Source organism: Cyprinus carpio, chromosome A7, assembly GCF_018340385.1.
Source record: "Cyprinus carpio isolate SPL01 chromosome A7, ASM1834038v1, whole genome shotgun sequence".
NCBI lineage: Eukaryota > Metazoa > Chordata > Actinopteri > Cypriniformes > Cyprinidae > Cyprinus > Cyprinus carpio.
The window spans coordinates 25189312-25261400 of NC_056578.1; the positions used below are offsets into that span (position 1 = coordinate 25189312).

At 37.9% G+C, this 72089-nt stretch overlaps 1 protein-coding gene across 4 annotated transcripts; it reads left to right on the forward strand.

Moving 5' to 3' along the window:
• The first annotated feature begins 336 nt into the window (after window positions 1-336).
• LOC109093410 (A disintegrin and metalloproteinase with thrombospondin motifs 18-like) lies at window positions 337-51726 on the forward strand. Of its 4 annotated transcripts, none has more exons than XM_042760591.1 (23): window positions 337-602; window positions 757-829; window positions 2430-2749; window positions 17221-17501; window positions 17854-18053; window positions 18169-18252; window positions 18804-18963; window positions 19579-19684; window positions 20392-20529; window positions 20756-20909; window positions 21978-22073; window positions 22785-22933; window positions 28010-28182; window positions 30748-30878; window positions 31035-31158; window positions 31966-32213; window positions 36365-36485; window positions 38525-38651; window positions 44009-44213; window positions 45493-45687; window positions 46907-47155; window positions 47252-47429; window positions 49153-51726. In XM_042760591.1, exons 4-23 carry the CDS (start codon window positions 17324-17326, stop codon window positions 49269-49271), a joined length of 3135 nt encoding a protein of 1044 aa, XP_042616525.1. In that variant the 5' UTR covers window positions 337-602; window positions 757-829; window positions 2430-2749; window positions 17221-17323; the 3' UTR covers window positions 49272-51726. The 4 variants fall into 4 exon arrangements, with proteins under 4 accessions (XP_042616525.1, XP_042616524.1, XP_018962686.1 ...); XM_042760590.1 differs by having other exon boundaries at window positions 338-659; window positions 17221-17497; window positions 30751-30878; XM_019107141.2 differs by having other exon boundaries at window positions 339-659; window positions 17221-17497.
• Window positions 51727-72089: the final 20363 nt, after the last annotated feature.

A 72089-nucleotide genomic window follows, 5' to 3' on the forward strand; every position in this document is an offset into this window, starting at 1 on the left:
GTTCTAGGAACAAGACCTGACGTGAAAGCGCTTCATTATACATAGCGTACAGTATCATAAATCATCCGGTAGTCCATTCACAACTCTTCAGTTGTACACCGAACACAACAACTCTTTCGACAGCGTGTGTTTACTTGTTCATTTAGAAGGAGTGTTACGAACATGTATCCCATTTCAATGAACTCCGTGATCTGTGTATGGACTGTAGGACAGTGAGGAGCTCTAATACATTGAATCGACCGCAGATGGTCGCCGCTGATTGGTGGAGATTTTAAACCCCCACCTTTTGCCCATCAGCCGGTGCCACTATACGTGTTGCACTATCTCAGTATAGTTTACACTCACACATAACTGCTCAGCAGTTATCTGTGTACCTGCGCTTGCAAACAGAAGCAGTGCGCGTTACCCAAATGGACCCGGTGGATTTTACTTGAGGAACGACAGAAACAGGGCAGTTTAAACAATTAGCAATGTCTCTATATTGCATTGCATGGATTTGCGGATTGTTCCTTTCCCCGTTTTTGAAGAGGTAACAGTAAAGGTCCATGCATGACAACATGGATTGCCTTTTCCTTTTGCTCTGGAGTTTACAAGTCCCTCTGGTAAGCAGCACATCAGTGAGATTATTGGCGAGTGTGTCATTTGGGAACTTTATAAAGGCAGGTGACACGCGGAGAATTAATTATTTATTATATAATTTTTTTACTCATTGTCACTTATCAAGTTAATTGTGGGGAGTTGTTTGCGCTTTTACAGGCTCTGCAGTTCTGTTGCTTCCACTCTGTAACATCGGTCTCATTTACCGGCGACACCGGCGTCCTCTATCAAGGTTTGTGTCTTTACGCACTGAAACTGTAGCCATTTCTATTCTGAATGATGACAAGTCAGTGATTGATGCCGATACCTGCTCTCGCTCTAGTTAAACCAAAGATCCCTACCTGGACTTACCTGTACACATACAATATAAATACGCTGAAGCATGCCACACAGATTCGGTGAATTAAGAGGTTTACAACATACATATACTCCCAAATGTGAGTTTCCTGTACTGAAGATTTGGGCGCGTTAAAGGGATTCCCTCGTCTCTTATCTGCTGCGTGGGAGCTATTCACTGAGAGTTTATTGTCTTTTAAATTCAAATTTACATTACAGTCAAAAGTTCGGAAACGCTTAACTAAAAGCACGTTCCTCCTGAGCTTTTGGTTAAATGCTTTATGGTTTGTCTATAAATTGTGGCTACATGGAATATAAGTTAATTTATTTGTCTTTTCCACAGCTTGCACAGGCTACACTGAAATGTTTATAAAGCTCTTGCAGAAACATGAGACAGTATAGAAAGAGACACATGCGTTTATTGATATAGCAATATAAAATAAAGTGTAAACAAAAGATTTAATTTTTATTTTTAACTAGTTAATTTTATTTAATGGATGAGTAAGACAAGATCATAAATAAAAGCAGATAAAAGATTAAAAAAAAGATAAAAGCAACAAGTGTTGACAAATCCCCATGAAATGGTTTGACAGTGCAGTTTTCTCTCCTGTATTGGGAGTAACAGTTTCATTAGAGACTGTTTGATTGAAAAAAAAAAGAGAAAACCTTTGTAGTGCAGAGTGATTCATCAATATTTTTGGTCCAATTATCCTGGAAGAGAAATACCATAAAGTTTAAAAGAGGATATATGGTGAAATTGCCAGCTTTTATTCAGTGGAATAAAAGACACAAAACTCTTGCATTATTGACAATCTATTTGTGACCCTGGACCACAAAACCAGTCTTAGGTCGCTGGGGTATATTTGTAGCAATAGCCAAAAAAAATTGTATGGGTCAAAATTATTGATTTTTCTTTTATGCCATAAATCATTAGGATATTAAGTAAAGATCATGTTCCATTAAATATTTTGTAAATTTCCTACCGTAAATATATCAAAACCTAATTTTTGATTAGTAATATGCATTGCTAAGAATTCATTTGGACGACTTCAAAGGCGATTTTCTCAGTATTTAGATTTTTTTTTTTTGCACCCTCAGATTCCAGATTTTCAAATAGTTGTATCTCGGCTAAATATTGTCTGATCCTACTAAACCATACATCACTGGGAATCTTATTTATTCAGCTTTCAGATGATGTATAAATCTCAATTTCGAAAAATTGACACTTAAGACTGGTTTTGTGTTCCAGGGCCACATTTTCTTGTTTAACACTGTAAAGCTGCTTTGACACAACCAGTATTATATAAAGTGCTATACAAATAAAGGTGACTTGACTTGACTCTTGATTTACCTGCCAAATGTCTTAATTCCTGTTAGACAGAAAAGCATAGATGACATTACATTATTAAGTTATATTAGTAAGAATAAATCATTAATTAACTGGTGATGGATTGGTATTGAGATTGGTATTTATACTGTGTTGGTTCCTCTCACAGATTACGATTTTTCCATACCAGTGGAAGTGGACTCACTTGGAGGCTACATTTCCCACGATGTGTCAAGGCATGGAAGGAGCAGGAGATCCCTGTCAGAAGCTGGTGGTCCAGTGCACTATCATGTCTCTGCATTTGGCAAGGAATTGCACTTAGACCTGCAGCCATCCCATGTGCTGGCTAAGGGGTTTACTGTACAGACACTGGGTGCAGAGGGCATCAATACAGCCAAACTTGAGCCTTCTATTCATAACTGTCTCTATCAGGGTTCCATTCGAAACCACTCTGGATCCTCTGTGGCTATATCCACCTGCACAGGTCTGGTAAGTGGCTCCTTTTACACTCACTCAAAAAAGATTCACTGACTCAAAAACGAGCTGCATCATTGTCTACTACACATAGGCAATTGCTTTTTAAGGAGGCATCCTAACTGAAATGAAACCAGTGACTGATTTTAAATGCTCTACTAGACATCAACTTCTGTGTATCATATAAAAGCATTTCACTCAACAAATGTTATGAAGTTTGTAATTATTTAATTTTCTTTTTATTATACATATAGATATATATTTATATTTATATATCTTAAACTCTTCATTGTCTGCTACATCCTGCTACATTCTGGGATTGCCTTGTGATGTTGCCTTTGAATCTGACCAGAACATATCTTAAGGGGGAGCATAATTAAGTTGTTAACATTTTGGAACAGGCTTTGCATCTCTTGCACACTTAGACGCTGCACTGCCCTGTATTAGTGTGGATCAGCATGATCATCTGTGAGTTTTATGTAAATAACATGAATAATATTGCATTTTAGATAGCTGTTTAAACAATAATTCATGAAATCTTTCTAGCTCTTATATGCCCTGGCCTATAGAGTCAACTTATTAGATTTTAGAACAAAGGTCATATGTGCTGTCCATTGTTTATTTACTCATTAAATTCATGGATAATTTGAAGTAGCTGCCAATGTTGCTAGTATGCAAACATGTTCGAGTTATGGTTAGTAAAGTATACATTGTGCCTGTGGGAGCTTAAGCCTCAGGGCATATAGTATAGTACAGTATAGTATATAGATCACAAGAAGAGCTTAGTAAAACAGGTTAACAGGAGCACTCAAGTAAACCAAAGTGCAGACATAGTGGAGCACTGAGCTATGCTTGACATATCTTGGTCTATATGTTTTTCTTCAGAGAGGATCACGTCTCATCTTGGATGGTGGGCGACTGTAAAATCATACCCAGAGTTCTGCTGATGGTCTCTCACTCCCTGCTCTTTTGTTCAGTGTTTGCCCTGCTTTCCTGTCTCTCTTGTTCTCTACAATTAAAGACAGAGTGAGGTTTCAGGCACTTGGCTGGCAGCGCTAATCTTTGCATTGTCCTTTTTCATTAGTGGAAGCTTCTCCACAATAAAACAGCAGTGACCCATTCTTTTAAATCTGTGTGACAACACAATGTGATTTAGGAGCAATTGCATCTGAATAGACTGCAGGGACTCTTTGATCTACTCCCCTTCTTTTGATGCTCAAAGCTTTTTTTGAACGATGGGCCAAGCTCTAGGTGATTCTCTCTACGGTCTTAAAGGTGCCGCAATTTCAGATATACAGGATGCCAAACAAGACCTGTGTGTCCTTTAGATTTAGTGCTTAAACATACAAAAGCAAAAGGAAAATGTCCAAGAAAAAAGGGGTCTCTCACTCTGTCACTCTGCTTCTTTCACTCTCCCTTTCTTTGTTGGAGTGAAAAAGAATGCGTCACCAAGGACTTTAACCCTTCCATGTCATCTCCGCTTGATGAGGAGCTTTGGATTAAGTACAAATGAGAACCCATTCATCCCTCTGCTGATCCACAACAACCCCTTGTGCCGTGAAAGGCCGAGGAGGCAGTTGCTTAGAGAGAGAGAGTTTTTGTGCTGCGAGAATGCAAGTCCAAAAGTAAAATCAATGTGGATGAGAACCCCAACAGTCGGTACATTCAGATGTAATGGCATCCATTAGGTTACTGAGTTGATGAAAGTCTGATTTGCTTGTACCAGTTCTCTTGCTCTCTGTTAAACAGTGCATAACATAGCAGATGGACAGGGATTCAGTTGTTAAATGAAGAACAGGCGGTCCCGGACTTTAAATTGGAAACAGAGGGATTTACTTACTAAATCCTGCTTCATTTAAAGTTTTTAATTACTGAGCTCCTTTCAACTGCTGTTATCACTTGGCTCGAATGGACTGTCTGGCCCCAGATTTAGCAGCATGATTAAACGTCTTCCATCCAACCCTAAAACAAAACACATCATCATAGTAATTAAATGCTAGTTGATTTGTGGATTAGTTTCGTCATGTGTGCTGTTTCGAGGTTTGGTTCAAAATCTTCTAGATGGGCTGCATCCAGGATGGCATATGAATGCCAGTTTCAAAGCTGCTTCAGTTTGTAAAAGCAGATTAACAGGTGAAGATTCTTAAGCGGTGCTCTGCTATTTCTTGTTCAGTGGTCAAAACTTCCAGCGGCTCAAGTTGCAGGGTCGCATGGTTGTGCAAGTTCAGAGTTGCTTTTCCAGCCTAGGCATAGACAAATCCACATCCTCGGGCCTTCTCTGGGTCATGGTTCCATAAGGCTGGTGACAGGTTCAAGCCCATCCCCCTTGAAATGGCAGATCCTGCTTTCTAGACATGTTTTGACTGGCTGAGCCACCAGAATTGGCTTTAGCACTACAATGAAAGGCTTTATACTGTTCAACATGGATTATTGATGTATGATCTATTCTGGCAGTGTTGCTATATTTAGCTGTTTTGATTCGCTCGACACATGGGCACTCATTCAGTAACTTTAACACATTCTCTGCCCTGTCAGCTGACAGTAGACTTGACGTTCCTTATCAGTTTATGTTAACCGACGCCATTGTTTTCTAACAATTAGCATGTTAGCACACTCTGCTGGGTAGGATAACAATAGGTAGACTAAATAGCCTTACTTTGAAATGTTGACATTGTGAATTAATTAATTATCTTAGTCAACATACATGGCTGGAAAACTTCCCAATCCCTTTTTCATGATGTCTAACTTGATGCTTTTTGCTAATATTTTTCTGGCTGTTTGGTGTTCTAAATGAAGGAAATCCTCAGCTTTGTCGATTATTTGTCTTATGTGTTATTATTCTGTGTACACTACCAAAGCATTTGAATGCTGATATTTGGAACTTTCTATTCATCAAAAAATCCTGAAAAATGTGTCATGGCTTCCACAAAAATGTTAAGCAGCACAACTGTTTTCAACATTAATAATAATAAGAAATGCTTCATAATATTATTAACAAATAACAGCAAATCAGCATATTAGAATGATTTCTGAAGGATCATGTGACACTGAAGACTGGAGTAATGGTTGCTGAAAATTCAGCTTTGCCGACATTAAATTTTTCAGCTTTGCCAACAACACATAAATGACATGTTAAAATATGTAGAAAAAAGAAGATGTTTATTTTAAATTGGAATAAAATTTCAAAATATTATTATATTTTTGATCAAACAAATGCAGCCTTGGTGACTTCTTTAAAAAATCATACTGACCTCCAAATTTTGAATGGTAGTATATTTTCTGCTATGTGTTCTCTCTAGTTCTCATATACAGATAAACCCAGCATTTCATGATTAGGACAGAAATGTGAATGTAGGCAGAGTCCACCAGAGTTTTTTGTAGTCCACCAGCTAGACGACTGAGTATAGTTAATTATCCTCCTTGTCATTTGAATGGTTTGCAAGCAGGGCTTTGTAAGGCAGTGAAGAGCAAATCTAGCGAATAGATTTGCCCTTCACTGAATTTCAGTTCTTTCCAAACATGTCCAATCATGCTGAACTCAGACATAACCTTTCCCAAGCCCCCCATTGCCTCTTCTGTTCACAGTCAGACTATCATTTATTTTACCTTGTTACTGTTTACAAGACAGGACAAAGGAAATAAGTTATGTATATGTATGAGTATATATATGAGTTACTTATTCAAGACCACCTATTAAAAAGGAGCTGATGCTCATATTGAATGAATCAAATTAATGTTAAGCTTTCATAATTGTACTGATTGAGCATATGATGTGACATTCAATGCTTAAATCCATGTAAATCACATCTTTTGTGTAAACAGTGCTTACAAGTAAAAAACAAATAACTAAACAGATAATTTATCAATTATGTAGTATGCACAAATGTTACAAGGTGTTAGTCACTTTTGCTAAACAGGTTTCCCACAGACTCTGTCTCTTGTGTCTTTTTGGATGGCAAAGTGTTCTTTTATCTTTTATGGACAGCCCGGCCCATAGTCCAGCCTTGTGGGTGCTAGACTGTCTGTGAATGTGTGAGGTGTGTATGTGTGTGTATGTGTGTGTTCAGCTGTGTTTATTCAGTGCCAGACCTGCTGGTTCAAGCTGATGCGCTAACGTGTGGGATTGTATTTAGGGACAGTTGTGATGCTAATTCACTCTGACTGCAAAGGAGGAAAGCTGTCAGTGCGCTCAAAGCTTGTGTGGATACACTGCAGGGAGAGTAGAGCACCGGGCCATTCAAACATCAATGGAAGAGAGAGGCTGGGAATTACCATACAGACTCCGAGAGCACATCTGTAGTGCTCGTCTGACTCAGGAAATTGTGAGAAAATGCTTTGGGGTTTCCATCAGACATGTTTGTTGTCATACTTTGTACTTAGAGGTTCTATTGAAATGGTCACTGTTGGGGGCCTCCCAGTTTGAAACCACCTTCCTGGTATCATAAATTAAGTATAGATGCATGGGGGCGTTGGGTAGTACCATTATAATTATATATGACAACACTATAATCCCTTTGATCATGATTTTGCATAAATACTTAAGATTCTTGTCATTATATTCATATAATGTCATACTTTCTTGCAGTGTGTATAGTTTGTACATCCAACAGTACTGATAATGTTGGAATTTAATTTCTTATTGCTTTAAAACATTAATGGGAATAATTTCATATGTAAATATGTTGTTTTTATACGATTACATTTACTGTTTTTCTCACACTGTATAAAAGTGTGGTCATATTAGTGAAATTTTGTCCGCAAAAAAGGTACAATTTCTATTGTCAATACTAGTGTAGTAATGTACAAAGCACAGCTCACACAAAAGTCACCTTCAAACCAAGCAGCTTTCTGTTGATCCCAGCGTGACCAACTTGAAATCGCTGCAAAGTCTGCCCTCTTGTGAATTTCCTGATCACGTATTTATATTGAAATATATAAATACATTTGCTGAACAACGATTACTGTGACCACATCTTAACTTGGGCTTAAAATATGTGGCTTTCTATTAGAAATAAGGTCCTTCTCAAGAGGTATCATCATATTTTGGACTTCTTCACATTAACTATTTTGAAACTCTTGGACTGGTATTACACACGGCTTCAGTCACTCTTGTTTGTTCAGTTTAGAAAAATGTGTTTACCACAGCAATACAGTTATGATATTGTGATCTATTGAATCGCAAAATATTGTGTTGTGATGTATTACATCACACATTAGCGATACCCTCCAGCTACAGGGGCATGTTTTGGACAAGTCTGGGATTCTTCCTGCCACTATGTGACCCAGTCCCATATATTAACCACACCGAGTCTGCTAGCTGAGACTCAGAAGCCTTGCACCATGGGAGACAATGCTCAGGTGACGTGGTGGACATTCTTGTCTGAGTTTTGGGAGGGCGGACAGACAAATTGAAACCAGAGTGAATATATGCTGGGCTCCTTTGTAGTTACAAATGTTCCCCACTCCCCCTTTCATAATTCATGGGGTGTTATGCCATGTTAGCACTATAGGAGTTGCCAGGGGCTATTCCCTGGTGGTCTGTGTGGTGACAGTGATGTAGAGACTGCTTAGGGATGCCAGAAAGAGAGAGCCTGTGGGAGAGAGTGAAGAAGAGGAAAGGCATGCTGGTCCTGTAATAGCTCTTGTTCTCACTCACTTGAAGACCTAAAACTAATGGGCAGTGGTGAAGTGGCTGTCGCACCAGCTCTGAGAAGCCATAAATATTATAAGGAATATCTTGTGCCTTGGACCATTTGGGATGGGCTTTTTAAAATTCTCATTTCTCCACTGAACTTTAATTATGTTAGTCAAGTTCATGCATCTTTCTTAGAGTAATAGAGTTATTTGTCATTGACAACTTAGCTTTGTGATATCTGAGGCTTGGGCAGCAGCTTTATCTTTTTAGTTGTGTCTCTTGTTTATTTAAATTTACTGGCTTACCCACTGGACCAGCTTTCTTTGTGATCTTGCTGGTTTAATAGACTATAATCGGCGTAGTTCAATTTTTAATTTTTGACAGAAATGAAAATGAGGCAGTGAGAGGTAAAAGTACAGTGTGTTCAGTTGATTGCACTATAGTTTGCCACTGGCATTTGTTCACTGACAACATCTTAAAAAAAAAAAAAAAAGCAAAATACCATAAAACAATTTTGAAAGTCTTGAGTTTGAAAATGATGTGATCTACTATCTACTAGAGTCTTTCTCTTTCAACCTCATTTTCATTTGCATAAAATTCAATATGCAAAATTCTGTTTAATACCAAGTTGATTTTTTTCAATCAAAATCATTTTTACATACAGTATTTGTGTTAACTTTGCACCCTTTAAGTGCTTTTCAGAGTGTTGCATTACATTAGCTTAACAACATGTGCTAACACCACAGAGCATCCCAACTTTAGCAAAGTGTTGCAGTAAATTTAGGCAATCCCTTTTCCTCTCTTCCCCTTCCAATTTTACTCCCCTTTCCCATATGTTTTATATCTGGGTATAATGGTGTGACTGTGCTATAAATAGTGGATTTCCTGTTTTGAATTGAATTTACCAAAACATGCCCCCAGGATATGGACCTGAATTTCCTAATTTAATCATAGTGTATTCAGATTTTCATGTCATTGTATTCATGACATTGCTGACATGATATTGGACTTTAACTCACCGCATTAAATTGTCTTTGACTGCAAAAGAATATGTAATGAGGAAAGCACTGTTTAGTTTATGATTGGTTATCTGTTGCAAACATAACGTGTAACATTCTGACATGGTATCATTTCAGACCTAATATTTTTAGCAGTGCAAACACATGCTAGCCCAGTGTTTTATAACCTTGTGTTAAAAGTTTGTTAAGTACAGGTTCCGAGTTTGTGTAGATCTCAAACAATCAAATGCCCCTGAGCTGTCCATTATTTGTCTTTGCACACAAACACGCATTCTCTTCCCACTGAAGCCAGAAGAGTTGATGCTCTGGTCAGATGTAACCCAGCGGTGGAATGCAGATGTGTTTTAAAGCTGGGTAATAAGCAGCTTTGGGTTTCCCACTGCTCCCTTCCAGCCTTTAACAGCATGTAAGCACTTACTCATCTAGATTATAATACCACGGCTGGAAGCTTTAAAAACACTCACAGTTTACACAAAGAGATGCTAATTACGTTTCACAGAATCACTGAGACAGGCAATAAATAATTTCCCATACTTGCACTGAAGACTCACTAGTGATGTACTCAAAGACATATCTCATGAAACCACATAAAACAGACATTCCCTGCAGTTAAATCCTTCGTAGAGAAGCACTTTGAGGACCGTGCTTTAATAGTTAATTTCCATCATTCCCAAGACTCCGACTCAATGAGTGGAGACTCAAGAGCTCTCATGGTTTCTGTGTTCACTGTGAAAATGAAATGTGTTTATCTGGCAGCAGACTTTGGCCCTCTAATCTACATCTCTTGCAAGTGTTTCTTGAAGTAGATAACTAAAAGTCTGGCACATTAATGTGAAACCAGAGGAAGAGACTGTGGTTGAGTGCTTCCCTTCGTTCTCTCGAGTGTAATAGGCTTTAAGTAGTCAGGTGGTTTTTGTAGAAGGCTGTAGTTGGGCACGTGTGTAATTATGAGATCACCTGTCAGACATCATTACATTAAAAACATTCAAGTGCAGTAATATATTCTATAGAAAAGACTCCCAAAATGCTTGAATCTTAAAAAGAACCCAGAAAGTTTAAGCAAACAGTTTAAAAAAAAAAAATGTAAACATTAAAATTTTAAACAGTATTTAATTTTTAGGATTTTTAAAATTGTTTTTGCTTAAATCTCTCTCTCTCTCTCTCTCTCTCTCTCTCTCTCTCTCTCTTTCTCTCTAGTATTTTAATTTTTTTTTATGATTTAATTAATTATTAGCTTTTTAGCAACTCATGAATGCAGTTCCTGCATGAACTCATTTGAGAAACTAACACTGAATACCAATATTATTTTCCTTTTATATAATAAATTTAAGCCAGTCTTATTTTAAACCAACCATAATTGGGTGATCCTCACTGCCTGTAAAAAAAAAAAAAAAATTAAATAATATAAAATAAATGATGTTGTGATAATAGGATCCCTGCAGTTCTTCAGTTAGTTTTTTTGCTCATGTCTTCAGCCATCTAATTTCTTTCTGCACCCCATCAGACATAATGGCCAAAAAGCTTTAAAAATAAAATTAAATAAAAAAAAATGGCGCCAGATGGAATCCATTTTACCCCCATTATCGAAGCGAAGCACCTCCATCTACTAACTGCTGGACTAAGTTGTTAGATATTTGACAGTAAAGTTTGCTATGCAGAAGTTCTCCAGGATGTTGGTTAAACACATGCTTGCGGGGTGCCTTGTACAGGGAGGGCTTCACTGCAGGAAGCTCATCTCGAGTAATGTGCAAACATGGTTTATTCAGAAAATGGCAGCATTGAAATCTTGCGGCTTTCCTCATAATGCCAGCTTTTGGTATTTCCCAAAAGTCATATTCCATCATCTTCCATCGTGTGTGTGTATATATATATATATATATATATATATATATATATATATATATATATATATATATATATATATATATATATATATATATATATATATATACACACATATATTGCATTTTGAATGTTTAATTAATTAATTTTTTTTTTTTTTTTTTGGTTACCTGAAAGAGAGTGGAAATTAATTAATAAGAAGTGTTACTTTTTTCTGTCAGTGTGGTTTCAAATGTAAAGATGTATGCAAACCCACATCACAGCATCAGGAGTTGTCCAGTTATTTTTGAAAGTAGTGTTTCATCATTTGTGCGGAACATGGATCAATGGCATTGCTTTTCTGGTTGTGAGTAAAGTTTTAATGCAAAACTACACTGTAATTCCAGTACACTAATAATAGGGATTCGGCACTATTATCATCAAAAAAAAAAAAAAAAAAAAAAAAAAAAATTGTTAACCCTGTTATTTAAAGAAAGTCAATTAAATACTGGTCTTCTTTGGTTGAATGTGGCAGACCTTAACTTGCATCTTGTGTATCGTCTGTATGTGAATTTGATGTTCTCAATGCTTGAATGAGGATTTTAGTTTTACAGTGGTGCACATTATAACTTCTGCATGAATGAAATGAAACCCACAAACACAGGCAGTGTGAATAAGAAGAGATGTCCTGGCAGTGGAATGCATTTTTACATCCAGTATGGTTATTCTCCACAGTGTGCATCACATTTTTAGTAGTGGTGGTATTTGTATGATTGTGTGTATTTATAAATACGAATTTAGTTATCCATATTTTAATGATTGTTATAATAAGAGGGCTCAACAATTAGGATGTCCTGCTGGTCGAGGGCCAGTGTGAGAGAGTTTCAGTCCAGATGACAGAACTGTCAGTTGTCAAGTGCTGCATTGCTACTGAAAACTTTACATTTATTGATTTTGTACATCCATTTTTATGCCTTGTTAATGTTTGGATTTCTGTATTCCACATTGTTGTCTCAAATTCTGCTGAATTTCCACCAATAAAATATAGAGTAGTAAAAAAAAAAACCTTGTAAAAAACTTTTGCGGGCACCACCTCAGTCCTAGGAGTGCCCTGTGTTTACCTTGCCACCTGCGAGAAGGGAGGGGTCGGGGTACATGGATCAAACACACAGGGGCATAAAGAACAGAAGGGGGTTAAATCACTGACTGAATGCACAGCTATTCTGCAAGGATTTGCCTTTTCGTGGAGGGTGGGATTAGGTAGAATTCCAAAGCCAGACGGAATGTGAGAAGTTCAGCAGTCTGGGAGACAAAGGTTAAAATTCTAGCCTTAAAGAGGGAAGATGACCTCAGCTCATTGATGAGAGCAGCTCAAGTCATTCAGGAAGATGCACCATACCATTACCAATGGTTTCCTTATGGCACCACAGGTCTCTAAAATATTATGTTTGAATTTGTGTCTTGTAGCTAGTATTTAAGAAAATACTCAATATTTATTTTATCCCCAAGCCAAACTGACAGGACAGAGTGGCTCATCGTTAGCAGATGTTTATTATATCTTTGTGGTTTTGTAGGTAAAATATTCCCCTCATTTAGCTCACAATAACCTAAAAACCTAGAGAGAGAGTCGCTTGCCCTCTCAGAAGTTTGTCTCTTTGGCAATAATGACTCTGCCAGACTGAATATGGTCCAGGCACCGATGACTGGAGTAATAAACCTATTTTACAACTGCAACACTTCCCTCTTAGCAAAGCCAGGCCTGTCAGGAGTTTGCTGAGTATAGTCATTGTTGCTGAATTAATAAGTTAATGAGTATTTACATATACAGAGTATGTTTGCAAATATTGAACAGGAAAGGGACAAAAGTCAATAAAGCAGTAGAGATACACCTATTTTATCGTTTATTCCACTCTAGCCTGTCTGCTAGAGCAGTAAAGCAGTCATTGATTAAAAAAAATACATTTCACACATCAATAAACACATGTATTATATGATGTATTTACTGCGTAAACCTAAAGAACCCAACTTTATTCATAAAATCATCCTGTAGCCCAAAGAAACTAATGTAAATCCAATGCAATATATAATATCCAAGCATTATTTATTTCATATGAGCAAGAGTGATTGTTATGCTCAATACTGCAAGAGAGTGATGTTGTTTTTATACAACAACAACAACAACAGCAAAAACGTAAATATTGAGTAGCTTACATTTTACATCCTTACATCCACCAAAAGGGTGGCCACAGTTTGGTTTATATATCACATTTGACATTTTTTTGATTTCTGAATTCCATTGAATTCAATTACATTTTAATAATAAAAGCAATTTTAAACTTTAACAATTTAATAAATAATTAAAATGTTCACAAAAATATGCCCTATAAAATATATTTTTTTTAATTAAGAAATTCTGTATTGTCTGTTTAAATATTTCTGCATTCTGCATTTTATGATTTAATGCCCTTAAAAAAAATTAAAATCAGAAACAGAAACAGTGGCAATGAAATGAAATGAATGCACAATTTTTGACAATGTAATTAATCTTTTAAATCGTAATCAAATTAAATTTGAACGATTCCTTAAATTATTATTATTATAATTTTTTTTGGCAAACAAAGTGCCAAACACAAGTTGTAATATCTACTTTTAATATAGTCCTGTCATTTCTTCAACCAACCAACCTGAGACGGCAAACACTGAAAACACCACAAGCTTCACACATGCTTTAATGAAACTGTGCCACTCATTCACACACAGACATGCAGACTTCATATTTATATAGCAGTCTTTTGAGGCTTAATATTCTCAGACTCTAATTCAAATCACAAGTTAAGTGTATGGCTCTCCTTACAATTTATTCCTCAAAGTTTACCAAATTCCATGACATTCTGTGTTATTCCATCTTTATGACTAGATTCTGTGATTCCGTCCTACTAAATACAATGCAAAGATTAATGCAAACCTAAAGAAAGAAAGAAGTCTGAATGCTTAGTACATGTTTGCATATTGCGTTTCCCATCAGTAGTGCAGTAAAAATTGGTTCACACTGAAATATTGCCACATTTTGATGGGAAAAGTCATTGAAGAAACGCTGACCCAAACTAAATAATCTGGAGACACATGTATATGACTTATAATGAAGCAATTAAGCTCTGACATGTTTTATTAGCAATGGCTCCATGTGCACATTTGTTGGCTTGCTGTGGATGTGTCCCAGGGCACCAATGCGTGTCACTATCATAGCAGACGATAAGCTTTCGGCTCGCCTTTGACCCCACACCTCATTAATCAACTGCTCACGAATATCTGACCTCCTCCACCAACCTCTCAAGCATGCCTACTAATTCAGTGCTAAAAGATACATAAAACTCTCTCAAGAAACATACACATGCACAAATTGACGAGAAGAGACTGGATTGTGTGATTCTGATCATTCAGTCAAAATTTATATTTTTCTTATAATTTCTGATAATGGCCTACCAGCTTTGCAGAATTATTATTAATCACACTGCATGATATTATAATTTCTTGTTTCTTAATATGATAAGAAGTGTTTCTTGAGCACTAAACTAGCATATTAAAAATATTTTTCAAGGGTGATGTGATGCTAAAGACTGGAATAATGGCTGCTGAAAATTCAGCTTTGCCATCACAGGAATAAATTATATATATATAAAAAAATTGAAATAGAAAAGTTATTTTAATTTGCAATACTAGTTCATAATATTACTTTTTTTTTTTTTACTGTAGGTTTCTTTACTTTTACCTCTCAGGTTTCCTTTTCCTCTGAGAAAACAAGCCAATTATAGAGTTTCAAGGGCTGAGTGTTGTTAAGAGAGGATGTAGATATGATAGTCTATCATATCTATCATGCCTGGCTTTTGGCCATGCTAATCGTCACTGTAAAACAAGCTGCTGAAAGGTTATGCTGCATATGAATTTTCCTCTGCTCTCTGTACTGAAACATTTGATAAATGGGCAACTCCTTAAGATTCCTTCAGAAGCCGCAGGCTGCTCTACATCCCGCCATGTCATCATTTGTTTATTGTGTACTGACAGCTGTTACTATGGCGATGCCCATTTTTTGTGACTCTGCAACAGCTGTTTTTTTTAACCGCCGACGTTTCAGCTGGAGGGACCAAGAATCCCCCAACCAGGAATGTAAAAGGCGATGGTCTCCTGGAGGTTTTTTCTTCCATTACATCGAACTCACCCAAATACCTCCACGTCTTTGATTTGATATATTCTCAGTCCCACGTCTGTGCGTTCTGATTTTAACTTGGTCTGGAGGGTTATCTCAAGGCTAACGTGTCCCTTTAGGAGTACTCCTGGTTAACTAGAAGTTGACCTCTGTCGACAGCATCTGTCCAATGCTGTTTATTACCACTGAGAACAAGTTCAAATCAACCCCCTGTTTGTAAAAATAAAACAATAAACATGCTGACAGTTGTGTCAGCATGTGCTTACAATGGAAATCTTTTGGGCAATCATTGTATATTGTGCAACAGATGCTGTAGCCCCTGCACAATTAAACAGTCAATTACGGCTATCACGATTAAAATGAAATGTGAAAATGAGTGAAAAGTGTCTATTCGCAGTGTCTCTTAAATCACTCATACTGCATCAGATTGCTTTTTACACGTTTTTTTTGTTGTTGAGCCTTATAACCAATCACGCATGTTTCTGTTGAGTTTAGGAATGCAATGGCCAATCAGAGACGCTTAGATTAGTCTCAAACGGCACCAAACAGAGGCGTTCAGATTAATCAGCGCTGAAAACAACAGTTGTTGTTGAGTGTGCGCGCTTACTGATTGAATTCCTTGCGCTCATGAATTCAGTCATCAAACAACACAGTGCAGATACAATGTAAATAAAAGATTAATTTTGTAGCTTTTCAGTGATTTTTGCATAACTTGCACTAGACTAGACTAATGCAAAAAAAGTTTTTATATGTATTTTATTTATCAAAATTAATAATCATTATTATAATATAAAGAGCAATAATTGACAATAATGATTTTTGTCATAATATTGCAGCCCAATTAGCTCCTTTTTTAAACATATAATTTATATATTTATATAATTTATAAAATTTTTTTTTTTGAATTTTTAAAACAGTCAATTCTAATTGGCAACAGTTGAAAGTAATTTGATTGATTGAAGTACCTGGTTAAATTAAAGTATTTGACATTAAAGACAACACAGATACAATTATTAAGGTGGCGAAAAAAATTCCAGGGGGCAAGATTTGCCCCTTAATAGAAAATTGAAAATTACCCTGTTTTAAATACTAATATATATATCAAAACATTTGATTTCATTATATTATTAAAATATTATTGTTTCATGAAATCATATAGAATCATGCAGGATTTTAAATAGCCATTTAATAAGATTTATTTTTTAAATAAATTAATACTTTTATTTAGCAATAATGCATTAAATTGATCAAAAGTGATGTTGAAAAAAATATCATGGATTAAAAGCAATGTTTCTTAAGCATCTAAGTCACAATATTCAAATGATTTCTGAAGGATCGTATGATACTGAAAAATCAGCTTAGCCAACACAGAAATACATTACATTTTAAAATGTAATTTTAAAAAGTTATTTTAATTTGTAATAATATTCCACAATATTTATTTTTGCTGTATTTTTGATGCAAAAATGCAGCGATGGTGAACATAAGATCGGTCACACTTTATTTTAAGGTCCAGTTCTTGCTATTAAAAAAACACGACTTTTGGATTTATTTACTTTTAATTTGATGATTTTTTATTGTTATTTTGGTAGTTGTTAAGTTTAGGTATTGGGTAGAATTAGGGATGTAGAATATGGTCATGCAGAATATGTGCTTAATAAGTACTAATAAACTGCCAATATTGTACAAAATTGTACTCACCCCAAACTTTTAAACAATAGTGTGTCACATATCTGACATGCAATCCAACCTCATTGTTTGCTATTGCTTACCTATTTATAGTTTCCTCTTCCTCTGTCCTCTGCAGTCAGGTCTGATCCGGTTCTCCAGCGAAGAACTTCTCATCACTCCGCTCCCGCAGCATTTGGCTTTACAACACAACTACAGCGCCCCCTCTGGACATCACCCACATGTCATCTACAAGCGATCAGCTGAGCGCAGGGTATACTCTGATAAGACTGACTGGATCAGCAGCGTTAAATCAAGCAACCCCTACAAGAACCACCACCATCACCACCACCGTCACCATGACTACCAGCACGGAAAGCTCCAGAGACAACATTTCTGCGGACGCCGCAAGCAATGTATGTAAGGGAATTTCCTTTTAGCCATTTGTAGATGGAAAGTTATATACACGTTATATACTTGTAGAATTTGTCAGTATGTGTATATTAGTAAGGCACTCTGAGATATTTATACTGATTCCAAAAGCAAAACTACTGTGTCATTATTATCTGTTGTACTGAAAAAAGAAATTGAATGAAAGCTTGGAAACAGCATGTTAAGTTAATGACTGTGTATTTCCTGGTCTGTCATCATCTCTCTGGTGCTTTTATCAGGGAGCTAGTTTGGAAAAGGAAAAGCAGTTATTTGTGGCAACTTTCAGTTTCTTTTTCATGGGTTTCCGTACTTTCACCTCTCCACCTCATTCTAACTACAGATAGTCCCAAGCGTCCTACAGAGGATCATTTTGTCATGCCTGATGAGTTTGAGCAGCAAAGCCGGGTGAAGCGCTCAGAGATTACATCAAGCAAAGAGGGTGGCCTGAACGTGGAAACCCTGGTGGTGGCAGACAGGAAGATGCTGGAGAAACATGGCAGAGAGAACGTCACTACCTATGTCCTTACTGTCATGAACATGGTGAGCAGAGTTATCAACAGCATTGTTGTTCAAAAGACACTTTGTTTTAGCATGTAACTACTTCTACCTTTACTCTTACCTATAGTAATGTGCACAGTGTTGTTTTGCTAAACAGGTCTCCAGTCTGTTCAAAGATGGAACTATTGGAAATGATATCAACATTGTTGTGGTCAGCCTCCTCCTACTTGAAAAAGATCCGGTAAGATACATAAATACAAAAGTACACACTTTCTTTTATATCATTGATGTCATTTGTTTGTGAATAAATTGCTCATGCTGTATGTTTTTGATTCGCTGCAAAAAACAGTCACAAAAAATTAATTTGTTTGCGAATCAGAATACACAATCACTGCATGTTTTTATGATTTAGTGAAAAGAATTGACTCATAAGAGTCATTCATTCAGGAATCAGACATGTTGTACAGTATGCTCATATTTCCTGGCATTATTTTGCAGTACAGTCTTTTAATTGCTTCAGATTCAACAAAGACTACAAAATATGATTTAATTTACGTTGGCGCTAAACAGTGCTGGAGACACTGGTCACTATAGCTAGTTTATTCTCATTTAAGGTAAATGTAATATGTCGTATCTGATTTTCAGAAGAATCCCAGTCTTTTTTTTTTTTTTTTTTTTTTTTTTACATTTCTTTCATACTTGAAAGATGCCTGATCATTCACTACTCACTCTTCTCTCTCTCTCTCACCACCCCTCTGAACACTTCATCTCTCTCGGCTTCACTGCTGTCAGCTGGGTCTGTCTATCAACCACCACGCAGACCAATCACTCAACAACTTCTGCCAGTGGCAATCAGGCCTGATAGGTAAAAACGGCAAGCGGCACGACCATGCCATACTGTTGACGGGGCTGGACATCTGCTCCTGGAAGAACGAACCATGTGATACCTTGGGTAAGACACTTAACATTCACCTTCCAATAGCAGAAGTGGGTCATGTGTTGTGAAGTCAGTGGCTAAAATCGAGTTGCAGGAAGGTGAATTAAACAATGCCAAGGTTAGAAAAAGCTTGTGGTTGGTGATGTGTGTCCTGGTCCACCCTCAGGCAGAGAACTTCACCTGAATGAATCCAAGAAAGCTCAAATCCACTTTGCAGTCTGTTGGCAGCTTCTTTAGTTTTTGCTGCAGAGGCGTCAGCCAAATGTAATGAATTCAGCTGTAAAGCTCCAAACCACAAGTATGCACTTCTTTGAATGTATGGCAGAGGGGAATGCACTGCTTTTAAATTGCCTCTCTATGATGTGAAACTCAAACCGAAGCTGAGACCATACAGTCAGGAGAAATATCCTAAAAGTGTGTTTATGCGTAACAGGATCCTGTTTCAAAGTCTGTAGGTTTGAAAACATTGTGGTGTGTTTAGTGATGCTTAAATCATGTATTAATGATTTTGTCCAGACCTGTTGGATTTTAAAGTGATTTGCATCCTCAACATGCATCAGTGTCACTCATATATCTTCTACTTCCACCCATGTTTAGCTCTGTCTGTCCTTTCTGACTTCCTGTCTACAGGTTTTGCTCCAATAAGTGGGATGTGTAGCAAGTATCGTAGCTGCACGATTAATGAAGATACAGGGCTGGGCCTTGCTTTCACCATCGCCCACGAGTCAGGACATAAGTACGTTTACTCAAGTTTTCAGGTCCCACACTATTTCAATTTGGGAAACCATATGCTGTGCAACAGGCAAACATTTTGTTTGTGTTTGCTGGTTGCCATTGTGATAAAAGGAAGTTTATGCTGTATGTTTGAGATTTTGTTTTTATGACAGCCGTATTTTGAGTCCTTCGGTCCTTTGGCGCATTCTCAACATAAACTGGAACAAAATCTATCCTGGAGAACCACCAGGCTGATAACATGTTGTGGGATTTGTTATTCTCAGCGGTTCAAACATTTTGGTCAAATGAAATGGACACGTGCCTCCAATGTGTGCAGTGTTTAGGGCAAAATCTTCACTGGCCAACAGTCGTTAATCACTCATTTATTGAGGAGTGGTCATTTTATAAACACATGGCACATCTTGCCAACACTGCTCATGTCTGAATTTCGTGACCATAGTCCATATGTTTATTTTGATGCATTAATTAGTCTGATTGCCACAGGGCTGTTGAAAGTAAACATCTAAATGTGAATCATGTGATTTATTCAGTATAGTACGGAGATTATCGAAGGGTTTTGTGGGATGAAAGAGCTTTCAGCTGTAGAGGTAATGTCCCACCAGACTCAGGGAGTAGTTTCTGTCCTTAGGTTGTACACAAGTAGTCTCACTGGGTAAAACTTACAATCTCCATCTCTCCCTCTTTTGTTCCCTCATTTTTTTGCCCCAGTTTTGGAATGATCCATGACGGAGAGGGGAATCCCTGCCGGAAGACTGAAGGGAACATAATGTCTCCCACATTGGCTGGGAATAATGGTGTTTTCTCATGGTCTGCCTGTAGTCGGCAATACTTGAACCGATTTTTAGGGTAAACTTTCACTTCACCCCACAGAAAAAGTGGTGTATAAATCCATTTTAGAAATATTTAATTTCCTATACACTATAATATTTATTATAAATAATTTTATATATATGTTACATTTATTTTTTGTTTATATATATATATATATATATATATATATATATATATATATATATATATATATATGTCTGTTTCCGTGTTCATCTTTCTTTGCATGCGTTTGTGTTCACAGTACAGCTCAGGCTTCATGTCTAGTGGATGAACCTAAGCAGATAGGCCAGTACAAGTACCCTGAGCAGCTTCCAGGTCAGCTGTATGATGCTGATATACAGTGCAAATGGCAGTTTGGCTCGAAAGCAAAACTGTGCAGCCTGGACTTTGTAAAGGTAACTCATAGTGTATAAAATATACTATTAGGATTCTCTTCATAGTTGGAGCACTTCAGTGGATCTTTATGCTAAATTAGTTTGAGCACATGTTAGAAATGTCAAACAACTTCTGTTAAACAATTCAGCTTCAATCAATCCTTTTGACAAAACACAATGTCACAATAGAATTCGCTGAGATTGAGTTCATTTAGGGTCTCAGATATTTAAATGTGCTTCAACCTGTAATGTTTGTGTAGGGAGACGTCATGGTCAACACAAACCCACATCTGAGCTTTGGAAAGAAAACAGTCTACTGAGAGGAAGCCCGTTGCCTCAAAATCTACTCTAAGTCTTCATTCACAGTCCATGGTCAAAGATGGACAGGGCCCCCTTTGGCATCTGTTGTAGCCTTTAGCGTCTAACACACACATTGATATGCAAATAGTTGCGCTTGGGAAATGAACATTGCGAGAGTCTATCTGTGGGATTAGCTCTCATGCTATGGACTTCCTCTTTGAGAGAACCCTGTTGCTTTTGTGTGCTTAGGAGACCTTCTACGTGTTCTGAAAAACCTCTTAAACGTCAACCTTGATGGAAGGCAGCTGTACATCTCAATTAAGAACGATTGTAGAGATAAAAGCCAATGTTTTTGTTTTCTGTTCAACCAAGCCATCCTGTCCTTGTCACAAAGTCGTTGAGATGTAATTAGCCGTGGGAGCTAGCGGTGTTAGCTACCCAATGTCCCAGAGTCCAGTGTTACTAGCTTTTGTAAACCATGTCTCTCTCTCACTGTCTGCCAGATGCAATCGGGCCGTCGGCCAGCAGTGGCCGGTCTCCCAACCCCTCATCACCCATTATTATCGTCATATTGTGTGAAGAAACAAAATGCAACGATAATAGCATGTTTCTTTTGGGCAGCACAGTAATTGATTTTGACAGGCTTTTTTATTTGTTGGGAAAGCTGATTGGCCGTTGCTGTAGAAACAAGAGGTCAGCATGGTGAGGTGCAAGCCAGGGAGGTTGAAGGGTTCCCAGTGGGTGTAGGCCCATTTTTGACTGTGCTCTCTGTGTGTTGGTGCCCACCAGGACATCTGTAAATCATTGTGGTGCCACAGAACAGGACACCGGTGTGAGACCAAGTTCATGCCTGCTGCCGAGGGCACCATCTGCGGACCAGACATGGTGAGTGAGTGCTTGTCTGTTCGCCATTTCTCTGTCTGAACTCACTGAACCACCATTCAAGGAGGAACACAAACTGACCAGTCTCTCTCGCCATTTTTCTTCATGCACACCTGCAGTATTGTTCTTTGCTTTGTGTAAATGTTCCATAAGGATGGTTGGTCCTTTCCACTGGTTGATGGGGATGAGAGGTGCTGATGTGTGGGACTGTGTGGCTTGGCTGGACCGAGTCCTGCTCTCCAGGTGTAAATCTGGGCCCCATCCCAAACCAGCAGGCTCAAGATCTTCTCGGCAGATATACTCTCTCCTTTACCTCACTTTTCCTCTCATACCATCTCTTCTCTTTCACATTAAAACATGAGTTTGTCTGATAGTAGTCTGCTATCTCCTCATCTACCACACAAACACTAATTTTGGTGGCTGTTTTGAAAAGAGTAAAAAAGGGAATTATTAGACAGTGAGATTGAGCCCAGTCTAACATAAGAAGTAAAGCCACAATATAAGATAAAAAGTTGGAGCTGTGAAATAATATAAAATAATAATTACAAGAAATAGTTGCAAGATTGTAAGATATAATTTAACATTGTGAGATATAAGTTTGTAATTGCAAGATATAAAGGCACAATGTGAGAAATAAAGAGGGGTAAAAAAAGACTTGACTCATGATTTTCAGGCTTTTAAGATGTTTATTCTTTTTTTATTTCCATAATGCAGTGGTGCCGGAGAGGACAGTGTGTCAAATTTGGTGATCATGGTCCTACAGCAGTGCATGGCCAGTGGTCAGGCTGGTCCGAGTGGTCTGACTGTTCACGTACCTGTGGTGGAGGGGTCATGTACAGAGAGCGTTCCTGCAACAGCCCCAGGTAACCAAAAACTCAAAGATATCAGACACTGTGCTTCAGACTCATTCATGTTAAGATACTGACACATTATTACATTTGTTTGAGTGAACCAACTATTATGAATTTGAAGAATATGGTTAAAATCAGTTTGTGTTCGTGTACGAGAGGAAATCCAGATAAATATGACTTCTGATTGCAAAATGACGTTATTTTTATATTGTGCTCTGACCGGTTGTTAATGCTAATTAAAATTATCACTGCAGTAAAATGTTAATGGCACTTTTTCGTGAATGGTAGATTAGCTGTGAATGGGGGAAGCATTGTGAAACATGTGTTTCCTTACCAACTGACCTATTGCAACTCCTAGATTACCCCCGAACTTTGACACACTGCGTAATCTTGGATTAAGTGTATTCTGCTATGTCAGAGTTTCAGAACGCAAAGGATCAGTGTATCTACAGAGTTCTCAGACAATTACAGTTCAAAATCTTTCCAGCACGAGAAAGAACACACACACACACACACACACACACACACACACACACACACACACACACACACACACACACACACACACACACACACACACACACACACACATATATAAACATACATATATGTATATAAGAAGGATTGTTCAAGATTTGAGTGTCTGTCAAATAGCAGATGGAGTTTTTGTGCGTTTAGGTTCAGGTGCTTCCTCTCTTTATGTGGTGGCAGGTTTATTTGAGATTGGGTTTCTATAGACCACAGGTGGCTCTACATGTGGTTTGGTCAAGCTTATGGAGCATGGAATTGTGCTTCATCAACATTTGGCTGTCTAGAGCATCTTAACATATTTCTGTTGGAATAGGAAATACTTATAATGCCTTAGACAGCCAGACCAACATGTCTGACATGAACAGTTCCAGTAAAGAAAGAAAGAAAGCGAGAAAGAAACTATTTAAAATGATGTGAGATGAGGTGGAGAACTTCATTAATGCCCTAGAAATACCAATCCCAAAAATCACTGTGTGTTTGTTAAAGTGGGTACATATTAAATTGGACACATGTGATCTATATTATGCATTGTGATCTCATACAAAGTGTTTAAGTAGATTTAAAGATTAGGTTGATTTAAAGATCCTTTACATAGATGCACAACATTTGGAGAGATCCTGCTAAATTATTTTGGAAACACATTGCTAGAAAAGAAAAGAAAAGAAAAGAAAAGAAAAGAAAAGAAAAGAAAAGAAAAGAAAAGAAAAGAAAAGAAAAGAAAAGAAAAGAAAAGAAAAGAAAAGGCATTTCCCATTTGCAAGAAAGGTGTTTTATTTTTTGTCCTGATTTTGTTGGTCTATATTAGTTCAATGGCGTCTGATCCACTGAAAGAGGCTTAAGGGTGCTGCAGCTGGGTTTGCTTTTAAGGCATAATTTGCACTATAATCTGAGATTTTTGGGAGGTATTAGCCTACATTTTCTCTGTTTTTGCTATCAGAGTCACCCCCCCCCCATTGTTCAGTAAAAATAAGACAATATCTATTTTTTTTCACACTGTAGTCAAGTGTGCTATGATCATTGTAACTGACTTCTCTTCTCAATGAGCGGCTATTTACACATACAGTTTTTATGAGGTGCAAACCATGAACATCTGCCTGCATTCTGCATGAAAAGCAGAGTTCATGCTGATCAGAACATTTTATCTGTTTTATTTCACTCGGAAATGTTTCAAAAGAGGCATTTTGATGGACAATTTTCCCTTACGGCTCTCAGACAGCACCTGCAGTGGAATAGGTGTTGGTATGTCTTCTGTTTGTGGCGGTGATGTTCAAGGGGAATCCCCATTCTCATCACTTCAGTATTAGGTCCTCAGGAGACAGCTGCTGAAGCCAGCGGCATAAGATATCATCTCACTCAAACATCATTTATCAATAAATATGATCTGATAAATGTGTTCCCTTGACTTTATCCATACTCAGCTGGCAGATTTACAGGTTCAAGTGTCTTTGATATGAATGTTTGAAAAATGCATCTGGCAATAGCGTAGTGTAGATGGTTGTTGATGGGATTGCTTTTTTGAAGTTTGTTTACTGTATAGGATACAGTGTTAACTAAGAGAACATGGGTAGCATTAATGCACCATTACCAGAGGCCAAAGTTGAAAGAGTAGGATGCATGTACAATCACCCTCAGGGCTTCGGAAAGCCCCTAACAAACAAATGATTAAATTTCATTGCATCATTGTTTGGTTTTGTTTATTTATATGTAGAGGGCTCTGTTTTAATGACTTGACTTTAAAGTGGATATCTAATGGCTAACAGTGTGGGCATAATGAGGGTTTGATTACAGATGGGAGATGTATTGAGAGAGTGAGGTAGAGAAGGATGTGGGCCTAGGTGGGGAGTTTTAGGGAGATTCAGGCAAGCAGACAGACAGGGTGACCCTGTGCCCCCTGACTTTTACATTTAGTACTTTAACATTCCCCAGTTAGGAAACAGTGCTACAAAGTCTTGTCGACAAAGAGAAAAGAGAATAATGTTCCCTTTTGCCAACAACTCTTGTGTGAAGTTTAGCATGTAGCACTAAATTGATTTGGGCACAGTTATTTCAACATATAATCATAAAACATGCACTTGGCTTTCTCCCCTGCCTCTCCTCTTTCAATCTCTCTCTGTGCTTTGTGTGTTTTTGTAAGTGCTCTACCATATGGGCCTATAGTACACTGTCACTAAAGCTCTAATAGGATCAGCCTGAAATCTGCTTCAAAAACAAAAGCAGACATGCACAAACAGCCGTCTGACAGCACTGTTAGACTATCATTGATCTCACTGACTTCTTCTGAAAAGTGAGGCAGAATTTTCCAATGCAGTATATTTATAGGCACCCATAGATCAAGGTTCCTCAGAGTTTTCTTGCCAGGATCCACCTAGAGAAGTATAATCTCGTTGAGACCCACCAAAAACTTTTTAGTAAAAAAAAAAAAAAAGAAAGAAAAAAAAATTTAAATATTGTAATTGCCTATATAACAACTTCAAAGTCACCAGCAAGTTTCCAACAAATCTTTTGATATTTCAAATTTACAAGCTGTAATATTTTAGTTAGCTTAGTTTGCGAGGAGCCAAGAATAAACACAATGAGGCTGTAAAAGTGCATTAGTGAGTAGATGAGTTTACCTGTTCTGCATGAAAACCTCGGTAGTCCTATTTAGCCACTTGTTAGCTTAAGCCTTTTTTCAAGACACATAGAAGCTTAAAAAATAACAAGTGGGGTTTTACTGATGTTTTTTATGTTGTAAAATGCAACATAAAAATATGCTAAGCTTATGTTAACCACTGACCCTATTTTTGGCATTTAACCAAAAACCCACTGACTATCACAGGATGGACCCAGAAGTTCAAAAATGCTAGAATATGCAGTTCAGTAAGTGAATCATATGAAGAGTTCAGATGCAAAACCCTCTAAAAGCCATTTGAAAATTTCCTTTAAAATTAGCATTTTTATTCGGCTGCTGTGTTTATGTTCAGTAAATTCACTTTAATGTCATTGAATAGTTTCTTCTCATTGCCATTAAAGTGAAATAACTTAACATAAACACAGGAGCTTGCTAAAAATGCTAATTTCAGAAGAAAATTTCAGATGGCTTTTAGACGGTTTTGCATCTGAACTCTTCATATGTTGATTCAGTAGCCACTCTAATGGATTTGGTGAGTTATATAAATGAAGGTTCATCAAACCGGTAACTCAGATTCTTTTTAAACAATTCAATAAAATAATCAACTCTTTAGAGTCTTTTGTTCAATTTGTCTCTCTGTATTTTTGCGTGCATCTGAACCCACCACCATTCTAGTGACCTACTTATTCCCAATCTGCAACCCACTAGCGGGTCAAGACCCACAGTTTTAAAAATGGCTGTTCTAGACAATAGAATTATGTTGTCAGTTTTCAGAAGAAAAGTAATTCATATATCTTACTGTGTGTATTTTCCCCATGCTTTCTCTGTTTGATCACTAGTGTACATGCATAAAGATGATGAGTGATTTTTAAGAGTGCGTGGAAGGCTCATCTGTCCTCTCTGTGAGCGGTTTCCTAACCTCAAGTGTGAACATGCAATAAAAAGCTAAAGGCCAGAGACTAAAAGAACATGCACAGGCACACACACACAGATTGGCAGGCCCATGGCACAGTCCTTTGCTTTGAGGTTAGGCTACAAGAGGGTACCCAAGAGTCTTCCACTTTAAAACATGCAGCCATGCCGCAAGCATGCCTCCAGTCTCACAGCCTCTGTTACAGGAGCTGCTGGATCGCTTTTCCCCAGGAAAGATGGTGACTGTCTGCTTCATGTGGCACTTGGATGCATTCCTGTGGCATTGGGAGGAGGCTAACGCTCTTCAAGAGCCTCAAGCTGCCTCAGCAAGACAGGGTGACAGTTCAAACACATTGTCCAGAGCCTGAGGGCTGACCTTTTATGATATCCAGCCTTGCTTGCAAGAGTTGGCCATTACAGATTTCAGAGAAGTAAAGTTGAATAAATGAAATTCCATGTTGGTTCAAGCAGGGTTATGTTAGTTTGGTGGTTGTTTTTTGCTAGATCAGCCAGAAAAAGCCTATCACTGTTTATCAGTGTCAGCTTGTTGGTTAACTAGTTAAGAAAACATGGTAGGGACCATTCAAAACAAAACATTTTCAGCCAGGTTTCCTATTTGCCTGCAAGCAAGTTGACTCAGATAACACAATGTGTAAAGTACACCAACACAGCTGCGTGCTGTCTTATTCTCGTTGACGTTTATTATTCAAAAATCATAGCTGTTGAAAACACAGGCGAGTCCAAGTCATGAATGGAATTGAATCCCAAATACTTTATATCTTTTACAGCTGTCAGTTGGGATGTGATTCAGTCAGACACATCACTGATAATACACAAAGACATTCCCTTAGTGCAGATGCTAATGCAAATCATATGAAATGCATCTCACCAGCCTCTCTTCCAAAAAATACTGAATGGCTGTCATTCCTCTTGCATGTTGAATGCTTGCTGAGGCACATCTGTTTCTTCTCTTCTTCTCGCTCTCTCTCCTTGCTTCCATGTTCATTTGTGCTAATTGCTGGTTGTTTCACCCACCCACAGCACAACGGCAAGTTCTGCCAAGGCCCCGGTCGACTGCACCAGCTGTGTAACACTAAGCGATGCCAGCCCAATGGAGTGGACTTCAGAGCTCAGCAGTGTGCCGAGTACAACAGCAAACCCTTCAGGGGATGGTACTACAAATGGAAGCCATACACCAAAGTGGAAGGTATGGGAGATATTTGGGCCTTAATGCATTCATTACGAACAAAAGCAAATGTCTCATTAACAGCTGGAAGAGAGCACAGTAAACCTCTGCTGGGTTCAAAATCCCCATGCGTCTTCATTTACTGGATGAGCGAGAATCACACTTAAAAAAAAGAAAAAAAAAGAATGTATAATAAATGTATGAGTTCAGTCACATTTTAAATAATAAAATAAAATAAAATAAAATAAAATAAAATAAAATAAAATATAATATAATATAATATAATATAATATAATATAATATAATATAATATAATATAATATAATATAATATAATATAATATAATATACCATTCTAATGTTTGGGGGCTGTAAGATTTTTTTTTTTTTAATGTTAAAAAAAAAGTCTTTCTATACTTACCATGGCTGCATTTATTTTATCAAAAATACAATAAAACCGTAATATTGTTAAATGTTACATTTAAATTAGCAGCCATTACTCCAGTCTTTAGTGCCACATGATCCTTCAGAAATCATTCTATTATGCTGATTTGGTGATCAAGAAGCATTTCATATTATTAACCATTTTAAAAAACAGTTCTGCTGCTTAATATTTTTATGGAAATGGGATACATTTCAGGATTATCTGTGGAATGTAGCACTAAAAAGAACAACATTTATTTGAAATAGAAAACTTTTAAAATCTGTATTGTCACACTTTATCAATTAAATATATAATTTTGAACAGTATATGCACCCTTGTCTGACATAACTAACAACAAACCTCTAAAGAACATTCATCTCAGACCTTGCCTGCTTAGTTTTTAATGCTTGATATGTGAGTCAGCAAGAACAGGTGTGTTTTTAAATAGTAATCATTCTAATTTGTTTCTGACAGAACGTATTGAGATTGTTACATAGGACAAATATATTCCACCCAAGCGATTCATCTCACCTAATGTGTGTTGACTAAGCTATGCATGGATTTGGACTTGAAACATGTATCCACTCGTTCTGTGAGAGCAGTGCACTGATCGACCTTGTAGGCAGGTTTGGACCTGAATAGGACCCTGTTTGTGTGTTTGGGCTTTCTTATGAGTTAATGGACTGGGAGTGAAAAAGGGAAAGGATAGGAACAATTATGTACTGTCCTGTCAGATTTTGTAAAACTAATGAGAAAGACCTCAGAGGAGATGCTGAGCTGTCTCCTGCTAGAAAGACCTCATCAGTGTATCCAGGGGTTTCAGTGGGGTGAATGGAGCTCAGTGCTCTGATCAGTAGGTTGTGTGTTTCAGTGGCTAGTACAGGTGTTAGGAAACACTAAACCCTATCTGACTGAGATTTTGGAGCTAGATCAAATTGGATTAACATGTCCTGTTGTTAAGTTCCTCTTGGGCTCCTCTTTACTTTTAGGTGCATTATTCAGAATTAAGCGTTTATTGTTCGGTTTAGCTTCCCTTTCAGCGACACCCGTAAGTCTGTAACAACATCATTTGTTTTCCTTTGAAGTATAAGCACAATAATTATGATCTAATATGTTAAAAAAAATGTAATGGTTCATACTGAGCTGCTGTATTGGATGAGCCTGGATATGTGTGTGGACGCAGATGCATCTCTGATATGTATGGACCCATATTTTTTACTTTGTGGGAGAGTTGGATAGAGTTGCCCCTCTTGCATTCCAGCTTTATGGGCCAATTGGTAACAGAGTTTTAAATTTTAGTGCAACATGTTTTCTGTGGGTATGTTCTCTACAGTGTGGTGAACATTCCAGTTGCTTCACAGCCAATCACACACAGCTTAAACATGCCCAGTAATTAGCACTAGACAGCAATACACAATTGCATTGTGTCTGCTAGGAATAAATTATGCATAATGTGATTTATGACGTAATTGAATTTAATAAAAATGTTTTTAATTTATTTTGTACAGCAATAGGGTTTATGTGCGGCAGACTTCCGTATTCTGTTAAACAGGTCTCGACGATTCCTGTTCAAGCATTTTGCAAATTTTCCATTAAATATGAAGCTGTTTTACTCAAGATGCCTTCAAATTAAATACAAAGATGATCATAACCAATGTCCATCACACATGCGGAGTGACATCTAAAAGTTTTTTATTTTTTATTCTTTTTACTAACATTTAGATATAAAAATTGAATAAAACATCAACAATATAAACAGCTAGCTAGTTTAACTGATTACATTAAAAGTCCATAGATGTCTCCATTATTTACAGCTGTTAACACATTTTCCGACAAGTGGTAGCGATGACACTTGTTTTCCGGGTTTGGTCAGGTGACGTTCAACATATACTCTTTGTGTTGATAGAGAAATCCCATTCTTAGGCTCAAAATGAAGTGACATATGGGAATCATTGATAGTTTGGGTTTGTGCATGTGTTTCAAAGAATTGTTTTCCATTTTACATAAAAGTCCACCTGCGTTTTGTCTTTAAAATGTTCACAGGATCATTGCTCCATATGTCTTCATGCATGAAACTTCATAGCAGCACACTGAGAGGACCATTCTAACATAAAATCACTCTGAAGCTATAAGATCTAATCACCCCATCTATCTCCTATCTAGAAGAGGACATCTGTAAGCTGTACTGCATTGCTGAGGACTTTGATTTTTTCTTCGCTATGTCCAGCAAAGTCAAAGATGGGACATCTTGCTCAGACTACAAAGGAGGCATATGCATTGATGGGATATGCAAGGTATGTGAGGGGGTGATTATTCTGAGAAGGTCATATTTCTGGCATCACATTTACCATTGTTTTTTTTTTTGCATGAGAATTGATTGACATATGCCCAGTTGGCTAAACTGTGTGTGTCAGTTTGAAAATTTCATTTTAATAACTTTTCCTGTGCAGCCGGTGGGCTGTGACCAGGTGTTGGGATCAAAGGCTGCTTTGGATGCCTGTGGCGTTTGTAAAGGAGACAACTCCACCTGCACGTTCTACAGTGGCCAGTACACCCTCCAGCACAGAGCCAATGGTAAGGTGCTTGTAGATCATGTTCCTTTCATACCTTCTGATCTTCTCCAACAAATCAATATTTTGAAGAGAATAACAGGCTACAAGAGAAAGAAAATCATTATAAAATAATAGAAAAATGCCTAAAGCAATGGTTCTCACCTATAGTTCTTAATTTTATCAGTGCTGAAAACAGTTGGGCTGCTTAATATTTTAATGAAAACAGTGGTACATTTTTCTTTAATCAACAAAGTTCTTTAATCAACGGAAAGTTAATTTTTTTTTTTTTTTTTTTTTTTTTTTTTTTAAATAGAAATCTTTTGTAATATAATAAATACCTTTAATCTATTTTTTTTAATCAATTTAATACATAATTTCTCAATTTAAAATTATTCCTAAAATGAAATCTTACTGACCCCAAATTTTTGAATCTTTCACAATTTTAGGGGGGATTGAACACCGGAGGTAATTGGGTGGTATTTGATTCTTTTGATTTGATCAAAATAGTTTGAGAACTAGTGGTCTTTAATAAAATATAATAAAAGATCACAGAGACTGAAATAAGAGAAGAAGAATTCCTTGCAGTATGAGCAAGTCTGTCACTTTATAGCTCCTCTCCTCAGACTTACCAGAAAACTTAAATGTACTTTTTAGAGCACTTACACAGCGAGAGCTCTGCAGTCTGGCACCTCATCGCTCTCCTCCGACTGAAGGAGGTGATAATGCATCAGCTCAAAGATGCCTGTTCCCTCTGGCCTTTAAAAATGCAGAAACTGCAAAAGTGAGCAGATATGGCAAACCTATGTTCTCTTTTTCCCCTTCTCTTCAGAATACTACCCCGTTGTGACGGTCCCTGCTGGAGCAAGGAGCATCAGAGTGCAGGAGATGGAAATCTCCACCAGCTACCTGGCTGTCCGCAGCCTGAAGCGTGGCACCTACTACCTGACGGGAGATTGGACGGTGGACTGGCCTGGCAGGTTCCAGTTTGCAGGCACTATGTTCAACTATCAGCGCTCTTTCAACCATCCTGAGATCCTATACGCCACAGGCCCCACTAATGAGACCCTGCTCTTTGAAGTGAGTCACCCTGTCCCCGTCCAGCCTGACACCTGTTAGCGAATTAGCCATGACAGGGTCTTGGCAAGAGTGCCGTGGCCATGCGGTCAGATGAAAACAAGGCTGAGGGACAGTGGGTGAGTGAGAGATGAGAAACAATGAGGGAAAGCTAGAAAGAGACAGAAGAGAAGGGACACAAATGAGTCAAACGAGCAGACTAACGCCTCTGTTTGGGATTAATTGCAGGCCTGAGCCGAGGTTATCATTGTGACTTTCATCTTCAGTGTTTAGAGATTCGAGATCAAACGGTGCGACAATGTGAATGGCACTAAGCTTTGAACTCGCTGCACTGTGTGCTGTGCTAATGGGCAGCACAGGGCACCGCTTACATGAAGGGTGATGAGTATGGGTTCAGATGTCCCTTTGAGATTAAGTCATAATAAGAGTACTTCATATATCTGCACAAATCTGAAGCAGGGATAAGAGAGATAATTAGATTTCAGAAGAATCATTTAAACCCTTTATCGCCATTGTGTTATACTGCAGTAGATCTGTTCTGTGGGCTGATATGAAATGTTAAGCTTGCTGTTGGAAAGAAAATTTGCTTATCCATGATACAGCATTATTTATATATTACAGTTAGAAATAGATTTGTTACCTCCAGGCAAAGAAAAAACACGAGAAAACAACTTTTAAGTCAAAAGCTCAAGAAAACAGCTTTGCTTACATTGATGTTAAGGAAAAATTAATAAGATCTTGAGATAATTTGATGTCAAACTCACTAGAAATTTAGTCAAGATTTAAAATAGATGTTATGTTATGTCTGTCTATGTTATGTCAAAATCTATAGAACATTAAGTTATGATTGTAACAACACAAGACTAAAATAAAGAAAAATGCTGTAGCATTATGCTGTTGCAATCTGTATTGTAACCATCATAAAGTCATGTTAAAGTTTGAATGAATAATTTTGACTCCAAGAAAGAATATCATGATGGCATGTTTGGATGACTTCACTTACCAGTTAAAACAAATGCAGATCCATTATATCATACATCCAAATTTCTTTTGTTACCAACTCCTCAAGCTGTTAAAAATCAATTTGGCCTTGATACTATTGCAGGTGTTGTTGTGTAATTTGTACAAAAGTTAGGCATGCTTCATTTAATACACTTTCATTTTGAACTAATTTACCGGCCTTTGATCTGCACCGCACTCAACCTGTGCTTTATGTGCATGCAGCATTCCCCTTCAGCCCACATGCCCTCTCTTCATTACAGTTTCCCCAGGGTGCATGGGTGGTGGCAGCAAAGGTCTGATTTGCAGATGAGTTGGCATTAATCTCTCTAAGTATGCTCTGTAATTTCAAAAAGAAGAGTAGGGTAGAGAGAGATTAAAAGATTTCTGCAATTGAACTCAGTAGATCAGAGAGGCTTGGGGTCACGATTCGAGGGAAGCAGCTGGTCAATTAAGCTTGGCTGGATCTCTCGTTTTAATGGATAAGTATCAGCTTCAAGACCCTTACTGAATGCTTAGGAAAATGCATTTTGAGAAATGCGAACGGAGCAGTTCCTTTCAAACTTGACATGCTTCTGATTTAAACTCTTTTTTGGGATTTATTTAAGTATTGACATTCTTGTGGCATGTCTTAAGAGGGTCATGCCAGCCCAGAGTGATTAATTTAAATGTGCTCCCATTCATCAGTCTTTCATTCACTCGTTTCTTCTTGATGGTAGAAACTGCTACGCTTCTAGTCAGGGCACAGATGGATTTTTGTGTAGTAACCCTATACTGGGAGTGCTTGATAATGAACCTGTCCTAGTAGTCCTGTAGTTTAGTAATTACTCCAGATTTTCCGTCATTATTCAGAATGTCTAGAGCGAAAGAGGGGCGTTAGATGCAAATTAGATGAAGCTTTCATTGCAACATAAACAAAACACGATGCAAGGAAGCATCAGAAAACTAGCTTTTACAGTATTTGGATGGGGAAGGTTGTTTTGCATGTTGAATTGATGTTTAAAATTGTGATTCTTGTTGCATATGTTAAGACTGTAACTCTAGACTTCCTATATCAGAGCGCAGACATGGTGCAATGGACAGATGGATCAGAGACCTCCTCCTGAGCCTGATTCTGGAATAGTTGCTCTGTGTTTAGTGCCAACTGTAAATCTGGACCAGCTTTGAACAGTGTGCAGGGTCTTACAGACCGCTTCCAGGGCAATAGATTCAGCCTGGACACTCAGAGGGAGAGTGAGCCAAGATACAGTATGTTAAAAAGTTTGCTAACTTGCCACTGTGTTTCAGTATACTTGTTTTACTTCCTCTGGAAATCCTCCAACCTTCAAATACCACACAATATCTTCTGCTGTTCTGTTGATAGATTATTTCCTCTTCTACAGGTCTGGACGTACTTGAGTTACTTTCAGTTAGTGGTTCTGTCTCAACATCCACCTGCATCTCATTGAACATGAAACATGAATTCACATGAATTCATACCTCTCCATCTGTAATGTAAAGCATAAATTCATGACACTAAATTTAACCGAAGTTTGGCTAGTAAAGATTTTGGATAGTTTTACCTAAACCGATAATCTGACAGAGCGTTGAGACTGGTTTATTGTGTTTATTGTGACTGATATAAGCATAATCTTCCCACATCAGCAGCAGCCTGCCACACACTTCCTGTTTAAAACATTAACTGAGGGTAAGTCCATAGTAATTAGAGGATGGGTGGCATCTGCCTAATCCACTACTTAAGTTCACACTCTTACTTAAGAGAAATTTGGGCTGCCTTGCAATCACCGTTGCCTTGAGTAAACACTGCTGCAACTCTCCAGTGACCCTTAAGATTCGATCCTTGTTTAGCTCTACATATAGTTTAGTGGTTTACCAGTTCCAGTGAATTTGGTGTCATTGCATTTTTTTTCTTCTTATAAACAGTCTGAGGAAAATCCCAATGTGGCAAAGTCTGAGTAAAAACAAAGGTCCTCTTCTTGTCTGAGAACTTTTCCACTCCATTAGAGTTATCCTCAGTCTGTCCTCTTTGGCCTTGGGCACAGATTTAGTGTGGAACTGACTGAACTTCCTCTGTGGTCTGGTCTCACATGAATGAGTACAAGATCTTCTCCAGGAACAGCCACCAAAACTATAGCATACAGGCCTACTGAAACATAAACATCAGTGTAAAACTTGCTGGGAAATAAAGTATCACAGCACACCACTATATGAAAATATTCAGATTCACCCAACCACCAGTTTGGTCCACTTGTGCCGTTTTCCAAGCTGACAAGCTTCAGTTCAGACACATAGACAAACTAATTCAAGCATCCCTTCAGATCAGCGTCGCTAGGAGCTGTGGTGTCATCTCAATCCCAGTGGAGCTACAGCCACAAAACAGTAGCAGACACTCTGGCAGCTTCTCCCTTGCTGGAATATGAGTACACTAACAAGAAAATCAGCACGTTTGCATGCATTTTAGCAGTTCGTTGTGTAAACAACTGAAGTCATACCATTGCATATTCAAACTAACAGATATAGATAATGTGATTGGAGTTTGACCTTTTTTTCATTATTGAGTGCTTGCTTCAAAAGACAGAGGTGATGCATGGTGTGTATTTGAATCCTTCACATATTCGATTGTTTTTTGTTTTATGTCCACTACTGTTAAAAGTATGGGGTTAGTAATACTTTTTTTTTTATGTTTTTGAAAATAAGTTTCTTATGTTCATCATTGCTGCATTTATTTAATCAAAAATAAAAGAAAAAAAAATAGTAAAAGTAAAAATAGCAACATTGTATTTCACAATGAGCTGAGAATTTTCAGCAGCTGTTACTCCAGTCTTCAGTGTCACATGATCATCCAGAAATCATTTTAATATGCTGATTTGCTGCTCAAGAAACATTTATTATGTATTATTATCAATGTTGAAGATGTTTTTTTTAGGATTCTTTTATGAACAGTATATTTAAAATAGAAATAATTCGTAACATTTTAAATTACATTTATTTATTTTTTTCACCAATTTAATGCATCCTTGTAGAATCAGTATTTAAAAAATATTATATTTCTGTCAGTTTCTTCAAGCTTTTGAACAGTCGTGTATACTTGGATAGACAGAAGCCCGTCGCTTGATTGTTTTCACCAACCTATGTCCATCTCTTCTCCTCCACAGATTCTTCTTCAGGGTAAAAATCCTGGTATATCATGGGAATACACTTTACCACATCCTGAGAAGAAGCACAACTACACCTGGTCTGTGGTGCGCTCTGACTGCTCGGCGCCTTGTGCTGGGGGTGAGTTGTTGCCTTATGTACAGTAAATGTTTGCTTTGTTGACTCAAGTGTGAGAGAGCTGAGTTTCTGTGGTTGTGTGGGGGTGAGGAAGGAAGTGTATGTGTGTGTGTTTGTCCAGGTCCATCAAACACACCTTTATGACCTGAATAAAAAATAAATAAATAAATAAAAAAAATCACATTTACATTTAGTCATTTTGCAGATGCTTTTATCCAAAGCGACTTACAATTGGGGGATACATAAAGCGATTCTTCTTAAAGAGGCAAACAGACACAGGAAGTGCTTGTAATTCCAAGTTTTAGAAATTGTTCAAATAAGTACAAGCTAGAAAGAGAAGGAATAAATAAAGAGAAAGACAATTTTTTTTTTATGATGATGATGAAATCAAATAGCTTCGGAAGAGATGAGTTTTCAACTGTCGTTTGAAAATGTCAGGGATTCCGCATTCCAGATAGGGGTTGGAAGATCATTCCACCAACCAAGAATGGTGAACGAGAATGTTCTGGAAAGTGATTTTGAGCCTCTCTGTGATGGTACCACAAGGCGTCGCTCACTAGTGGATCTGGAGGTTTGATTGTGTTTGATGGAACTCCAACCAGAAGAGCACTGCAGTAGTCCAGCCTAGAAATGACAAGGGCCTGGACAAGAAGTTGTGCTGCATGCTCCGTTAGAAAGGGCCTGATCTTTCTGATGTTCTGCAATGCAAACCTGCAAGATCGAGCAGTCTTTGCAATGTGGTCTTTGAGGGTCAGCTGGTCATCAAAGGTTACACCAAGATTTCTGACTGAAGTTGATGGGGTAATTGTAGAAGAACCTAGCTGGATGGAGAAATCATACTGTAGAGTTGGAGTGGCAGGTTAGACAAGAAGCTCAGTCTTTGCCAAGTTGAGCTGTAGGTGATATTCTTTCATCCATGCCGAGATGTCCAGCAGGCAGCCTGAGATCCGTGCAGCCACTGTTGGATCATCTGGTTGAAATGAAAGATAGAGCTGTGTATCATCAGCATAGCAATGGTAGGAGAAGCCATATGCCTGTATGATGGGACCCAGTGATGTCATGTATATGGAGAAGAGGAGGGGTCCAAGAACTGATCCCTGAGGAACCCCAGTGACAAGTTGAAGTGCTTTGGATGCCTCCCCTCCCCAAGCCACCCTGAAAGACCTACCAGTGAGATAGGATTAAAAACCAGGGAAGTGGATTCCCTGTGATACCCAGTGATGAGAGGTCAGACAGGAGTATCTGATGACTGATAGTGTCAAAAGCAGCAGATAGATCCAGCAGAATAAGAACTGATGATTTGGAATCAGCTTTTGCAATCCGCAGGGCTTCCATGACTGACAGTAGCGCAGTCTCAGTTGAATGGCCACACCTGAAACCAGACTGGTTAGAGAGAAACAATGATATCTGGTTGAAAACAACTCTTTCAAAGGTTTTTCGCTATGAATGGAAGGAGAGAGACAGGTCTGTAGCTATCTGTAAGTGAAGTTTTTAATGTAGGTTTCTTGAGCAGTGGGGTTACCCGAGCATGCTTGAATGCAGTGGGGATCAAAAATCAAAAACAAAAGTTGGCCCCATCTTCTTCCAGACCTCTCAATCTCATTGGCTTATCTCTGTGGTGGTGGCTTCTCCATTCACAGTCAGTTGTCTGAGTGATGGTGGCAGACAGTCAGCACTATGACAAGCCCAGAGCACAGATCTCTATCTGCGCTCTCACACAGTTTTATTCATGCTTTTCTTTAGAGCAGACCTCTGGGCCGCCCCTTCTGGCCTCTCACACTGACAGAGACCCAGCTTTGTTTGCCACAAGAGAAGCCACACTACAGTACTCCCGTTCATACTGAGTTGCCATAATCCCAGAAAGACTATTCAAGGACAGTGTGCTCCAAGCTTTCCTTTTCAAAAGATTGTTCAGAGGAGGCATTAGTTTATCGCATGATAAAGACATATGTTAGGCTTGGTTATAGAGATGGATTTCTGCAAAATGTCCAAAGAGAATAGTTGTGTTTATACTCATCTGTATCTCTCTATATCTCTTTCAGGTCGGGTCTCGATGAAAGCCATTTGTTTGCAGGATCACAACATGCAGGTCAACTCTTCACTCTGCAACCCTGAGACCAGACCTGTGGTGGGCTCTCATTTGTGTAACACACAGCCCTGCCCTGCCTAGTAAGAGTCTCTGTGTGTGTGTGTGTGTGTTATTCTGTCTGAATTCCTCGTTCAATGCTTGCTTCTCTCCAGCAGGGTTGGACACAAATTAGAATTTAAGATTTAGCTCCATTTCAGTCTTTGAGTTCAAATTTGAATTGCTCACACACAACACAGTTGCTGAATTGGAAGTTAAATTGGAAAGAAATAATATATAAAACCTGCACATAAGACTTGAAAGACCTTTTAAACTTCAGTCATGATATAATGGAAGTAGCAACAGATTGTGCTTTTTTTCCAGATTGTGGTATACTTCCTTTTGATATTAGAAGAGAAATGTAGGTTGGGTACTCGGTCCTGTAATTTGTTTGGTGATTTGATTGAGGCAGATCTGAATGCAAGATTGCCATTGATTGTTAATAATAATAATAATAATAATAATAATAATAATAATAATAATAATAATAATAATAGGGGTGGGTGTCACAATATGGAAAAAAAAATCTCTCACTAAAGATGGTCAAATAATGACATTTAAATTAAAATTATGACATCAAAAAAAATAAAAAAAATGAAATAAATAAAATAAACATGTATGCATGTATGCATGAATCATGCACAGTAAGATCAATAACATGCATTTAGAAAACAAATTGTGAATTTTAATTTCATGCTGATCTCAAATATATTTTTTAGGTCTAATTTTGTCTAAACTTCCTTTTCTAGTTAAAATGTATTTAATTCACATTTTATTTTGATTCAACTTCCTTAATTTCAAACCTGTTTGCTACTTCTATTTAAATTTAAAAATTGAAATGGAATTTAAAAAGCATTCTAAGTTTAATTTTCAGTGGTGTACAACCCTGCTCTCCAGTGCTATTGGTGGGCACAGTGCCCTGGTATGTCTGTCTGAAATCAGCTGTGGTGGCTTTAGCACGAGCACAACCCAGCTTAAAGCTCTGAGAAATCACGTTCTTCCTTGGGTTCTTTTCTCTGTTTCATTCCTTAAAGAAAACAGGATTAACATAGCCTCCAGACAGGGACTGACTGCACCCTCACTGCCCAAACTCCAGCTCCAAGCCACAGCCTGCCACACACGCACCTCTTAAATTATACAAACTCAAACCCACATACATACACACACCAGCTTTCATAATAAGGCATATAGACACATACAAATACTAGTTTCTCATTCTGTCTTGTCTTTTTGGTGACTACAGTAAATTACTACTCAAATATTCCAAGAATCAAAACCATATTTATCGAAGTCTCCCACTATATTTACAGTGAGTGTTATGAGTGAAAAGGATAAGTGTTATATTTGGAAAAGAGGAAGAAAAATGGGAAAAATAATTGCATAGACACATTGTACTGTGTGTAAAATATGCTTAAGGATCTTTTTGCATTGAAAATAGAGAGAAAAAAAGCAGGAACCATCTCACAAGGGACCCTGGGAAAAAACATTCTCAGTCTAGGTGTCAGAAACCTCCTTGGGGCTCTGGAGACTATTTAAGAAACTGCTCAAAACATCCTTTCTCTGGGTGTCTCAAAGCTGAAGTCAATCTGCCGGTCCATCTTCCTTTTGAGAGTCCTGCTGCCATTCCTACAAGAGCAACACTCAAGTTGACTTGATTTACTGATCTCTTGCCTTACAGAAGCATCTACATACCCTGCATCCCTCACTTGCCAGAGTGAAAGGCATTGACGCACCATTCTGGACCTCTGATAACAAATTACCCCTCCTGGCTCTCTTCCCTCCATCCTTCTTGCTTGCTCTTTCTCTTTGGCCTTACATCGTGTGAAATGTTGGCTGCGAATGATTATAATGTGCGGGCTATGGCGAGGCAATGCTAAAAGGGGAAATCAAGACCATATGATTATTTCCTTACAGCAACAAGCTCTAACCAGTTTGGCTAGTCCCATTCAAAGCCTGACAAATAGTTCAATAACAGTGTAATTGAAAACAACAGCAGGGTTGACGGGAGAGCAGCGTGTCTGCGGTGGTGCTGGATATGTCGAGACAGACTGCACAGGTTCCCATCACTCACCACCAATGTCTGCCTGTAACCCTATGACACTTTTACATGGTGAGCAGAGAGGCTTTGATTGCCAGTAGAGATGACCAGTGATCCCAGACTCATTCTGCTGCCGTCACAGCTCAATGACATCACCATCCTGTGGGTCAGACAATAAGTTAGTTACTCTGTCATACCTACATTGGAAAAGCTACTAAAAGGATAATTCCTCCAAAAATGAAACTTCTACCATCATTTACTCTTTTTTTTTTTTTAAACCTGTATGACTTTTTACTTCTTCTGCAGAACTCAAAAGAACATATTATGAAAAATGTCTGTTTTGTTCTGACAGTGAAAGTCAGTGTTGTTTTTGGACACATTTGCTTTCATTTACGAATATCTTCAAAAAATTTCTTCATAATATCTTCTTTTGTGTTCTGCAGAAGAAAGAAAGTCAAACAGGTTTGGAACAGCCTGAACGTGAGCAAATGATGAGAGAGTTTTAATTTTCATCCCTTTTTAGAGCTTTTCAAACATAGGTACGACAGGGTATTACGTTAAATCTTAAATGGCCTTGTGCTTTTTCTTCTCTCTTCATAAGATTCCCAACATTCAGAATGGATTTTTTCTCTCTCTGTGTTGGTCATACTGTAAGTGTGTTTATTGTTCAGACAGTTACTAATGACCTTCCCTACTGTATGTAGAGCCGAGTCTGTTTCTCTCCATACTGAATGACATCACCGCCTTAAGATATCAACTTCAGACTCATGAAACATTATTTGTTTGAGGCTTTATGTGCTTTGATTTATGACTGCTGAAAAGAGAAAAAATAAAAAAAAGGTGCAGGAAAGGGAAAATAAATATCCTTTGGAAACACTTCCAGAAAAAGTATGGGCATGCATTCAAAACAGGAGAGCAAGACAGAAGCTTCTGCTTATCTTTCCAGCAAATATCTTCAGTGTTGACAGGTCTGTCCATGTTTTATTATGGAGCAAGAGAGACCGCATCCCTGTGGGGATTGAGCGCGTCTAGCCAGCTAGGAATTGAGCGCTAATCTCCGTACTGTGGCCTACAGGACTCAGTCTGACGACTTGCTTCCGGCTGCATATGCTGCCCTGCTGCTTCTGTGAAGCGTGGAGCGCGGTGACTTCAAACACGGGCTAGGCCCAGAAGCGGCCAGCTTGATTTGTTCCCTAAAATGTCTTGAAAAGATAAATGTGCATGCCTTAAAGACTTTTGCAGTGCCCTCTGAATATTCCTTCTTTTCTTTTGGTTTGTTAGTTGTGTTGAATGATTGTGTATTTGCTTTTCTGTTCAACCGCCATTCTTCAAGCGCAGACCGCTTCAGGAGTTTTTTTCTTCTTCTCCAGACTTTTGTAGAATTGTCAACCTCACATACACTATTGTTCAAAAGTTTGGGGTCAGTAAGATTTTTTTGTAAAGAAATTATTATTATTTTTTTTTTATTCAGCGAAGATGCATTTATTATGCATTAATATGCTTAATTATTAAATTAATATGCATTAATAATAAAAAAGCAACAGCTGTTGATAATACATTGATAATAATAAGAAATATATCTTGCACACCAAATCAGCATTTTAGAATGATTTTGGAAAGAAATTGAAAAGCTTTGCTATCACAGGAATTCATTTGATTTTAAAATATAATAAAATAGAAAACAGTTCGTTTAAATTGTAATAATAATAATATAATATATATATATATATAGCCTTGGTGAGCATTAGAAACTTTCAAAGACATTTAAAAAATCTCACTCACAGCAAACTTTTGAACTGTTGTGTACATGATCACCCCAAAAGACCAAAGACTACTGTAATGAATAACAATATAAACAATTTCCAATATCATACAACCAAACATAGCTAAAGTGGTTAGAGCAAATGCTTTGGTCTGTTTAAAGTAATATTTTTAGCATAAAAAAAAGAAAAAATGTCACTTAGGTTTAGGAAAGTACATGGTTCTCTTAGTGCTCTTAAACTTACAAATGCTTCCAAACCCAAACCATTCCTCAGAGAGCGCTAAAAATTCAGCCTTTGTCCTGCGGTACGACCAACGGTAGCTTAAATTTCATTGAGTGATTTGGAACAAGTATTTATTCTGGGTGCATCATTCTGGGTAGACATGGAGAAAATGCCAGCGAAATCAGACCATATCCGGAAATGTGAAGCAGTCCACAGTATTGCCCCCAAAGATATGTCTTCTTTAATTGTATGGCTTGAAATATGTGAGTTATTGAAAGATTCCAGAAATACAAAATTAAAACAAACGCCAGCAGTGGTTTGCAGTGAGGCACGGCAAGTCAGCTCTTTGACCAATGACACATTGTCATTTATGTGGCGAGGAGAGGACGAGGGGAGTGAAAAGGCATATTGTGCTGTGGATCATGTTTCTTCCCTCAGTTAAAATGGCAGTTTAACCATCTCCATTAAAGGATTTTGCTCAGCTCCATGGCTCAGGTCTGTGTGAGTGGTTGGGTGGAACTGGGTCTTCTAAGAACTCGACCCGGGGCGTCTTTCCGGTTGTGGCCACGGCTCTTGTCAGCTGTCATTTGCTCTAATCTCTCCCCAGCCTGCCCAACTCTATTTTAAAGCCTCTTTTCATCCACAGCCAAGTTTTCAACATAACTGTTTTCAATATTGATAATAATAATAATATGAAATCTTTTTTAAGCAGTAAATCAGCATTTTAGAATGATTTGTGGAATGAAAGCTGAAAACTCAGCTTGTTGAGAAAACTCATCACTGTTACAATTTCACAAATAAGCACAAAGCATCCAAAGGCTTATTTGATACTTTATACTTTATAAGTATTTAGAAGGAAGACATTGCTGTTAATCATATTGCGGTAGTGAAACTGATTAAACTATTACAGAACTTTGAAATGTCTCATTTACTTGCCATCAGATATTTGTTTTGTAATATTTTGTAATGTGCATATAGTGCAGTATTAGAAATTTTATTTATGAACTCAAGATGTCTGCATCTCTTTATGCATCTCTAATATTTCAATTCTTAGGCTGGAAACTTCAGTGTAAAGGATAAGTGCATGTTTGTATATGCCCATATTAGCCTATACAGGAGAGGGTGCGGTTGGGTGGGTTCAAATAAATGTATATGGAATCTTCATTAGTCTCTCCATCAAGGGGTTTAGAGAGTAATCATAATGTTCATAATCTAATGATCATCACATTAAGTAGATTTTGTTTGAAAAAGGCCATGTGTGTATGCGTCTCACGTGTCTGTGCCATATGGGTGTAAAATGTCCTCTTCCGTGTGAAAATGTATTGAAATGTTCAAACACAAGGTTCACATCTGAAGGTCAAATTGTTTGTCTTGACAGTTGGACGACAGGTAAATGGGGAGTGTGCAGCAGAGCATGTGGAGGTGGGCAGCAGACGCGGAACATCCGTTGCATGAGGAAGGTGACTTACCAGCGGGAAGAGGTTGTGGCTCACTCCTTATGTCCACTAATGGCTCCGGCCCAACTACAGCCCTGCAACACACAGACATGTCCTCCAGAGTGGAGCACTGGCTCCTGGTCTCAGGTATGTTTGCATAAACATGCAACCTACATAACATTACCTCCTTCTGTTTCTTTCCAGTGAAATAATAGGACGTCATCATCAGGTGTGCAACTACAGTTAATAGAAAAATAAATCTTTTGTAACATTATTAAGATTTATTGATTCGCAAATCAGCATATTTGAATTATTTCTAAAGGATCGTGTGACACTGAAGACTGGACTAATGTCTGCTGACAATTAAGCACTGCCATCACAGGACTAAATAAAAATTTTAAATATATTCAAATAGAAAAAGTTATTTTAAACTGAAACAATATTTCACAGTATTACTATTTTTTTTTACTGTATTTTTAATCAGATAAATGCAGCCTTTATGAGCGTAAGCAATTTCTTTCAAAAACAATAAAAAAATACAAATGTAAAACAAATACAATGTAAAAACATGTATGAACACAATAAGTGCATTGTACCAAATTATTAATTTAAATTTAACTTAATATAAAGATATAATGAATAAGGCTTGACCAGAACATGTTTCTGAAATTCTGCTATACCCTTTTATAGAAACCTTCTCTAAATTACAACACATGTGTATTAAATTTTGAAAAGTGACCAGAGAATGAGGTGAAGGCTTGAGATGCCCAGAACAACATGATGGAAAAACGTGATCTGTATGCCACATCAGTGCTAAAACACTACTGCCCCCTGCTGTTATTGCACATGTAGCACATTCTGCTCCATCTGTCTTACTGTTGCATTACTTTCATTAAGAATCTGTTCTGTATGTATTGGATTTCTGAAATGACCACACAAAATGTCCTTTCTGAAACCTTAGTGTTGTTGGCAAGTGTTATGTTAGATAAATTACTACTTTACACATGGTTTAATCTAATATTTTGTAATAACTTTTGCTTGTGTATACTTGTGCATAAATTTGTTTTGAAATTATTTTCATGTACATACACGAAAGCCAGAGAATGCTGAAACACATGGCCAGAGTTCATTTCATCATCAACAGCAATGCTGAATTCTTTAACCTTTCCCCAGTCTGATCTTATGTAATATGTTAAATCATAAATCTCTGAGAAGATTTTTGCAGCAGTAGTTGATATTGACTAAATTCCTCCTAAAGGTCAGGTTGAGTTTGCACCACCTGTCTCCAGAGTTCATATCAACTGTTGTTTGAGGTGAACTGCATGCCACTGTGACCTTTACAATGTTTAAACTAACATCACTCAAAGACCACATGAGGGTAACTCTCTCTCTCCGTGTTTGTCTTTCTTTCCTTCCTTCTCACTAGTGCTCTAAGACCTGTGGGCGAGGGTTGAAGAAGCGTACTGTTTTCTGCAGGAGCACTAATCCAGGTGCCAGGGCTGTGGTGGTGCCTGACAGCATGTGTAAATTACACCTGAAGCCCAAAGCCCAGGAGACCTGTGTGCTGAGCCGCTGCCCCAAGAATGAGCGTCTTCAGTGGATAACTACCACCTGGGGAGAGGTAAGGCCCCTCATAGGAATACCAGAGGTTATGTAGAAGAGCTCACACAAACAGAAAATATGTAGCACATGCATATGTTCACCCAGTGTTAAAGAGATGCCTTCATGCAAATCTCAAAATGTAAAGTGATGTACATATATATCCAGTCAGAATATTTTAAGGGTAAAACAAAGGTTTGGAATAAATTTGCAGTGATAAACTGGTAGCGAACATCCTGATGATATGTGCTGCATGCTTTTATCAACACACAACAAAAATGACAGCGGTGAGAAAATAGTAGTTAAGAAAGCATCTAATCATAGCGATGTGGATATGTTTGCAAGCTATGCAGTTCCAGTCAAGTCATGTCATACTTATATAAGTGTTGTATACAATAGTTTGCTTTACAGCAAGCTGCTTTACCTTAAAGGGTTACTTCAATGCAAAAGGAAAATTTTGTCATTAATCACTTAACAGTTACCCCCATGTCGTTCCAAACCCGTAAAACCTCTGTTCGTCTTTGGAACACAATTTATGATATTTTGGATGAAAACCTGGAGGCTTGAGACTGTGCCATAGACTGACAAATAAATAACAGTGTCAAGGTCCATAAAAGGTATGAAAGTCGTTGTCAGAATACTCCATCTGCCATCAGACGTGCAATCTGGGTTATATGAAGCGACGGGAACACTTTTTGTAAGCGAATAAAAAACAAAAATAACAACTTTATTCAATAATTCCTTTGTCAACGGTCTCCTCTGTCTCTCATTATCCCCGTATGCTGTGTATGCTCTTCTGTGTCATCCGCACCACATGCGCTGTTTCTATGTGTATTTAGCTTTGATTTGAAATAAAACAGCGCATCCTTGTGGCGAGGATGACACAGAAGAGCAAACAGTTTTAGTCACTTTAATTAGAAATACTACTTAAATTTCAGAAAGCAGCTCTCCAGTGTGTGTGTGTGTTTTTACTTGCAAACGTTATAATGTGTGCAAGTGGTTAGATCCACATCTGTGCATGTATATTTAAAGACAAGTATTTGATTCCAGACAGCTGATTCCTGGTGCTTTCCGATCTGCATTTGAACTGCAGTATCTCTCTCCTCCAATCTAGCAGCATTGTTAACCCGCTGCTATGGAGGAATGAGTTGATCTTGTAGCGAAGAGTCAGTGGAGTATTTATGTGTGTATATTTATATATTTATGTACCTTATTATCTTATTGTCTGGTTGTTTTTGCAGTGTTCTGCCTCCTGTGGAGCAGGAGTAAAGAAAAGAGAGCTGCAATGTGGGGAGAAAGACTCCCAAGGAGGCTACACAGAGTTCCCTGTGAAGAGGTGCAGGAACCTCCGTAAGCCCCAAGCAGACCTTGAGCAAGCTTGTAATAATGGCCCCTGCCTAGATCCCCCACCTCCTCAGATCCTCCAGCCTGGCCTAGACAGGGGTGGCACTTCTGTGACTCTGGGCTGGTACTCCTCTCCGTGGCTGCAGGTATGCGCAACTAGCTCATCATAACCAATCTGGGTTCTATTCCATTTCTATTCTGCTAGACATCTAATCTTCCTGTCCTGTCTGTGTGTCTTTCAGTGCACGGTGTCCTGTGGTGGTGGGGTGCAGACACGTAGCGTTCAGTGTCTGAGACAAGGGCGTCTGTCAGTGGGCTGTTTACCTCATCAGAGACCCATCAGCTCACGTGCCTGCAATACACATTTCTGTCCTGGTCCAATCCCAGTCCCTGTCCTACCTCCCTCACCTACACTTAAAGGTACAAGCTGGTTTACCTTTAAATTTTGATTTATTGATTTAGAAGACCATCCAATGTACACTACCATTCAAATGTTTAAGGTCAATGAGACTATAAGAAATTAGTAATATTTTCAGCAAGGATGCAAAAGTGACAGTAAAGACATAAGTTGCAGTATAATGTTACTTAAGATTGCTGTTAAAAAACAAAAAATTTAGTGTATATATTTTATCATACTTAGTGTGTTATCTGTTTGCATGTTCCTGAGAATCAAACCCAAGACAACACAGCAATTTATCTCAAAGAGGTATTAACATGAGAAGTGCCTCAATACAAACTTACAAGACTTGTTTAGAAAAATAAAGAATAAAACAGAGATGAACATGAAATTGAGATTAAATAGTGAAACAGAGATTTTTTTTTTTTTGTGTGTAGTTTTCAGTGTCTTTGAGCCAAAACACGCAGCCAGTGAAACAAACAAAAAGAAGTGAACATTGAGTTATATTCTGAATATTTTGCAGAGGTTTTACTGGGCATGTGAGCCAGTCAGCTAGCAGAGTGTTATAATTTAGAGCAGGGATCTCCAACCCTGCTCCTGGAGAGCTACCATCCAGCAGATTTGAGTTGAATTGAATGCACCATACTGTACCTTGTAATTATCAAGTAGCCCTGAAAACCTTGATAAGCTGATTCAGGTGTGTTTGATTGGGGTTGGAGCTGAAATCTGCAGGACGGTAGCTCTCCAGGAGCAGGGTTGGAGACCCCTGATTTAGAGGTTAAAAGAGTCTAGATAAGAAGTTGTGCTGCAGATTCAAGTAGGAATGGCCTGGTCTTCTCTTTTCCAAGCTGTTCATAAATCTGCATGCTGCATCTGCAAATCCAATTATCTTGCTCATAGGAACTATGGTGCTGGTTCATGGATCAAACCAGCAATCTATGGTTGCCATCCCTTGAACAGTCTTGAACACTACACCACTTCAACTTTTATCTCAACTCTTATCTCACTCAACAGTACTTGTAATGCCTGAATGGGCATACCACTGGATGTTCATTGGTTATGACATACTGCTGAATGTTTATTTGTTATGAACTCTCATATCTTGTTCTGTAGCTCAGCTGGTGGAGCATGAAGTTAGTAATGTCATGGGTTGGATTCTCAGGAAACGTACTGATAAAATGTATTGCTTTAGATAAAGAATCTGCCAATTGCATAAATGCATGTATGTTTTCCACAGTGTTAATTGTTATTGTTGCTTTGTTTACATATGTATCATATTCATTATGTAGTGATAAAAACAATGTACATTTACTTGATTTAAAACCACATTGGTAGGTCAAATGACTACTGTATGTCTGCCACTATTTAACAATAAGAAACTGACATACATTGTGTGATTAAACAATATAATTTAAATGAACAAATCATGATTGTCATGTACTATACATGGCTTAATTATAATGATAATGAAAACATAAAGATCTCTTCTCCACAGACAATAGATGTGGATGTGTTTGTGTGCATAATTGTTTATTCTCATTGGAGAACTGTGTGTAAGGGCCTTCAGAGAGCAGGTCAGATCCTTATTGGTATGCCGATGCAGTACTTCCAAGTGCTTTGCAACTTCGCCACAATGTCTCTATTCAGAGTAAACAGCACTTAAAAAAACATAGAGTGTTTGTGTTAGCACTGTAGTTATTAAGGCTTAGAATAAATAATAGTCATTATGTGTCTTTCCATTAACAGAAGACCAGCTTTGCATCGACTTCTTCAGCTGGTGTCATCTGGTGCCTCAGCATGGTGTTTGCAATCACAAATTCTATGGTCAACAATGTTGCAAGTCCTGTTCCGCCAAAAGACAGTAAGAGGAAGATCTTCCCACGAGCCTTCTCATTTCTCTTAGATCTGTAAATCATTGTGATACAGATGACCATTTTGGACAAAGTTGATATTTGCGAGATGTTGTAAAGAAAGAGGCTTTCCAGCGGACAGTGTCTTGGATCAGTGAGAGATAATAAGAGCCTGGTATCCGAGGAACTCGAGAAAACTCATTGGTACATTGGAAAACTGGACCTGGTTCTGGCTTCATCTGTGGTGTATCATAATTAGAATTGTGGTTCTTCAATAACCAATCTGCAGAACATTTATATTGTAAATATATCTGTTCTCTTATGATCGGAGATGTGACCATCGGTTAAAGCCATTAAGAGACTTCCATCATCAGTTCATCATCAGTATGCTACACTGAAGAGCACCAGATGAACATTGGTGAGACTGTACACATCTGAAGTACTATAGAATTCACGAAACAGTGTGTTTACCAGCAGATATACAGAACTGAGGGACGATTCACACAGTGTTCCACTGCACTGCTTTTTAAAAGTTTCATCTATGTAAATGTGTTCTCGATGGTTGTCTTTGACCGTTGCTTCATATCTTGCTGCTTTTTTTAACCTCTCGCTATGTTTTTAAGACAAGTGTCAAGTTTAAGAGAAGTTCAGTGTTTGACACAGCACAGCTCATAAATGTCAGTTTCAAAACAGTGAACCAATCAGAAGAGACCAGGGGCAGAGTAAGCAAGTCTGTTTACATCAACAACTGTGCATCATTTGTTGGACGAAGAGTTTAGCTATAGCCAGCATTTTTTTGTTTTATTATTATTATGTTCATTTTAAATACAGTACTTTTCACAGTGATCAACTCCTTAGCCTGTAATCATTTAGTCTAAAGGTGTGGTCACATTAGTGATTATTATTTTTTTTTTCAGTGAAATTTTCTGTGAAAATGATCCCTTGTCTAATGTTAATAGTGTAGTGATGTATGAAGCACAGCTCATATAGAAGTCACTTTCAAACCAAGCCACTTTTTTTATATATATATATATATAATTTTTATAGCAAAATCTGCATGGGGACATCTTTCTTCCTCATGCAAAAATCTTGATTGCATAGTTTTCCTGTTGAAATGATTGGATTTTGGCCAAGACAAATTTTCTTGAAATGTGACCTTACCTTAATACTGCCTGCTTTACATGACTGCTTTAGTTTGAATCAATTAATCTGGTGAATCAGCGTTTTTGGTGCAATAAGAAGTGCAGCGCACATTCTCATTCCAACATTTTTTTTTTCTCAAAAAAATTCAACTTGTATATTTTATTAGTTAATGTGTTTACTTTGCTATAAAAACCCTCTGTTCTTTTATGTTTACAAACTAACTTAAACATTCCCAATGGTCAGAATCCTCCAGTCAAGACAACATCCACATCTCTATCACGTAGGCTTCTAATTTGAACAGACTTTAACATGCTCAGATGTTCTCTGTGGAACTGGTGTGACGTAAGTTTGAGTCATAATTCCATCTGATTTCCACAGAAGACTAAAGCAGACAAGATAGATTTATCATTAATGAAGATCAGTGCTTCTGCTGAAATATGTAGTGGGTCCATTGGTAGATGAACTATGTTTGTGTTTGACTGCCAGTATGTGAGTGTAATTTGTCTGCGGTTCATACAGGCTATCTCCCACATGGTGTACGAGAGGGCTTAGCTCGTCCCAGATGTGTGTCAGAGAGAGTAGAGTAGGTTGCTCTCAGTCACTTTGTAGGGACCAATTAGTGTGCAGGAGTGAGTGTCATGCTCAAACCCAAGCCTCTCAGGACTTGGGACCTCATCTAAGTTTACTTTGTTAGTGTTCTTCAACTCTATCTGTTTCTATCTGTTTGAGTGCTGCAGTTTTTGGAGAGTGGACTATCACCTTAGTAATGCTTTCCCAGGGTTTAGGTATGACGGTCCTGCTCTAAAAATAAACATTGGAGCAGATGGCACATGAGGTGAAGCACTCATTCTGTCCTCGTTTCAGTCCAAATACTTCATTAACAGTCCCCAACCCTTTGAAGGGATATTTGCATACACTAATAAGTGCAAAAGCTCACTTTTTAGAAGTAGATGTTGCACTGCAGGGTGCTCTGTCCTTTTTGCCTGAACCATTTTAAAGGGTACTTTTGTTTATTAGTTGTATAACTTCTGGATCTCCATTAATGAACTCTTGTTTGGTTCCTTACTTGACTTTAAAAGTCCCTAATCATGAACAAACTGAAAATACATTGTTTAGCCTTGTTGTGATGTTATGTATGTTGTACAGATGATGAGTCATGTCTTTCATCACTGAATTGAAAAAAGTGTGTAATTTATTACTATGTCAAAATAGTTCCTGGTCTACAGTGTTGTCTGGAGAGGAGCTACCTGTACAATACCACACTGTAAGTTTGATATTTAATATTTTCACTGAAAGTTTTATAATAAAAAGTATTTGATTTACTGTGTTCCTCTAGTGACGCTTTATTCACTAGTGCTTGGAGAGATTGAGGCGAGTACAGGAAGCCCTTGAATGATGAAAATGCTGCAATATTTAAGAATGAAAAATGATATTCTGTCATCACAACAAATTACTATGAACATCAAGCTAGAAGCAAAGTGGATTTTAGACAAAATACTCCCTAGTATATTATCGACAAGGAAAGCAGACTTGTTCTCTGTGCAAATATAAAACGTTATTTACAATGTGCCACTAAGGGACAGACATAATAATATAATAGGCTATAAACACATGAAAAACCCCTCTGCTACAAATAGCAGTGTTTCCCATCCAATCGTAACATTAAATACCCCAAACATTCATATTCCTCCCTCTCCTCTTTGTGTTCCAGGCAAAATGTACTAAACGCCCTAGTAAATCACACTGAGTTTGCTTAAGTCCTCCCTTGACACTCCTGAATATCTTTTCCTCCTCATAATATGCATGCATTTGTCATTTTTGTCATATTTCTTAATTTCCTGTGTGTACAATTATTTGTGATAATTTCTGACAGCATTGAGAGACTCATAAAAGAAAGGAGCAATTTCTCATCCGTGTCACTGGATGCACAGACACTGATTATGAAGACTGAATACTAAGCACGTCTGTGGCATTTCTATATCCTCTTGTGCATGGTGCAAACTCTCTTTGTTTCTCTCTCTCCTTGCTTGCTCACATAAACACACACACACACACACACACACCGTGTCTTCACTCTCTAGAATTCACTGTGTCATGATCAGCTCTAGCAGTATGATGCTTCTTTGGAGTACCCCTCACTTCTGACAGCCTTTCTAATCGCATTTTAACAGGGCACTGGCCACGAGCACTCTCTTTTTCATTCTCTTTCTCTCTTTTTCAGCTTTCAGATTAGTGAGTACTCACACTAGGCGTTTTGAACCACGCCCAAGCTTGTTTGACCCCCAAAGCCCGGTTCGTTTGACTAGTGTGGCGCAGTTCTTTTAGCCGTCCCTGGCCCGGTTGGAAGAGGTGGGCCAGGGCACGGTTCGGTTGGACTCGGGCACGGTACGCATGCAGTGTGAGCGCTAACTGCGCCGGAGCGCGGAACAGATACTATTTTGTGTGTGCTATACTGTCATCATTATGACCGCAAACGTATTCTATTACTACTACTACACTACAGTTTTCAATATATATATATATTCTATTATGTTTTTTGTCACTTTTGTCACTCTGTCATTTTTTTTTTCACTTTCACTTTTAATACGAAACAGTCACATGGTTGTGTGCGAAAATGAAGTGTCGGATGTCACAGATCATGTGGTTTTGGCAACACGAATCAAGCTCTGGTACAGTCCCTGCATCCTAATGTTCATACTATCCATCCTAAATAGTATGTGAGATAAGAATTAATGTATCCCAAAGCATAGTATGTTGAAAAGAGTATGCCAAAAGTCCCCGGATGGTCTACTATTTCAGGTCGATTTTTGAAATGTGGATCTGTGCACGCTCTAATGGCTAATATTACCCACAATCCATTGCTCTTCGTCGAATGATTCGGTTGAGAACAACAAAAACTTATAAAAATCATTAAATGATTACAGAGTTTTATGCCGCGTTCCAGGCAACCCATAACCCGTGTTTTTTCAACCTTCTACCTGTGAAAGTGCACCGGAATGGCAGTCAAACCTGTGACTTCCCACCCGTGAACTCGTACTAGATCAGTGTACTCCCAGTTCCGAGCTCTGACGTCACATAGCCCACGAAACAACAATGGCAGCCCCTACGGATAATACTGCCTACGGATGCAGTGTTTATGCAAGTGGTACACGGTGAGAAATAGACTTTAGGACAATATAGCTTTGCAATAAATTTAATAATCTAGCTACAATTCCTTGTGCTCAGGCAATTTGGCGTGACTTGCCTGGAACGGTACAAAGTGATTTACGGGCTCAAAAACCTGCCTGGAACTCAGCATTAGATTTGAGTTACTAATAATCAACATTAACCTGGTAAAAAATATTTATTTAATGTTATCTGTGTTATATTGAATCTGCAACAGTAATGTAAACTTTTATAAACATCTGTTTGTTCATTAACTTTTAAAAGCATCATGTAGAAAATATGAGCAGAGTTCTCTGCATGAAGACCCGTAGCTCGCAGATCAACGTACTACTTCTTTTCTCTGAAATGTGGAGGATGTTACCTGTGACAAGATGATTGACAGGCCAGTTTACAGTGACAGGGTGTGTGTAACTTTGCGACAGAGTGTTAAAGATGCAACTGTATGATGTGATAGTATGTCCCAAAGCTTGCCTACTCTTCTACTAAACACTCAAAAGCGTGCACTTTTTCCTCACCAAAAAAGTACTTTTACATAGTACATACTTTTACGGGCGTAGTATAAGTAGGCACATTGGGACGCAGCAAGTGTTTCTCTGTGAGATGTTTCATTTTTTGGAAACAAGCTTCGAAGCCTCAGTGCCGAATATCACATCACTAATGTCAGGTAAATTGTATATTATCGTTTTTGGTTTGATTTTATGGACATTAGTGTTTAGTTTTGTACTTTAAACAGTTTTGTTAATGTATTGGGGCACACATGATGTTGAATTGGGGCTTGATGCACTGTCGGACAGGTGGCTTGCTGTTTGCTAATAGGGAATTGAGTTCTCTTTTGCATCTTTTGTGATTGAATGGTCAAATACATATACAATACCTGTTCTGGACACAATTTGTATATGCACATTTGGTCATGTCTTAAATGGATGTAAATAGTTGGGAAAATTGGTTGTGTGTCAGTATACTGGTTCTATGCATTAGGTCCTAAAGTGACTGCAGCCTCATATGAATACTGGATGATTTCTGTGTCCTAAATGTTAATCAAACAACAAAAGAAAAAGGTTTGGGTTATCAATTTATTTTTTATTTTTTATTTTTTCAAGTATTGACATTTTACAATTTTCACTGGTGACTAACATTTTGTTATTGTAACTAACTTGTTTCCAGAAATATTAACTATTGTGATGTGTGTCGTTGTCATGAAATAAAATTACTCACACATACATACCATACTCATAACAAACCCCCATGTTCAGTGTAAAGTCTGTATTCAGATGCAAAACCAGTTGAGAACCACTGATCTAGAATCACAGTTGCATTCATACAGAAACCTTATTCACATATGCATATCTTCTCCATATCTGCACTTCCCTTCCCATTTCTTGATTTTTTTAAACACACACACACACACACACACACACACACACACACACACACACACACACACACACACACACACACACACACACACACACACACACACACACACACACACACACACACACACACACATTTTCTTGTTGCTTCTGTGGGAGAATTTCAGTGTAGGTTATTTCGGGAGGATTAAAATGTCGGTGTGGGTTTAGATGGCTGTGATTGTGTCTAGGCTCAGGAGCGGGGCTCATTTGTAGCTGTCAGTCGGCATTGGCCTTTTCTCAGTAATGTAAAGATGGCAGTCTCTGTGGCCCCGTTTGTCGCTGCAAGAGTGGTCTCGCAGATTATCATCTCAAAGGGACTGATAGCGGCTCGCTCCACCTTTGTGTGGCTGCCTCTCCAGCTGAGCGGAAGACCACCGACCCCCACAGTCTTCACTCCTAGTAACCCTGCGACTTTGAAAAGTTTTACTGGTGGCATTAAAACCCTGTCAGAAAGTCTATATATGGGAGATCTCTGGAATGCCTCCCACATTTTACAGACCTTTGTGGTGAAAATAGGGCTGTGTTATGGAACTTGACATATCTCATAACCTGCACAGTAAAGATGGTTTTGTGGGAACATCTCAATTAAGCGGTTTTACTCAAGGCAAAAAAATATTTAATAGGTCTACATCAATCCAACTATATTGGGTTATACCAACAACAATATTTCAGGTCGGATCAGGTAGAAATACAGTTGCTCCTTAAAGGGAAAATTATTATTATTTTTTTTTAATTTTGAAATTATTTGCTCACCTTTGTGTCGTTCCATGACAATATGACTGACTGACTTCTGAAGAACACAAAAGACATTGAAGACTGTTTTTGACAGCCTCTCTAACTCTTCTTGGAGAGAGAGAAGCTGAGATGTCTGAATCATAAAAGCATTGTTATTTTGAGTCATATCATTGCAATTAATCGAATGATATGCTTCACAAAACCAGTCTGAATGATTTATTTGTAATTTGGACTGATCTAATTCTTGAGTTTGACTCAGCTGATTATCATTGATTTGAAATTTAGCACACAAGACAAATGGACTGCTTTTATGAAGCTTTTATCTTGTTTTTGTGTTTATTTTGAAAGTTTAGGTTTATTTGGATTGCATAGAAAAGATCATTGAAAACAAACTGTCTTCACATTTTCTCCTTTCATAGTCCACAGAAGAAAGCATGTAATATGAAGGCGAGTAAATGATGACAGAACTATCCTTTTAAGGTAACAACTGCACATTTTCATATAATGTGCACAGACGGAGATAAAGGAGCTAAATGTTTTGTGGCACTGAGATTGTAGTCTCACCTTATCAAACTTAGAAAGCACTGGGATCAGAAGATGTACAGTAGCCTGTCATGCTGACTGAAATGAAAATGACTATTTCTATAATGTCCTTTCAGCTTTGCTCTTTTGCCCCATATCCTATTGCGAAAATCCAGTCAGAGATGATCAGACTTAGCATAATAGAACACTATTACAGTTATTATTTATCTTATTAGCTTCTAATTGGACGTCTGCACGTCTCATTGAAATTGTACAAATACCCAGTGTATTCCTCCTTGTGTTCCCTTACTTTCCCTTCCCACACACATAGATGGACAAATAGTGGAGTCACGGAAGTGCAATGTTGACACGTCAAAGAGAGAAGTCCACAAACACTCCCTTCCCTCGATTTTCTGAATAATGCATTTCGCAATGGTTAAGGGCATATTTACTGCAGCATGTCCCCGTACATCTCCTCCACAGATCATTGATTAAAATTGTAATTTATTTATTTAAAAAAAAAAAAATTCTGTATGCTATGAATATTATTGATCTGTGTGTTTGTGGCTGTGCTCTCTCATCTATCTTCCTTTGAGCGACTTGTTCAGATTTTGCTCCCCTTGAAATGTAAGAATTGATTACAATTCCTATAGTGGCAGACAGCGGCTGCCTCCTCTTCAGCCTCGCTGACCTTGGCGCAGAGAGAAAAAAGACCCTAGAGCAAGACATGAGATGCGTTCTGTCCCCATTCTCTTTCTCTCTCTCTCCTCCACTTTAAACTCTCCACTTCAAGGCTATTGCCATGCATTTCATGACTCTTAAACTGTAGTAGTGTATTACCTTAAAGACCACAGGCAATCTGAAGGCCTTCCTTTTGACACTCCAGATTTAATCAATTTATTGCCAAAAGCAGATCCATTTCTTGTCAGTGTATTTCAAGGCGCTGATGTGCCTGATATTGTAAAACAGCCTCGTACCTGCACTCACGCACGCACACACACATACCTACCGACCGACCCTGTTCTCTCTTCTCACCCCCCCCCCCCCCCCCATAGTAATACAAACAGTGGGAGGGAACAGGTCACCTCAGCTATTGCCACCTGTGCGTTGGTATGAAGCACATGGCACAGGTCAGTGAAACCCTTTCTGCTTGAGTGGCTGCTGCATATTTCATAGTACGCATGAAGAATGCCAGCCATCCCCTTTAGGACAGAGACGTTGGAGTGGAAGCAGGAAGTGAAGCAGCACTGTTCCACTTGACTCCAGTAGAGGGAAGTGCATACCTACTGTTGAGCTGCAGGCTTTGTCTCTGAGGACAGGAACCAGAATTAGATTCCTTCAGGGATGAATAAGTGATCACACAAGCATTTAAGGAGGATGTGCAGATGCAGAGTGTATGGCTTTCTTTTCTGATAAAAGATCTGGGCATTGGTGTATTCCTATTTGACCCCTAAACTTTTTTAGATGCATTAATTAAATTTATGTAGATCATTCCATTTCCGTGCTTTTATGGATTTGAGTGTCCACAATAATGAAAAGTAGAAATCTAAATTTAACCCAAGTGCTGTGATGAAGATTTAAAAGACTTTTAAATAATTAAAAACAATCAAACAAACATTTTATTATACTAAAAATTATTTAGTGTGTTTGTGGTGCAACCATCAAGTAAAAAACATCCTATTTTCATTTAAAATACTGAACATTGAAAATGTGAGTGTACACATCTTAAATATTTTCAAAAAATATTTCTTAATGTACAAAGTTTTGTTTTTACACATATCATTAATAAATAATTTATAAGGATCATAATGCTTACAACCTTATTTAATGACTAACTTTGCTTTGTCATAAAAAGGTCAAATTATCTGACACACAGCCGTAAGGGTCTGCAGGGTCTTTCCAGTTTATATATGTATATATATATATATATATGTATATATATGTATATATGTATATATGTATATATATGGTATATATGTATATATATGTATATATGTATATATATGTATATATGTATATATGTATGTATATATGTATATATGTATATATATATATATGTATATATATATGTATATATATATATATATATAAACATTTTAGTGTTACCGGACATGTTACAGAGTTTCACAAGAGTTTTACATGTGAGCTTTTAATGTTTGTGAAATGTATATGGCATATCAGTTTTCAGCATTCAGTACGTATAGACGAGCTGTCACACTTCCATTACTTTAGCTGGTGGCAACTGCTGTGCATCTTTGTTTAAATGTCTTTTTGTTGGAGCTGACATTGTGCATAGTTTGTCTAAAAAACTCATAGAAATTGACAGAGACAGTGTTCAGCACTCTAAAGGCGAGCTATTTTTACACAGCTGTCTCTGAAGATCCCTCTAAAAGACAAGTGACAGGCAGGTATAACTCAAAACTGGCCTGCCATCTCCAAAGATAATGCTACTATCTCAGCTACCTGGAATTGTTTTGCTTCAGAGCTGTCAAATTTGTCAGCAGGAGACAGGGGAGTGTCGATGACAGTTACAGCTCACACTTAAGTCGTGTTCTTTTTTTTTTTTTTTTTTTCTTTACTCGTCGCCTCTGGTAAAGTGAGCATGAAAGTGGTGAGTTGTGGCAGTGTTGCTACCCGTTGTCATTATTAAAGTACAAAACAAGCTGTCACTGAAAGCCAAGCCATGCTCCTGATGGGCTCGGGAGCCTTTGCGTGATGCTGTGAAACGCGAAACAAATAAAGCGTGCGCCTCTAATAACTTTCGAATAAATAAATCATATTTAGAAATCACTCCATGATTAAGGGGAGCAACAGCAAGTGCCACAAGCGCACTCTCCTTCTCGGCATGTGCCCAAAGCCCAAGGCACAGCTGTCAAACACGTTAACAATTACAATAGATATCATGGCAAATGAAGCAAATCAATCACCTCTCCAGCCCCCACCCCCCTCCATCACCTTCTCAAAGAGAGAATAAACAATCATTAACATTCTCCAGTGCCAATAAGGTCTGTTTTGCTCTGGGAGGCTCATATTCTCATTTGGGATCCACAAACGGGGGTGGAGAGGGGGATGAGTGCAGTCCCATAAGCCCTTGCTGTGGGAAGTTTACTCTCCTCTCTGCAGTCTGCCAGATCCCCCCCTAAGAGCCCACCGTCTACCTGTTCACATCCCTGGCATCACATCAGTTAGCAGAGATTTAAAGAATCTTTTCACCGGAACCTGTTCGGGGGGTTGGTGGTGCCTAATTAGTCCAGAGCGGAGCATGCTGGTGGAGAAGTGATTGTCAGACCAACCCTCAGAAAAAGAGCTGCAAAGTGGAGTTTTGGAGAGCAGCAGGACGCAACGATTAGTTCCACCACAGACGCAATAAGAGGAGAAACAGAGACAGTTGTTTTGACTCCTTAATACCTTCCCACTGTTCCAGGCTGGAGCCGGAACAAACCAAACTCAACAGAGAGCACTTCTCTCCTTGAGTGCATTCTGCATCACAGCTGTTGTTATCAGACACGCTAGTGTGAAAAATCTGTTTCTTTTCAATGCTTCAAATAATATATATAAATACTTAATGTGTTTTTATTGCTTTGTAATATTTGTTAATATTACAGAAAACGTGACTTGAAAAATGAATTTATTTTTGATATGAGTAATAGAAAATGAGAATGAGAAATTAATGGTCATATTATAAAAGCTATGAATGATTATCTGGTTCAAAATATATTTAAGAAAGCACTTTTACTTTTTACTAGAAAATAAATGTCTTGATATAAAAAATACAAATAAAAAAGTGTATACTTTAAATTGAGAAGCAAAACTCCATAAAGGTTAGTTTACTTAAACATTTTATATATATATATATATATATATATATATATATATATATATATATATATATATATATATATATTTATATATATATATATATATATATATATATATTTTTATATATATATATATACATATATATATATATATATATATATATATACACATATATATATATATATATATATATATATATATATATATATATATATATATATATATATATATATATATATACACATATATATATATATATATATATATATATATATATATATATATATATATATATATATATATATATATATATACACACATATATATATATATATATATATATATATATATATATATATATATATACACACATATATATATATATATATATATATTTTTTTTTTTATTTGGTAATTTATTTTGCACAGCTTCAATTGTTCTTTGTTTTAAAAACAGATGTTAGGCAGAATATTACGGTGGTCCAGTAGTGCACAACACAGCAAGATCTCCACAACACAAGAAAAACAAGCCACAACTTAACAAAATTATCACAACACAAGCCGAGGGAATTAATGCAGGGTCTAATGATCTAACGAAATCCACATTTTGATATCCAATGTATTTACATGAACCCTTGAATTTTCTGTGGAACAATACATTATATATAAGCCCATATCTCGGTGCCGTTTCAGTAATGGAGTGTCTATTTACTGTACATCTGTTAATTGTACTATTTACTGTAAAACTGTTAATTAGTGTAAACCGCATCTAAAATATGCTACTTACACTGCAAATAGCCACTGCCTTTAAAAGTGTAAAACTAACATGCAAGCTTTATAGGTAATGGATTAACAAAACCCTAGTTTTGTACAATTTGCTATAACAATACCATACCAATGTTTTTATTGTCTCTTGAACTTTGCACATATTATTACTGTTTAATTAATTTCACAACACTGTTTCTCATGGCCACGCAAACAATGCTTTAGAGTAAAAATTTGGGCTTCATACTAGAGTTAATGGTCTAACAATATTGCTAATGTTGTGTTGTGTCTTGTTTCCATTGAGTTGCGGTGATTTTGTAGTGTTATAGCTTGTTTTCATTGTGTTTCTGTGATTACGTTGTGTTATGGCTTCTTTTCATTATGTTGTGGTTTGTTTCTGTTGTGTTGCGGTGATTTAGTTGGGTTATGGCTTGTTTTTGTTGTTGCGTCAATTTTGTTGTGTTGTGGCTTGTTTTTGTTATATTGTGGATTGTGTCCATTGGGTTGTGGACGTTTTTCGTTGTGTTGTGGCTTGTTTTCATTGTGTTGTGGCTTGTTTTCGTTGTGTTGTGGCTTGTTTTCATTGTGTTGTGGCTTGTTTTCGTTGTGTTGTGGCTTGTTTTGGTTGGGTTGTGGCTCATTTCTGCTATGTTGCAGTGATTTTGTTGTGTTGTGGTATAGGAGAAAAACAAACATAAAAACAAAACAAAAACAAAACATTTCATTCAAAAGATACTCTGTGAAAACAAGTCTTACTCTATTACACACTTTTGCTTGTCAAGTAAATGTATTTTGTTTTAATGATTGTTAGTTTTGCAGGGAAATCAGCCAAAATCCTGATTTGGAAAATAATGTTCTGTAATGTCGAGAATCCACTGCTATTACTATAGTCTATTATAATAGAGCCCCTTTTCAGAGATCTGAATATAAGCTTTTAAAGATGAGGGATGATAATGCAGCTCTGTTCTATCTGCTCCTCTTCAGAACAGAACATCAAACCCAAAGCGCTACTCAGCTTATTTTCAGCCCCGCTTTTAGCTTGGAAGTGCTGGATATTGCCGCAGAGTGTCTGCTGCCTGAATACCCGAGCGTCTGTGGCCACTGCAGTCCTCTCACCCAGCATGGGTTATTTATGTCTGTGCTGTGAGAGGGTCAGTGCACAACACGGGCCAAAGCCATGCAGGAGGACTGAACCCAGAGATGAAGATGTTGCTTCATCCAGAGATGCACAAACCTTCTCATTCCCTGCTGACTAGTAAGATGACAGGTGAGGAGGAGGGGTTTCATTTGTCAAAGACATCTCACTGGCAGTGTTTGTGCCCAGCTGTGCATGTTTGTGTGTATGCATATAGGTGAGGGGGTGTGTTTTGAACTGAAACACGTATCCTAGTCCAAATATATCCTGGCATATTTAGTCTCAGGTGCATAGGCAGATCCAAACAAGCATGGTATGTTGGATTGCAGAGATGAACATGTGCACATATACACATATATACGAACACCCAGTGAATGGAAAAGTGGAATTGAAGTGAACACAAATGCACCCGCAAACAAGGGGGGTTCAAGGATTGTGTCAGTATATCAAAGCCAGTCTAATCCATTCCATGAAGCCTGTTTCTGTGTAGTGCAGGGATGACATTCACTCTTCTATCCCTACGCTATAGAGGGCCCTATGAAATCCATTTTTTTTTTTGATTGTATGTTTTTGTTTTTTTTTTTGTATGTTTTTTTTTTTTCCTCTGGTTTCTGCTTAGAATTAATTTAAGTTTAATTCTAATTCATTTAATGGTTTTATTAAATTTTATTAGTCAAAAATAATTTTACAGTAAAGTGCCTGTCTGTTTTATTTTTCTGTATGATTTGTTAAATCTGAAAGAAAAACTGTGATATTCTACACATTCTACAAATTGTGAAATTGGGAAGTACATTTTACATTACAATAATAATTTATTTTTCTCACAGTTTCTTCATTAAACCAATTTTTTATTTTTATTTTTTTTATTGACTGAAATTGTGGTGAACTATAGCCAAATCATACTACATCCTGCGTTCTACAGGAAATAAAATTTTTATGACTTAATTCAATGATTCCACATCGTGGAAATCATTGAGCCCTACTATTATGCTCTTTGATAAATGTAGATATGAAATTAATAGCATATTCTATTACAACTCTTTGTCTTCTATCTTACACTGTGCCTGTGTGGGGGAGTTTTCCTTTCGGTATTACACAAAGACTTCGCAGCAGGCAACCAGCAGCCGGAAAGGCCTCTAATGGGGGTATACTAGAGAGAATGACAGTAGAAGCATTTTTTTGTGTGTGTGTTTATGATGCATTTTAATGGCTTCAGGGGTCCGGCGAGCAGCTGGAGTTGTGTTTTCCATGCACGCCATGTCCCCGTCTCCTAGTTCGCCCTCTCCTCTGGCCCTGTGGGATTTGGAGAAGCACTCTGTTGAGGGCTCATCAGCTGCCTGGCATTTGATCAATTCAGAGGTCCCTTTGTGCAGGTAACCCGCAGATAAAAGACATTGTTATCAGCAGAGAATCGCAGGCAGATAACAGGGTTTTTGAGAGAAAGAAAAGGATGGGATGGGAGAGAGAGGCGGAGGAGAGACGGAGAGGGACAAGGAGAGATGCGGATAACGAAAGAGGGAGTGACACATTAGAGGTCAACACCTTGATATGAGCCGTTACAGCCGTCAGATTTTCGAGAGTGAAAAGAGAAGGCGAGAAAATGCCAGTCAGACAATAAGTGGTAAAATACTAGCTGTGTAGGGAGACTAATTATTTTCACACAGGTGTAAAAAGCAAAAGGTTTCCTATCAGATATTAAATGTATTTATTTCAGTGATGGAATTGTAGCAAACACAGAAACTATCTTTATTATAATTATAATTTTTTTTTTTTGCTGTTAATCTTTTGTTTTTGGCTTTGGCCAAACATAAATTCTGTTCAGGTCTAATGTATTATGAAGATAATAAATGAGTCTGAAAGTCTTTTCTCTCTGGTCATTTCAAACTCTGCTCTGATAACATTTTACAATAGTGCTGATGAAAAATTGTCCTCGGCTTAATTAAGAATGAATCGCTCTAATGGAACTTCACAGTTAGCTTCGATTAAAAAAAAAAAAAAGAAGACTTTTTAAATGAAAACAATGTCATGCATTGAGATTATGGAGTTCCATAGAGCCTAGAGCTGAAGGAAAATATTAAGCCTATGACAAACAGCATATTGACATGACTTCCTGCACACTTTAATGTGCGTTACTCACTATGTCAAAAATGCTTTTATTCAGAGATGTATTTGACTGGTCTATTTAAAAGTATCACCTGAATTTATTTTAGATTTTTTGAAGGGTTGCCAAATCGATGAATTGTGATTAATGGCATCCAAAATAAAAGTTTGTGTTAACATATGTGTGTGTACTGTGTATATTCATATAAACACACACACACATATGTATATTTAAGAAATATTTACATGTGTGTGTGTGTATAATACATGTAGAACAGGTAAGAGACAGCAGAATGATTCTGCTTTGCTCAATCACATCACCTGAAACTCCACAGCAGTGATGATGAAAGAAAATGGCTGCTGATAAAAGAGAGTGGCTGAGAGAGAGCGAGGGAGACAAAGACACAGAAGCCTCTGCACAGAAAGAGGTGGTCCGGGCAGAGCTGCCCTGCATGTGCTCTGGATGGTACAAAACTGTGCTCTAATTGGACGAGAGCTTTTTGCATCATGGCTGAATCCCTAGATACTGAATCCCGCAGCCACGATCCAGCATGAGGTACTATACTCGTACATTCCGTGGGACACAGAGGGCTTTCTGGCTCTCTTCCTTCCTTCCTTCCTTCCTTCCTTCATTGTATTCCTTTTTCATTTGTTTTCTTTGTCATCCTTCCCAACTTTGTTTGTTCACTTTTCCCCACTTATCTATTATTTCTCATTCTTCCTTCTTTCCATCTTTCCTTTTACCTTTCCCTTCATTTATTTACTCTTTCCTTTCTCTCATCTTTCCATCATTTCCTTCATTCCTTTCTTATTTTCCTTCATTCCTTCTTTTAGTCAATCTTTTCTTCCACTTTGTTCATTTCCTCCTTCCTTCCTTCACTCTTTCCTTCCACTCATCTTCCACTTCCACTCATCTTTTCATCCTTCCTTTCTTTCTCTCATCCTTCATTAATTTGTTCAATATTTCCTTCCTCTCTTCCTTCCTTCATTAATTTGTTCAATATTTCCTTCCTCCCTCCCTCATTTCATCTGTTCACTTTCTGTCCTTCATTCTTCTGTTCACTCTTGTCTTCTGCTCATCTATCCTTCCTTTGTTGCTTTCCGACTCTTTTCTTCCTCTTCCTCTTCCTCTTCCTTTTCCTCTTCCTGTCATCCTTCATTATTTTTTATTTCTTTGTTCCTTTCATCCTCCCTTTATTTATTTGTTCATTCTTTCCAACCTTCCTTTCATTCACTTTTTTCTTCCTCTCATTCAGCCTTCCTTCCTTCCTTCCTTCCTTCCATCACTGGTTTTTCCTCTTATCTTTCCTTCATCTGTTCACTCTTTCCTCTTTCGTTCACTTTTTTCTTTGTATACTTCCCCCTGTCTTTCTACAATTGTTCACTCTTGCCTTTCACTCATTCATCCATCCATCTTTCCTTTCTTCCTTGCTGTTATTCTTCTCATCTTTCCTTCCTGACTTCCTTCCTTTCTTAATTTATGCTTTAACTTTTCCTTTCTTATTTTTTCCTTTCTCTTATGCTTGCCTCCTGTGTTATTTCCTTTAGTTTATTTGTTTACACTTTTCATCCACTCATCCTTCCTTTCTTCATTCATTTGTTCACTCCCTCCCTGTCATGCTTCCATCCTTCCTTCCTTCATGTGTTCACTTCCCTCATCCTTTTATCGCCTTTGTTTGTTAATTCATTCCTTTTGTTGTTTTGTCAGTCTCAATCTATTTCCCCTGCTTATTCTTATCCTGTTCTTAAATGGAAATGTGTGTGCGTGTGTGGTCTGAGGGAGGGGTAGGTCTATTCATGGCACAGTGACAGGGCCATCAGCTCAGCACGACACATCCGGATTTGCAGGAGTCCTCCACACATTCAAAACTATTACCCATGACCTTTTACTGTTGCATAGACACCCCCCACCATTGCCTAAAACAAACACACACACACACACACACACACACACACACACACACACACACACACACACACACACACACACACAGACAAAAGGAGAGATACATAGACATGTACACACTGCGCAAGTGCTGTGTTCAGATTTGCTATATATCAACCGCAAAGCAATGTTCAGAATTGCTTTTTTGGCCAGAGGAGATGCTGGTTTATCAGGCTAACCAGCTGTTGGTTATCATAAGCTCAGTGCAGGTGGAGACTCTGAAATGGTAATGGCTGGACAGCTGTAGATGCCTTTCTCATCAGCGTTGGAAGTTGGGAAAAGTGACAGAGTTTATCACCTCCTGCCCAGCCCACACCCGCCACACACTGCTTGTGTGACACTGCCTGTCACAGCACTGTCCATCAAACAGGACTCACCGCCCATGCAGAGTCACAGATTCCCTGTCCCAGGAGGCTCGGTGGCAAAATATCTGCTGGGTGATATATATCGCTGCTACCACCCTGTCCCCTCTGGCAACACAAACCTTTATTTAACCCACACGCTTTGCTTTGCCTCCTTTTTTCGCAGCCATAGCGAATGCATGTTTTCAGCAGGACAACTTTGTTCTGTGATGTATATCCCTACTGCACACTGTGATCACAGCTTGCTTACTTGTTTTTATCTCTCTGGATAAAATCTATAATCATAGTCCTGTTTCAATAGGAGCGCACCATCCTGGGCTTATGTCATGTGTTTTCCACTGCTTTGCTCCACGGAAAAGGGAAGCGACTAATTTAGTCTGAAGTACACCACACTCTTGTTGTTGTTGTTTAAGTGTGCCTATTGCATGCAGGAAGACCACACTGAGTGGTTTCATTAAATGACTGGATGCAGATGCGGGATGAGTGATGTTTGCATAGGTGGACAAAGAGTGAGATTGCTGTTGAGAGTTTTGGGCTTAGTAGGTTGGCTGTGACTTAACTTTCTCGACGCGGTAAGATCAATTGGAAGAAATGTGCAAAAAGACTACATTTTAGTTCAGTGGCTTTTGTGTGTTGGCATCAGATGGTGTTGTGATATGCTCTAATGCTGTAGTAGTTGGAGATATGTACATACACTGGCCCCAAAAAGTGTTTGGATATTTAGGCTGCAATTGAAAATGTATAAAGTGGCATCTTTTGTCAAGCACAAGCACACTTTTTGATCAAAATATTTCACAGATTTCAAACATAAAGCAATAGACATGTTGTTCAAAATGAAGAAAGTCTTGTACATTTTCTGATTGTCAAGCTTTGTGCTCATATGACAAACTACACCAGTGGTAATTCTGCTAGGATTTGTGTGTGAGGACAGTGAAAAGTAATATTCTGAGAAAAGCTCTTGCATCATTTGTTTGCAGATGGTACTTGGTTTGATTTTATGCATCCAATACATTCAAAAAAAAGGGGTGTGCAACATGAGTTGTGATGTCTACGATAATATCATAATTGTTTTTATATCACTTCGCAAGCTAACATTATCGAATATCTTACTCACTTTGCAAAAACAAGCCTTGACAATGCATGCTTTTACTTTACAATATATAGTCTAGAATGCAGTTTTGATGCCATCAATATTCATGATATGGGGGCAAAATGTTTTTTTTTTTTTTCTCAGCATTTAGACAGGCTCGTATAACCCCACTACTTAAGAAAACCATCCTTAACCCATCTCTTTTAGAGAACTACAGACTAACAGAAGGAAAGTTCCCTTCTTACTTTCATTGCAAAAACACTTGAACAAGCTGTGTTCAACCAAGTCTCTGTCTTTCTCACACAGAACAACGTCCTCGACAGCAACCAGTCTGGTTTCAGAAGTGGACACTCAACTGAGACTTCCTTGCTTTCAGTTGCTGAAGCCCTAAGACTGGAAAGAGCGGATTTCAAATCTTCAATACTTATCTTGCTGGATCTGTCCGCTGCTTTTGACATGTTTAACCACCAGATGCTCCTGTCAACCCTATTGGCAAGGAGAGGTGAGGTGTCCAAGTCTCAACATCTAACTACTGGGGTGCCTCAGGGCTCTGTTCTTGGACCAGTTCTCTTCTTTGTTTACATGGCATCACTAGGTTCACAACTCCTTGTTCAAGCTCTTGTTCTGTCCAGGCTGTACTATTGCAATGCTCTCTTGGCAGGTCTTCCAGCAAGTTCTAGGAAACCTTTACAATTAATCCAGAAAATTATTTTTTTATGAGCTGAAAAGAATGCACGTCGTACCTCTGTTAATCAATTAGCACTGGCTACCAATAGCTGCTCGCAATAAAATTCAAGGCATTAATGTTTGCCTACAAAACCACCACTGGCTGTGCACCCCTTTACCTAAATTCATTACTTCAGACTTATGTGCCCTCTAGAGGCTTGCGTTCTGCAAGTGAATGTTGCTTTATTGTGCCATCCCAAAGAGGCACAAAATCACTTTCACAGACTTTTAAATTAAATGTTCCCTCCTGGTGGAATGACCTGCCCAACTCAATCCGAGCATCTTCAAGAATCGTCTAAAAACACATCTCTTCCATCTTTATTTGACCCTCTAACTCTAGCACTCTCTATTCTAATTTTATTCTTAAAGAAAAAAAAATGTCCTTTTAGATTTGCACTCTATTTATTTACTAACAGCTTGTTTTCTTTCACAAAAAATAAACTGAAATAAACACTAGCTTCTCTAATATTTTTGTATTCTAGCTATTATACAATTAACAAAAGCAAATAAAGGCCTCTAACACTAGCTTGCTCTATTCTTTTCCTATTCTATCTTTTTTCATTTTATTTTTATTATATGATTGAAAAAAAAAACTTGCTATGTGTACTGCAATAAGCTTATTGAGACTATGTAAAATGTAAAAATTCACCTGTAATATTTTTTGTCTTTTATATTTATATCACATGATATAGTTAAGCAATATCATGCACAAGCAAGAGCGACAGCTTTACTGAATATCAGCTCAAATGCAAATGTGGTATTTGTTTTGTACAACTCTTCAGTTAACAGTCAATAAGCAGTTAATATTAAGCAAGTTACATGTTACACAGTTCCGTCAATATTATCTGTTTTTGCTCTATTTTGGCATCAGAAATAGTTTGGTTAAATAAATGAATCAGATGAGTGATTTTTGAATAAATCAGGAGAGTCTGTGATTCAGTGGCCCATTCTTAAAAGACTTGTTTTGATACTGAATGAATCAGCAGTTTTAATCAGTAGGTTGGCTAAATGACTTAACAACTAACTAATTAAGACAGTCACTTGCTGCACCTACAGGTGGTTTTAGTTCATATTTAAAAATCTTTTTGTTTATTTGTTTCATTTTTGTATTTTGGGCCACAGTATCTTTTGTATACTATATGAATGAACAAACATACTTTGCAGTTCTCATACTCAAACACATCTCTCAATGATCTCCTCAATGCCAACCCGCTATCATCCCCATGACCTTTAAAGCGCCACCTCAGTTCCAACCCAAAGCAGCTGAGGCATTCTATCCAGTCTCCTCTACACTAGATCTAAAGAGAGCCACTCTCCACCGCCAACAAAATGAAGCAATATAAACGATAATTTGTAATATTTCAGTAGGGACTGCTTTGACTCTCACTTATGTAGATGAATTAAACATCATTGGTAGTGCTTATTGTCATTCTGAGGTGGCTATAAAATGAGAACATTTTAAACCAATTTTCTTTAAACTCTTTCTCGCGGTGTGCACACTTTCTTCATTATATTTACATTTAGGTTTTTCAGGCAACTAGATCCCATTCTGCCATCCACTTATTGCATCCACTGCTGCTGTAGCTATATGATCAGTCAATGTTCAAAAGACACATTATGAAATGGATCATTTTCATAATTGTATTGTCTTATGCCCAGGCAGTTCACTTTCCCACCCACAATCCTCAGCTGGCAGCCTTCAGCACTGGACCAGAAGCATCAATTTGCAAAGCTGTCACACAAATGCTTATCAGCCAATGCCCCGGCCTTGGTCTTCTCTTCCCTTAACAATTACAGATAACAAGATGAACACTAGAAATGAAAAGGGAGCAGAACTGAGTGGGCCTAGTTTGGAGCTGCATATCACCAACTCCTCTTCGCATTAACCTTGAGTTGATAATCTCATTGCGGTCATGCCTTTCTTGATCTGAAGCAAAAACAAAATGGCTAAATTTTGGAATGCACGCAAACTGTGCTGCCTTGGTGAGATTATTCACTTCTTCCTAATTTCGTTTTGATGGTTTGGATCGATTTGATAGTGGGCCCTTGCCAAAGAGTGCATTTTTTGTAAGCCGTAAATATTTACGCGGGTGACCTGACTCTGGCAGGATGAGGCTGTTCATGTAAACGGCTCTGTCGCTGCAACATAACATATGGCAGAGCTTAATCCTGTGTAAAAGTGTGTGTAGGCCTGTGATAATATTTTGATAGAGTCTATCAGTGGCACGACTCCTTAAGCTTGATTTACAGAGGTGCTGTGGCACAGATGCAGGGCAGAGAGAGAGAGAGGAGTGGATGGAGGAGAGATCGAAAGGGTCAGAAATGTTCAAGCCAAAACATTCCCTTGTTTCATGTAAAATGGAACCTGATAACTCCAGATCTAATTCCAGTTGCGTTTTTTTCCCCTCTTTGATTTACAGGGAGACACAATCCATCTTATTTATCACCATACATAAACATAACGCTTGGGAAACGCCACCCTTGAAAGAACAGGCAAACTTATGCACCGTATAACCACAGTACTTATGTATGCTCTCGCTCCTTATCTTCTCATTTCCTAGCCACAGCTATTACCATTTCTGCAATACATGTAGAAGCTCTAGTGTTTCTTTCATAAAAACCTCATTATGTAGTATAGAATCAGGAGGAGAGAATAGGAGCAAGATAAGAGGAACATCCCAAAATGTTTGATGTCTCAAGATGAGATAAAAAGAAACCAGCACTACAAACAACTCCAATTGTTTGATGTTACCGCACCGTTCAGCCTTTTGTGAGATGTCAGGGTTTAGAGAAGTTTGTATCTTACACAAGATGGCACTGCATCGCCTCGGTGAGAGATGACTGCTTCAGGCGTGATCATATCTGCAAGGGACCAGCTAAAGGGAAGGAAGTCAGCTTTGATGAATACAATGACTTTAAAAACACAATATCTAACTTCAGCCATTTTATGCTACATTTATCAACAATATCTTTCTTTTACAGACATTACCTGAACATTGCAAAGAAATGTATTCCTGTAAGGACTAAAAAGACAGTTCAGCCAAAAATGAAAATCATGTCGTCATTCCAAATCTGTATGACTTACTTTCATCTGCAGAACTTGACTGATTTTTTATCTTTGGCTGAACTTTACCTTTAACGATAGTTTTGTGTTATTTTAGATAATATTAATTTAAAACAAACAATTTGACATAAAAAGCTGCTACAATCCAAATATTTTTGGACCTTGCATCTACCTTTTTAAATGTAAAACAACAACAACAAAAATATATAAAGCGTCCATGCACATATCAATAGTAATATAACAGGATTAATGTAGGGCTTAACAGGGTCATATTGACTAGCATGCAGGTCATGGTGTGATCGATAGTATGTAGGAGTTGGTAACACCTAAGATGATGGCTATGTGCTGAAGACATGAAAATGTATGACAGTTAACAATTTTCATCTGTCCAGGGTGCTCCACACCTTTGGCCCGAGATGCTGGGATAAGCTCTAGCATGCCCACGACCCTACAGGGGAAAGCAGTTTGGAAAAATAATGGATGGATAAAATTTCCTTTGTGAGCAACACATTTTTATCAAAGTTGTAAGACCAACAATTTCCTTTGACATAACATTCAAATCTCTGTGCCCGTGCATCATGGCAAGTGTGTTGTTAAAAATTGTTAGTCATCTTATTTTTATTTATTTATTTATTTTTGTCTAGTTTATTTGACCCCATGGTGCACCCTAGGGTTTGGGTTGGGTTGCTTTATTAAATCTGCTAAGTGTGAGATATCTCCCCCTTTCTCTTCTCAGTTGTTCTTCACTGACTTTGGAACCCCCCACTGTTTTTTGCCCCATAACCGATACATTACTCAGGGTGATATTCTTGATGTCAAAGGCATTCATTTTATCCAGGCAGTGATGC

Excerpts from the sequence above, each read along its gene's own strand:
- LOC109093410 (XM_019107141.2), top strand. The coding sequence starts at position 546 with ATGCATGACAACATGGATTGCCTTTTCCTTTTGCTCTGGAGTTTACAA. Across the intron at positions 660-756 it reads CATTTGGGAACTTTATAAAG|GCTCTGCAGTTCTGTTGCTT; the intron begins GCAGGTGACACG and ends GCGCTTTTACAG. Across the intron at positions 36,486-38,524 it reads CTCGGCGCCTTGTGCTGGGG|GTCGGGTCTCGATGAAAGCC; the intron begins GTGAGTTGTTGC and ends TATCTCTTTCAG.